This window comes from Quercus lobata, chromosome 3 (genome assembly GCF_001633185.2).
Source record: "Quercus lobata isolate SW786 chromosome 3, ValleyOak3.0 Primary Assembly, whole genome shotgun sequence".
Lineage (NCBI taxonomy): Eukaryota > Viridiplantae > Streptophyta > Magnoliopsida > Fagales > Fagaceae > Quercus > Quercus lobata.
The window spans coordinates 17,015,873-17,087,961 of NC_044906.1; the positions used below are offsets into that span (position 1 = coordinate 17,015,873).

Below are 72,089 nucleotides of genomic sequence, written 5' to 3' on the forward strand. Positions count from 1 at the left end.
GCTACGATTGTTACATCATTCCAATCCACTGGCGCTTCCTTTGGCTTAATCCAGCCAACTTCAACAGCTTGCCATACCTGTTCACCTAGAGCCTGCAAAAAAACTTTCATACGAACTTTCCAATACGCATAATTAGTTCCATCAAATAAAGGAGGATTCAAAAAAGATTTTCCACAATCCATGACAACAGGGGTCAAGGATCACACTCAGGAAATTAATCCAATCAGAGTGTACCCGCTCTGATACCACTTGTTAGGAAATTTAGACCCCGGTTGATAGAATTAACAAGTTTGAAACTTAAGTTGTTAATTAGATTAATTATTACTAAACCTTGTTAAAACAAACAAACATCAATATCATGTCAAAATCATGTAGTGGAAAAATAAATAAGACAAGATATGATGACCTAGGAAAACCAATGAAACAAACTAGTTTCATAGTAAAAAAACCTAGGGGAAAACCTTCCCGAGAAGCAATCCACTATAGTAAAGAGAAGTTTCAGATCTATTACAAAACCTTTGTCCTTAGACTCTATAATCCCCATAGATGAACTCACAGTAGAAACCTTCTACTGCTTCAGAACTTCTGAACTCTTTAATATACGAACGCAACCCTTTTTGTTGCACGGATCCCAGTACGTGACTAACCAAATATGCACGACTCCTAGTACGTGACTAACACACCAACTTGAAGAGGATTGTTGGCTACAAAGTTCTTCACTTCATCAACAATGAAGATTAAGAAGCACTTGGTTACAAAACCCTAAGGCACAAAGACGCAGTAGTTTCCTTCAGAGAGAATAAGGCATCAGTCACCTTTTGCATATGTTCTCCTTGTATTCTCTTATATGACGGCCTCTGAAATAAGCCTTATATATGTCTAGGATTAGGAGAAAAGAAACCTTACACATACATGTTAGCATGGGCCAAAAATCAAATCTGGAAATCTGAATTTCGTAATTCTCAGTATTCTCGATCGATCGAGGAGGTGTTGAGCAGGTGTCAAGGGGACAGAAATTTGCTCGATCGATCAATCTAGCTATCGAGAGGTGTCGAGATTGTGATAAGAAGCAACTAAAGAGCTCGATAGATAAGCCAGGTGTCGAGCAGCTATTGAGCTTTAAAATTCAGCACTTTCTCACTTGATTTTTGGACAGACTTGCTTGGCTTTAATACTTGAACTTGAAACAAGGTTTCTTGAAGTATTAAACACATCCTAGATCTACCCAAATACAAGTAAAGTGCGTTTTATCAAAGGATTAGCCAATTACATAAAATAGTGACATATGTTCCTAACAAGTGAATCACATATGTCTTAACAGCTAGGGTTTTTCCTTCTATACTTAAGGCAAAACATAAAACTCTACACGTCATATGAGCTTGGGTTGAGTTGGAAATTCGGCAGAAAAAACATTCTGCACGAGGTTTGATCGATTGAGTTTAATTTTCGATCGATCGAGTCTTGCAAAAATTGAATAGTAATTTTTTGCAATTACTCGATTCCAACTTTACACATAAACACACTTTGAGCAACCTAAATCTAGACTCTAAGTTTTTATCATGGTTTGCCAACATTACACATTGAAGTTTTAATACATTTAGATCCTAAAGTGTTAGAACCTAGCATTTAGCTTAGGATTTTTGTAGATTTGATGTTAAGGCTTTGCTAGTTGCTTGGAAATTTTGGAAGATTTGATTCGATGGTGGTGCTTTGCTAGTTGCTGGGCTTCTATTCTTTTGCTTGGATTTGATGTTCATGTTCTTTGATTTGGTGGTGGTGATTTGGGGGGTTTTTGTTTGTTTTTCCTATGGGTGTTTCTGTGTTTGTTTGCCAAGAAAATTTATGGGTTTAAAGGCTAAGGTTTGCTTTACTGGAGATTTGGGTTTGGGGTTTGGTTGAGATCTAGGTTTGGGGTTTGGTTCTCTGTTGGAGATTGATTATGAGAAAGAACACTAGGGAAGAACACAAAGAACATGAACATGTTCTTCTGAAAAAATAATGAAAGCAATAAAAATAAAAATAAAAGACAAGAAATACGTTTAATTAATTTATTTTGTTTGATGTGTTTGGTTATAAAGAAAGTACAAGAAAAACAAAGAAAGTTATAAGAAAATAAGGATTAATTTTGCTAAGAATATGAATCATAGAGATTGGAATAAAAAAAAAAATTAATTAAAAGAAAGTAAAATTTTGTTTGAAAAAAGTAAGCTTTTTTATTTTTTTAATTAAAATTAAGGAATTAAAATTTTTTATTTAAATGCTGACTTGGAATTTAAAAAATGCCAACAATTTTTTTTAATAATATTTTAATAGCCACGTTAGTGCCATGTTAGCAAGCAGGACACTTTGTTTGCCACGTAGGAGGTTTCCGTTAGTGGGTTGATGACAGGGACCAAAATAGAATCGATTTTCTTTTTTTAGGGACTACATTAGTAGCAAAATCAATTTAGGGACCAAAATGAGAATTGGCCCAAAATGTAGGGACCAAAAGTGTATTTTCACCTTTTTTATTTTATAAAATTGGGTTTTTACTTTTAAGGATTTTTTTTTTTTTTTTTTTTTTTTTTTTGAGAATGAACTTTTAAGGAGTGATAGTGCATTGTAGGTTTATTTGATTGTTTTGTGAAATGTTGATGTGGCATGATACCATTGGAGGGTGTAAAATGGTGGTTTTATGGCAAGTCTAGATTGAATGTTTCCTCTTTTTTAAAATGCTATTGTGAAATCAATGAGTTTGTTTTACCGTCAATCACCCTATGGTAGGTTTGAGGGAAGGAAATGGAAGAGAAGAGAAAATGAATTAGGGGGAAAGGAAAGATGTGGGCCTAAGTGATAAGTTTCTTAACAAATTAAGCTCATTTTCTTTTTCCTAATGCTATCCAAATAGCAGAAAAAATTTAATTTCTCTTCCTTTTCCAACTCTTCCTCTCAAACCAAACATAGTTAAGTCTCTTTCTTCTTAAATATATATATTTTTTCTTTTTAATTTAAAAAACTTACTTAATTGGCGGACAAGTCTTTAGCCTTCTCTTCATTTTTTTTTTTTCTTCTTCTAATTCAGGGGAAATTGTTTTCTTGTTGGGTAAATAGGCTTGAGCTTAAGATATTTTGGACATGTTTGCATAAAAAATATTAAGTCATTAGATTTTAATTAAATATATTAATTTATTTAAGTTAAATATGTGTTTATGTAGTACTAGGTCTCATTAGACGTACTTCGTGCATGCAAAGAGGTTTTTTTTTTAATGATTTAGTATCATAATTCTTTTTTCATTCATCTCTTTTAGTGTCATAAATTTCGAAGGTTTTATTTATTTATTTTTTTTTCCTTTCTGAATTTTAGTTAAATTTGGAAAAGCAGTTTCTTCTACCTAGTCTATCTTGAAAACCTAAAAAGATTACAAAAGTGAAAGAACTATTTCACTAAAAAAAAAAAATCCAATCATAAATCAAATATGCAAGAGGATGAAGAAAACTTGATAGAATATACATTTTGACTGATGACATGGTGTTTTACTATGCTGAAACTTCTAGTAGTGATTTCTCTGTTCAATCTGAAGAAACATAAGAATCAAGAGGTGTGAGATGTTAAAGTTTCACATAATGGAATCAATTTCTGTATTAAGGAATATACTTTTGGATTGACTACTATGCACTGAAAATCTGTTGTGAATTTGAGTTTGTTGAATGTCTATAGAGATTTTTTTTGTTCAAAATAAAAGAGAATGTAGAAGAAGCAAAAAGATAAAATAGAGTGCGTTTGTTTAAATTTAAAAAATGATAAGAGATGAGGAAGAAAATAGAGTGCCTTCATTTAAATTTCAAAAAGAATAAGACATAATGAGATTGTAAACTTCTGAGAATGTGGATTTAGTGGGAGGATTTAAATTGTGAGGTTTTATTTTACGAATTTGTCCCCCTTAATTGAAAACTTGTAAGTGAGTAGGGAGTGGATATTTTAGGATATCTAAGACTTAAGAGTCCACGGCTTAGACGACTTGGAAGCCAGTTAGAAGTCCTTTAAATAGCAATATAGATGTACACCCAAATATAAAATAGAGGTAATATCGAAACGGTACATTGGTATCAAAATATTTCATTTCCTTGACTAAAGCAAAACGGTTTTCAGTACTATATTGTCCCCTTTGATAGATGGACAACACCTTTGCACAAAGGAATAGTCTCTAAGCATTCTAGAGCTAAGTAATATTCATTTATCAAAAGTCTCTTTACAATTGAGATTTACAACTATTTATACTACTAACTACGCAAGCATCCAAGCCTTGCTTGGTAGTTCTGCCTTAACTAACTCTTAGGGTTTAAACAAGTACGTTTTTTCCGTCATGAACCTTTTTTTTTTTTTTTTTTTGAGGAAGTTTCCATCATGAACTTACATCATCAAAAACTACAAGTTCATTGCTTTAGTACTAAGTCTTTATAGTGATGAGCGGCCCCACTTTTAAAATGCTAATATAGAAAATGAACTATTTATGGGGAGTGTTTAATATAATCTATATCTATATATATTTAAAAGCTAAAGCGTACTGAGCTATATCAGTGACCACATCATGATCTACCTATTTTCACCAATTTTCTCTTATTTTTTACTCCTCTTCTTCTTTTAATTTTGTATCTTACCATTACACTTTCTCCAATCTTTCTCCTTTCCTTTTACCTTTTTATTTCTCCATTACTCTCAGTTTTAATGTTACTCTTCCTTTATTCATTCATCTTTCTTTTATTTTAGCTCTTCTTATCCCCATCCTATTACTATAAACTTGTTATTCTTTCTTTCATTCTATACATATTTTCCCACACAAAAAAAGGTTTCTCTCTCTCTCTCTCTCTCTCAATTCTTTTGTGAATTTTTTATTTTTTATTTTTTTGTGTCTCTACTTTAGGTTGATGCATTTATGTATTCTTTAGAACTCTACTTTGGTTGATGCAATTAGATTTTGTGTTTTTTTTAAGTTATTATCTTTTCTATTATCTTTTATTGTTAAATGTTACCCAATTGTATATAACAATAGTGTATAATAATATAATGTTATTTTATTATATAGTTTGGCTTTGATAATTTGGTGTTTGAGTCATGACTATATATATATCTTTTATTTTGATTCTTCTTCTTCTCACCATAACATAATTTAGAAAAATTTATCACACCATAACATAATTTAGAAATATATGAATCACCTAAAAATGAATAATATCAATCAAACAAATCCAAATAATAAAATGATGATATATTTTTTGAAATAGATAAATAAAAAATAATTTTAGAAATTGTTTAATTTTTTGAGAGAATAAATATTTTTCACAAAATTTAGAGAACATAATATATATTATACCACAACTACAAAACAATTATTTATTCTTACGCATTGCGTGAGTTTACAACCAGTAATAGTAATAATCACCATCGAATTACTATTGGTACGTAAGAAATTTACTATTCTCTTAAGATTCTAATAATACACGTGTACCTGTACAAGCAACTAGCATTAGTTGTAACTGTAAATATAATCTGATAGTATGGTTAGCAATAAGAATGTGGCTGTTGAGAGGTGGTTCAGTTGGTTAGCAGGAAGTTGCAACTAACTGAATATAACTACCAACAGCCACGGGAAATGACTATTAAGGGAATTGAATTGTAATCTGTATAGAGACTCATAATTGAAATGATAATATATCTCTATCTCTCTATCTCTATCTTCTCTAGGAGGACTGGTTCCCTTGAAGTAACCATAAACAATTCACCATTCCATCATTCAAGAGCAACTTGATACATTAGGGCCTTGAGGCGAAAAATAAATTGAGATCTTTTATATATATAAATATGATTTTTTAAAAACATTTAAATATTATTTAAACTCTATTCTCTTGTTTTAGACGCAAAATTACTTAATAACATTAACCATGTATAATTTTTTTTAGAAAGTCTATACACAATATTTGTCAAAACTTTTCACACCTATTGATATGGAAGATTGATAGTGGTAAGTAAAAATGTGATGTTAGTTGGGATGTAGATAAGAACTAGTAAAAGTTAGACAACTACTTGTTAGAAAAATGTTGTGAAATTTTATGTGTATTGTTTTCTTTTTTTAAGAAGTGTTATATTCACAATATTTTCACAACAAATCGTTGACATTAAGTTGTTACTTGTTCTAATTTGAACCCACCACTGAAATTATTTTTTTGCCTATCAATAATAGCTAGTAACAACTTATTACTTAGAATTTGTAGTGAAAGTGTTGTGAAAAATGTTGTGAACGTGCATTTCTCTTTCTTTTTTTCTTGTTTTTCATTTGATAAAAGAAATATTATTTTATTTATTGACTAATATTTGGGTTTAAATAATACTATTACAATGAAAGAAATTACTCTATTGGTTAAATTTTGAGGTCTTTTTTTTTGCTTAGGGGCCTTAAGCGACCGCCTCGTTTGTCTATATTATAGAGCCGGCCCTACCACCATTCCCACTCATCCAAAAGTTTACATAGTTTGTGACCATAATGATCGATATCGTGTTTAGAAACTTCCATGATATTGCAATGAATTAGTTGGGTAATTATAAACTCTTTTGGAAGCACAATAAATACATACTCTTTTCTTTCACATAAGTATGGGTCCCCAATAATGAAATTCATGGTGGGACTTACTAATCATTTGAGAGGAAAGAGTAGTCATTTATTGTATTCCTAGAGTATTCTATAATCTTTCAAATTAGTATGATACTTGGAATGTTTAAAAAGTTACTGGTCACACCATAAGTAATGTAAAAGGAATCTATACCAAAGGCTTGCTTGCTTTCACCATCTTCCTCATATTTGTCATTCATTTTCCTTGTTTATATTATATCGAACCCCTTCACAGTTTTCCCTCTTCTTTCAGATCTTCTCAATTGTATCCTCATAGTCTCCAATGGCACTTATGACTAGCAAAGGAGCCTCATCATGCTCATTCAGCCACCAATACAATAACTTTGATGTTTTCTTGAGTTTTAGAGGTGAAGATACCTATCATGGTTTCACGGGCCAATTATATGACGCTTTGTGTCAGTGGGGTATTCACACCTTCATCGATAATAATCTCCCAAGAGAAGAACAAATTTCTGCACAAATTTTCAAAACCATTGAAAGCTCAATGATTTCAATAATTGTATTTTCTGAAAACTATGCTTCCTCCACTTGGTGCTTGGATGAGCTTGTCAAGATTGTTGAGTGTAAGAAGAATGGTCAATTGATGCGGCCAATTTTTTACAACGTGGATCCATCAGAGGTTCGTAACCAAAAAGGAAAGTTTGGGGAAGCACTAGCTAAACATGAAGAAAATTTTAAGAATAACAAAAAGGTACAAAGTTGGCGAAAAGCTCTATATGAAGTGGCCAATATATCTGGTTGGCATTATAAGCACAAGTATGTATTAAGTAATTACTCTTGTACTTTTTTAAGTTTTAATGGTATTGTAATGACTACTAGATTCCTTTTTTTGCTCTTTTCTTTTTTGGTACTACAAGACAACACCCACCCCAAACTAGAGGCAGGAACAAACCGCTAGATTCTATTGTTAAACAACTACCCTTAATAGTTCGCTTCCCCCATACATTTTGACAAAGGACACAGTTTGTGTCTAATGCATTAGTGCACTAGTCATGTTAGGATACGGAAACTTATCCAAAATTAGAAATGTGTTCGCATCCTAACATGTCCAGTGTACTAATGCACTAGGCACAATCCCAACCCTTTGACAAATTATAAAATTATTGTTTTCTAATCATATTTTTGCTAAGGTAACTAGCTATAGGTTAATGAATAGAAATAATAGAACTTAATATTAGGTTATTTTCCTAATTGATTAGGAATGTCTCCAACATATTATTTAGAAATGTTTAAAAGACATTCTTAATCATTTTGGATTTTCCATGCAATTTCGAAAACTAATTTCCAAGCAAAAAAAAAAAATGCTAATTTAATAATAATAATTATATCTATAAATTACATGTCAATTGCTTTAATTTAAAATGCTTTAGTTCTAATACACAAATTAAACTTCTTGAATTTATTTTATGTTCATATTTATATTCTATAGTCTAATTCATCACATGTTGAATGCTCTGTGAATGACAGCTGCAGTGAGTTCGAATTTATCCAAGAAATTGTCAAAGAGATCTCAAATTCTAAATTAAACCACACACCATTATTTGTTGCTAGATACCCAGTTGGAATAAATTATCGTGTGGAAAGCATAAAGCTACTTTTAGATATTGGGTCAAATGATGTTCGCATGGTAGGGATGTATGGCCCTGGTGGAGTGGGTAAGACTACCCTTGCTAAAGCTATTTATAACATGGTATATGCACTTTTTGAGGGAAGTAGCTTTTTAGAAAATGTTACAGACAGGTTTGGGATATTTAATGGTGGAATCCAATTACAAGAGACATTTCTTTATGAGATTTTAGGGGATATAAATGTGAAGGTTAGCAACGTAAGTAGAGGAATCAATTTGATAAGGGAGAAGCTTTGCAGTAAAAGGATTCTTTTAATTCTTGATGATGTGGATAAATTAGACCAGATAGAAATATTAATTGGACAATGTGATTTCCTTGCTCCTGGAAGTAGAATCATTATAACCACCAGAGATAAACACTTGCTAGCTTCTTTTGGAAAAGGTCTTTCAACCTACGAGGTTAAGGAATTGGATGATCATGAAGCTCTTGAATTATTTAGTTTGCATGCATTCCAAAGAAACAAACCCAATGAAGAATATTCAAAATTTACAGACCAAGTTATATGTTACGCTAAAGGCATTCCATTAGCTCTAGCAATAATAGGTGCTAATTTGTATGGAAGAAATGAAATGGAGTGGAAAAGTACATTAGATAAGTATGAAAGAATTCCAAACAGAGAAATTCAACAAATACTCCAAATAAGTTATGAAGGATTAGATGAAACTGAACAAGATATTTTCCTAGATATTGCATGTTTCTTCAAGGGATTTTTCAAGAATTATGTTGTAGACATACTAAATTCTTGCAATTTATACCCAATTATTGGTATTCAAAGACTTACTGAGAAGTGTCTCATAACTATTGATCGACATGACAAATTATGGATGCATGACTTGGTACAACAAATGGGTAGAGAAATTGTTCGACAAGAATCACCAAAAGTACCTGGAATTCGTAGTAGGCTATGGTGTTATGAGGATGCTTTTGAAGTACTAACGGAAAATATGGTATAACTTGGTTTCTTTTACCTTTTTCCTTTTCTATATAGGGAAAATTTTAAGACTTTTTTCCCCTTGATATATATGTTTTACTTTTGTTATGGAAGTAAATTCAAATCCATATATATGGTTACAAATTAATAGTTATTATAATTTTGTTGAATTCTTTTGCATGATGTAATTCTCTAAATTTTTTGCCTAATTAGGGATCGGAAAAAATTCGAGGCATGATGATATGCACCCTTGAACGAGCAAAGTTGCAATTAGAAGCTAAAAGTTTTGAAAAGATGAAGAAACTCAAGTTCCTTATTGTTGCTAATGTAGATATTTGTGGAGATATTGAATATCTTCCCAATGAATTAAGGTTACTTGACTGGCCTGAATTTCCCCTATCTACCTTACCACCCAATTTTCATCCTCAAAAACTCATTGCACTCAATATGCCACAAAGTCAAGTTGTATTGGACAAAATTCTCAAGGTATAATCATTTTTATTTATTTATAAATTATTTCTTCATTAAACTATATTTTAAACTTTGTTGAAGCTAAATTTTGATCTTTTCCCCCTTACAGATGGGACAATTCAAAAACTTGACATATATGAATTTTCATTCTTGTCAATACATAACGAAATTATCCGACTTATCCATCACAACCCCAAACATAAAGCAATTGAATCTCAATGAATGTAGAAATTTAGTCGAAGTTCATGACTCTGTTGGATGTCTTGATAAGCTTGAAAAGTTGGAGCTTTATAACTGCACTGAACTTCGAATTCTTCCAAGCTTCCTCATGATGAAATCTCTTAACCATTTAGATATTTATATGTGCACAAGGCTTGAGAAATTCCCTGATATTCCGTATGAAATGGATGGTTTAAAGTATCTAACTTTTGTTGGGACTGCAATTAGAGAGCTACCTCCATCATTTGGGAATCTCACTGGGCTTGAGACATTACACCTAGGTTCAGGTATTCTTCCAAGTAGCGTATATGGTTTACATCTTCGCACTCTCTTTATTTCCGGCGATGTCAAATTTCTAAAGGACGTGGAGATTGATAGACCAGTGTTGTGCAATTATGATGATGGCTTTTCCAAATATAGGTTTCGGAGCAGCTTGAAATTTCTAGCTCTTTATTTTTCTAAAAATAGTTCAGAAATAGATTTTATTTTGACTTCTTGTTGCCCACTCTCATTGATACGTTTATCCTTGGGGAGTGACGATTTTACCCTTCCAGAAAGCATTATCAAATTCAATAGACTTTGTTGGCTTGAAATTTCGGATTGCTATTACCTTCAGGAAATTCCAAAGCTTCCCGAAACTTTAAGAGGGGTAGATGCATCAAACTGCTTCTCATTGAATTCAAAATCATTAAGCAAATTATTGATTAAGGTATCTCTCTCTTAAATTTATGAACAACAATTTTGGTTACCTTCTCAAATGCTTTACTAGATTTGCTAAACTTTAATTTCTTGAATTTCCTAATTGCATGCAGTTTGGAAGAATTTTGGAGCTTCCACAAAATGTGGCATGTTTAGATGTAAGAGGCGACATAATAATGGATTCACAGTCATCAAGTAGACTATCGCATCAGACTGATCTTTCTTCCTGGGTCTCCCCCTCCAAGTTCTCTGAATTTGAAGCTGAATTTCGTAAAAGTAAGTATTGGTTACGGGGTTATTATGATGATGAACCTCCTTGTGAATATCACGTTGTAGTACCAGGAAATCAAATTCCAGAGTGGTTCAACCATCAAAGCGTTGAAAGTTCCATATCATTGTGGGTTGGTCCAGAATTTCCAACATTTGCTCTTTGTCTTGCTTTTAGTCGGGCGGGTGAAGATGAATACGGTTATGTTTGTGTTGTTGACATTTTCACCAATGGTCATAAACAAACGCTCTTAAAGAAATTCTTTTGTAGAATGCGTTGTGATCATCTGTGGTTTTACGGTGTATCTCATAACCAGTTGCAGCAAGATTTTAGAAACTTGATTCAAGGAGATCAGAATCATGTTAAAATTTCATGTAAAATCTCTTGTTGGACTGATGAAACTGGCGGAGAAATATCTCCTACCATTGCTAGGATGGGAGTCCATGTGAAATGTATTTGTGGTCTTCATAATTCCTTTATCAGCCATGAAAACCATGATGAACTAGTCCAACCACGAGGGAATCGAATTTCAAAGAGAATTGTCCACCAACGGCTCAAACCATTTCTTCCTCGAGGTTGCCGTTTTATCCTGCGCAAACTATACCATACCCTGTGCCCGACCCAGAGTGCTTCTGGTCAACCATTACTAAAAGCGCGAAAAATCAGTAACAAGAGGAAGAGGCCCTTGGTGGCAGGGAGTATCAGTTTTTTGTAGGGAGCTCAAGACCATTGCCATGGTGAACCAAAAATAAAAAACTAAAGTGACTTCGCCTAAAAAAGGAGCAAGGTCGAAGAATATGCGACCCTCTTGATAAAAAATTTGAGTGAAGAAATATGCCAAGGTACTGCTAATGCATTTTGCTCCATCCCTTACAAAGCATATTCAAAATTTCATCTAAAATTTTCTCAAGCTGCTGAAACTATTGGCAATTCAAAATACTGGAGCTCCAACAATGAGCCTATCACTGGAGCTGGATGAGTGTAATTTCAATGGACTATTTTAAAATTTTAGTTGGGTCAAAGTTTGGCTTCAAACAGGTTTGAAACAATTTTTCTCTAACCTTTAGTTCCTTACATGCTAATTAGACTATTTTTGTGTATTATTTAAACAAATCACATGAATTATTAAAAAACCCATATGACTAAAATTATACGTGAGTGGTCTTATGAACTGTCACATAGTGGGTTGAAGGAAAATAGTTCAAAACTAGTTTGGAGCCAAATTTTGTCTTTTTAATTGCCTTCAATTGTTGTGAAATTTGATGAGTGTAATATTAAAAAGCAGGAAGGGGGCTTGGGTTTCAGTTTCCATGTACAATTGAATCCTTTAATGCCTATGAGCCTATTGTTTGTGTGAAGTGGACTAGTAGTTGTTTTACTTTTATGTTGGGTTGTTTATTCAGGGGTACAACTTGCCAAAACATAATAATTCTATTTCACAATCTGCTTGTAGAATTATGCTTTTGCATTTACTTGATAAATATAATGCCTTTATTAACTCTTAATAATTCTATTTTAGTTGTTTTCTGGTCAAACATGTTTTAAATACACTTTCTGCACAAGTTGTTTGCAACTTTGCATTAGAGCTCATTCCTAGGCCCTTTCTTCCTATTCTAACTTTTCAGATATTGAACTAACAATTTTCCCCCTTTGTTTTGATGTCTATTCTCTCTTCTTGTGCTAATTTGCAGCCCAATACTTTCTTTATAGGCTATTCAAGGCCACTTCTGTGAAAAATTTTACAAGTCTAGTGTGAGCAAAACCCAATTATTTTTGGGCCCATTACTAATATTTTGTAATATTTTTATTCTTTTATGCATGGCCCAAACTCATGTAACTTTGATGGGGATTTAAAAGAGTGTGGTTTGGAAGGTAGGATTGAGCGAAGCACGGATTTTGCTAAGTGGAAGGAAGTCATGTGCGGGCCACTTTCATACAAATGGAACTCTGTCACTCTGTTCTATGTTGTTGAAATGGAACTCTGTCACTCTGTTCTATGTTGTTGAAGTCACCACTAGACCCTTTTCAGCCCACAAAAGCAACTTGTTGCATTTATTGACTTCTAGCAAGATTTGTTACATTAATTTAGTAGCTTTTCTAGGTGCCAATTTAGCCCAGAAAGCTCAACAAATCAGGTTTAGTCAACAAATTTCCTTAACCGTGACTAAACGAGCTCGTTTCTTTACTTAAGCTAAAACAAATATGAAGCTTACCTCTCCTTTTACAACATAGCAGTCAATAGCTTCAATCCTTATTCAAATGTGGACTCTAGGAATGTCCCAAAGCTGATATAAAGTCTCTTCATCAAGTCTTGAATTAAGAACTTTCATTATTCAACTACCATACTTACTACCTTATTCAGTCAAAAAAAACTACCATACTTATTTCACTCAAACTTCCTTACTTAAGAGCAACATATACTAAGAGTTTGGTGTGAACGTGGCAGAACAATAGAGTCCTCTCTCTTTCTCTTACCACCTTTCTTAAATTCCTCATCATGTTGTATTTACAAAAATATTTAGATATAAAGCATTATTCATGTTTTTCCATCCATTTGTTGTCTAGCACTTTTAGGTTTTCTTTGTGATGCACCATTAGCCTTTACTCCAAGAGTATTGTGAATTTTGGGCTTGCCTATCCTAAAAGATTTTATATTTACTGAAACCGATGGGCATTTGGGATCACTTTCCTTTTGTTTGCTCCTACACAAACCGACCCTGACATAAGCATTTATATGATCTTCTCCCTTTTGAGTTTTAATGTAAAAGTTTCTGTCTTTGCAGGATTAGGACTTGGAATATTTTTCTTATGGGCTCACTGGAGTGGAGTTTTATTGGCTTGATTCAATCAATGAAGATAACCAAAAGAGCGAAAAAGACAAACATTTGTGCAGATTGTGATTCTTCTTCTATCCTTTCAATATTTATGTTGGTACTACTTAATAATGTTGAGAATTTAAAGTTGCTATTTACCATGTGTATTGAGACTCTAAATTACATACCAGAAGATAGTTATTATTGTTTGTTTAAGTTCTGTATTTATGATTGTTTATGATGAAATTCGTTTGAGGGCCATCAAATTATATTTGGTTCTTTCATCTTCTCCCATTCAACCCCTCTTCAATTTTATCTCCTAAAAAACCCCTCTTCACACCATCACACCAGATCACCACTACATGACTATCAGACTCCCACAAGATCCACATCAAACTGTTTACTCCATAATTCTCATTGAAAGAGAATTTCAAGGTGAGCTTTCATCTCTCTTGATTTCATATATTCTTGCCTAGCACTTGTTTAAAACTTGATTCCATGACTGACTGAAAATGAGAACCTCTTGATAAAAAATTGAAGAAGGTCCTATTATGATATCGAAACAATTTTCTTTTGAGTCATTGGAGAAGGATTGGCAAGTCTTCTAGGCTGTAAGATAGAATCCCTTTCTGCCATATTAAATTTGTGGATGCTGCTAGGATCTTTATATGGGCAATTTGGAATCTGGTGATTGAACAAATGTGGACATTGAGGTACGAAAAAACTGTATTTGTCAAAATGGGGTCAGGATTTCTCTTTTAAAGAGTGCTCTTTGGTGTTTGCCAACCTACTTTACTCCTCTTTTTGATATGCTGATCCATGTGGCTTATGTTAGTGCAATTTCTTTGTGTTTGATTTGATTTGATAATTATGTTTTGTTTCTTTCTATGTATCATGTCAGACAGTTAAAAGTTTGGACAAAAAACTGAAAAAGCCTAATGTTCTCCACTTCTCCAATAGATTTTGTGTCCTGCCCTGATATAAGCTTGGAGGAGGAAATGCACTAAGTTCTATGCATTTAATCAAGAAGTAGTTGCTTTGCTTCTGCTGGAAGTTGAAAATAAATCTAGATCTTTTGCACTCTCAATGTGAGTTGCTGTTCTTTATTAGTCCTTGTAGTTTGATATTAGGGTACACAATATACAAATTTAAGGTGGGGATTTGGGGATGCTAATGAATTTTGATTATCTGCATCCAGATTGGCTGGATTTTACATTTTGATTATGTTAGTTGTGGGTTTTGTGCATTTCTCATTATAATGGTGTCTGTGAAACATCAAGAATGTGTCAGATTTTGCTTCAGGGCATGCAAGGCTTATTTGCGGACCACTTACCATCAAACGAAAAGAAAAAAATGGCTTGTTAGCACATGATGAGATCATCAGAGGTACCTATTAAATTATTTTGGCTCTCCTTGCATCAAGACAGCAATAAAAAGGTCTAGAAAAGTAATTACACCAATTTGTGGACTAAAAAATCTTCTTGGTCAAAATGGATTTTCTTGGGATGATACCAAACAAATGATTGTGGCAAGTGATAAATACACTAGTTTTTTGTTCACTTTTTGATTTGATCTCTAACTTGGGGTGATAGTGAACTGACATAATATACATGCAGGATCACCTGGAGGTGCAGTTGGACAGAAATAAAGCCTCAATGAACTTTGACGAATTGTACTTGATATATGCACGTGCAACATCAGATGGAAGATACTGCTGAACAAGTCATGATATAGACTTTGATGATGACATTCAAAGAGTGAAAATGGGTGAGTTTTATATCCCATCATGGATTTGCAGAAATGTTGCATTTGTCATTTGCATTTTAATGTATGCTACTAGTATTGTGCATATATTGAGCCTGTTTTCACTTTTTTTTTTTTTTTTTTTTTTTTTTTTTTTTTTTTTTTTTTTTTAATTTTATGCAAAGATCTAATTAACCAAACTCCCCTCCCCTTTCCTTCTTATTAGTCTATGCAGAGATATCTAGAACTCTATCCCCACTAGAATTTCAAAAATTTTGATGAAGAATGGTCTTTTACCATCTCCAACATTTATATATCCCAATCTTGCTTTTGGCCACTCTTTGGGTTGTCAACCATGGTCTGCTTTCTACATGAAACAGAAATATGCTAAACCACCCCCCCCCCCCCCCCCACACACACACACACAATAGACACAAACATAAAAAATAATAAAATGATATAATTACAGTAAATCTACTTGTGATTTGACCCATTTTTACTTTGTCTACTCGTAATTTAAAATTTTACATTTTATCCACTTGTAATTCGCTCTGTTAGAACTCCGTTACCCACCTCAAGGGTAAGTATATATTTTTGCTTTTCTTTTATATATCTCTCCTCCCAAAACAAAATAATACATAAAAAAAAATAATAATAAAATAAAAAATAAAAAATAAAAAAGAGAGAAAAATAAGATGTAAAAGCAAATTTGCAAAAATGGTAAAGTTCTAGTTGAAGAACACACTATCTTTTGGTATAAACATTCTTCAGCCAATCAATCCAAATAAAATTTCATATTCACATAAATCCAAAAAACATTCTACTCTTATATACATACGGTAACCTTAAATTTATAAAATCCTACTCTTATATAAATACAATAACCTTAAATTAAAAAATCCTACACTTTCAGAAACTCACACACACAAACAACCATCACCACCACTGACCAAAGATCCATGGCTGATCCACCCGATCTCAGTTTCCACCTTTCACTCTCTTCAATCTCATCCAAGGAACCCATGGCCAAAGTTTCACCAGGTTTGTTGTCTTCTCTCTCTCTTCGTCTCACACACACACCCAAACGGTAGCCACCGCGATGACATTGCTCTGCTTCATGGGTCTCGTATTTTTTTTTTTTTTGGGTGGTTTTTTGGGTTGTGGGTTGATCTGATTTTGTTGTGGTAGAGGTGGTTGATTTGATTTTGGCAGTGGTTATGTGTTGTGGTTTGCGATTGGTTATGGGTTTCAAAGGTGGAGTAGCCACCACGATGACATTGCTCTGCTTCATGGGTCTCTTTTTTTTTTTTTGGGTGGTTTTTTGGCAGTGGTAATGTGTGGGTTGATCTGATTTTGTTATGGGTTTCAAAAGTGGTTGTGGTGACTGTTGGTGGACGGGAGAGAGAGAGAGAAATTTGGACATGGCAAACCCAGTTTTGGGTCTTTAGAAGCAAACCCAGTTTTGAGATTGTTCATGCTATTGAGGCTTCCAACTGTTCATTCGTTTGGGTTGTTGGAAAAACCTTCATATGTTGGAGGGAGTTTGTTATGGTGTGCCTATGATTACATTGCCTCTTGCTGGACAGTTCTTAAAGTTTCTGCATTTTTGAAGTTCTTAAGCAACTTTTTACCATTTGTACATAATGACATTTTTTGATCTTGTTTTCTTTTGATTTTGTATGAATTTTTTGTTTTGGGAGGAGAGAGACAACCCAAAGTCAGAACCTCACCCTGACATGAAAGCCGGATCAGAAAAATCAAAACTCCAGCTCAATACAAGGGATTTTCGTGTTTCTAGGGCTCGTGAGGAAAAGATTCAATTATTTGTGATTTTGATCTGTGTTATGTTCTGATTTTTAATGAAAGGGTGTTTTTCTATCGTGTGAGGGTGAGGTGGGTAACGGATTGGTAACGGATTGAGGTTCAAGTGAGCAAAGTGTAAAGTTTTAAATTACGAGTAGACAAAGTGAAAACAGGCTAAACCATACATGAATTTCTGTAATTATCCCTAATAAAATAGTGTTGCAGAAAAATGAGCACAAGCTACATGGCTTTGTGAATACTTGATTGGACTGATCCTGATGGTTTATTTTTCTGGAAGTGACTGTAATTCATATAACTTCTTCATTAATTAGCCAGGAACTAAATGCAGTAAGACTAATTTAAATTTTATATGTTCTATTTTAGCATATAGCAATGTCTATTTCAAGAAGTATCATCTGTTTTTAATTAAGCATCATGTGTATTTCAGATTATTTTATTCTTACATGAATATATTTTAAGTATCTTTGTTTAATTGACATGGCCCTAATGTTCTCTTTAAATTGAATTTGCAGATCTCAAGCTTCCTCTCTTGTTTCTTTGAAGCTCACAATTCTGGAAACCACACTTTCAGAATGGAGAAAATTGTGTGCATCAAAAAATATTGCTCTTTGCACCCCTAGCCTTTTATATGTTTGCAACTAATTCATGCCATTTGATCATCCCTTTGATTTCCTTCCGCCCACCCATGCTGCTTAACAATTTTTGTTGGGGGGCAATGTTTAACATGCTTGTTGGGCTTGGTTGGAACAGTTTTTGTGATACAATTCCGGATGCCAAGGTTCTGGTGCTTGTCTTGTTGGTCTGTATGTTCTTTTATGACCATAAGCTTAGTAATTGCCAAGTTTTCAGGGTTATTCCAAGTATTCGAGGTATATGTTGATTGAGGCTCTACAACAACGTAACACTTTTGCTCCCCCGGGTCCATTAAATGGATCAGTCCAAATATTAAGCTAGTTTTGGAGTCTCTCTCTTGATGGGATTTTGGGTTTGTTCATAAAGAAACAAATTTTTGACTCGCAATTTGACCCGTTGGATGGCAGTTTGTAATTCTGATGGGCCTTTTTCTCATCTCCTACTTACCTCCATGGATTTTTCTCTGGAGGTTAGAGATTGCTGGGGCCCTCTGTCTCCCTTTCTCTCAATACTGTATATTTACTCCAAAAAAAAAAAATATATATATATATATATATATATATCAAAGATAAATGGTCTTCCACTATTGTTTCATGTTGCATGTTGCAAGCTGTGCCTTGCTTGTGTACTTGGTACTAGGGCCTAGGCCATCTAGTTCTCACGAAGTTTAAACTTGGATTTTTGAAAGTGTTTCTAGATTCTAGTTAATCTATCACAGGTACAGGTTTTATGTATTTATCCCTATGATATGGATAGAGCCATTGAACGAAATGAGTGTTTCCTTCTAATATTTAACTATTTATATGCTTTGGAAAATTAAAAGAGTGGTCAAGCTCTTTTAGAAGCAGTAATTTCATGTGTGAAACCTTCTAGAAGAGAAGATAAAAGTGAAGATACAATAAAGTTAACGTTTTCTCTTTCTTCATGGAATACGAGCAATGTTACAGAAAAATAAATTTTTATAATATTTTATTTTACACACTTTTGCTAAGGTGATGAGGATGTGGTTGGTACATCACTTTTACATAGATTTACACCACCTTTTTTTAGAACAATCACTATTGGTGAAAAAGTGTGTAGGCGTAAATGCACTTTTAGTCCCTACATTTTGACTTTTTTCCATTTTAGTCCCTATATTTTATTTTTTTTCCACTTTTAGTCCTTAAATCAATTTACACGTTCCATTTAAGTCCTTGAAGCTACCTTCCGTCACTAATCTAACGGGTAAACTAACAGATGAATAAAATAATAATAAAAAATTTACTGTAGCATGCCACATCAGATTATAATTTAAAATATTTATTTTTCAATTTTAACAAAAGAAAAAATATGGGTTAAAAATGAAAAAGAAAAAGAAAAAAAAAAAGAAAAAAAGAACACACCAGAAACATAAGAACAAGAACAGAAGGTGGAGAAGGGGATCTGGTCAAGCATGTTCCATTTGGGTTGGATGTCGATGGAGGATTTCAATGGCTCTTGACGCATCATGTTGTTGTGCGCCCAAACCCTAAACTCTTCACAACCCGATTCCGACATGTACAGGAAGTCTCTTTCCACGTTCAAGGTCTCGTGGTTGCTGTTCATGGTGATGACTTTGCCGTTGGCTTTCACCACTTGCCATTGAAATCTCTCGAGAAAATAGAGTATTTTAATCTCATTGCCGCCGTGATCAAGTACATCGTCGACTTCAACCATGGTCATTGACTCGGCGGTCCAATCGCCAGAGTCGTTTATGTCGTAATGCTTGCTTCGACTTCTCCAAACCGCCGTGGAGATCGCCAATCGCGACAAGTCGACCCATTGACACGTTGAGCTTGTTGTGGGTTTTTCCATTGTGAGATTTTTTTTTTGTAGTTTAGGTGTTTGTGTTTTTGTCTAGAGAGACTATGGAGACGAAAGAGTAGGGAGACTGAATGGACTTTGATGGTGCTATCCAAATTTTTATTCTTTCATTTTCTTGGCAACCAAACAATGAATGAAAAAGAACTGACAAATGATTTTGCTTGGGTTTGAGGATGGGGGCTTTGGAATTTATGATTTTTTTTTTAATGGTGTTTTTATGCTGAATTTTCTGGGTTTATGAATTTGGTTTCTGGGTTTATGAATTTTATTTGCTGGAGGTTTCGTTGTTGATTGAAAGATGAGAAAATCTGGGTTTGAGTTGAGATTTTGTATATCTGGGTTTTGCGGTTTGAGAAAATCTGAGAAGATCTGCTGCTAGGTTTGTGTTCGTGTTCTTGCTGGAGATTGATTTGTGTTTGTGTTTGGTTGACAAGAAAGGGCAAGAAAATGCAAGAAAATTTGGGCATGTGTTGTTATGTTTAAAATCTGGGTTTGTGTTCTTTGGTGTTCTTGTTGAAGATGAACCTAGATTTGGGCAACTCATATTTTTTCTTTTGTTAAAATTGAAAAATAAATATTTTAAATTATAATTTGATGTGGCATGCTACAGTAAATTTTTTATTATTATTTTATTCATCTGTTAATTTGCCCGTTAGATTAGTGACGGAAGGTAGCTTCAAGGACTTAAATGGAACGCGTAAATTGATTTAAGGACTAAAAGTGGAAAAAATAAAATGTAGGGACTAAAATAGAAAAAAGTCAAAATGTAGGGACTAAAAGTGCATTTACGCCAAAGTGTGTATATATCCATATTTCCTACATCCTTTTTTCACGTGTAAATTTTCTCGTTTATAGTAACTAACTACTCTTTCATCCAGCAATCAAATAACAGTGTGTTGATTTTGAAGCATGTAGGATCAGGCACTATATAAAGTAGTAGCATACAACAATATTCACATGGACATAATTTCTATCCAAATTGATCAACACTACTCTCTCTCACATACACATAAAGAAACCGCATGCACGAACTCCCAAGCTTTTGAAAACAGTCTTGCCATTCTACTCCTTAATTTCCATTTTCATATCGCTTTCTCATAATATATCTCCATGACAAGGTACGTTGTTTAGTATAACAAAATCAACTCAAGTTTAAATCACTCTCCTATGTCCTAATAACCACCAACCAACCAAATGCTATCTAACACAAGAAGTTACAAATGAAGATATTGCTTGAAATTCCAATGATCTTGTTCTGTCAAATTGAAATCAGGATCCAACTTCAAATTCCCCTGCACGTGTGAGAGCTTGAAAACCTTTGTAAGGACGATTAGGTAGATTCTTCAGATCCAGCTTATCTATTTGTAGGCCAGAGAGGGCAACATCCATAATTCTAAAAGACGCTTAAATGTGGGAAATACATGAAGGCGCTCTAGCTAATTAACCCCGTCTCAAGCACACAAGTTAACTTTGAAGGGGCTTTGTTTTTTGGAATCCGTCCAATTGACCATGAGCTGGTCTGCGGAAGCACACCAACTATATATAATTAATTTCCAACAAAAGAAAATTCATAAAAAATGCATCTTAAGTTTCTATGGAAAAATATGAGTAGTACATATTAAATTGTATCATATCTGATTTTTTCTTCCACTCAATAGCATAACGTCATGTGTGCAAATTAATTGAGTCAAATGTTTGTCACAATCAAGATTTGTCATCATCCTTATTAGTTTGGACACTTTTCTTGTAAGATTGGACATCTTCATCAATCTTTTATTATTATTATGATTTTTTTAAGGAAAATACGTTCTAAAATTGTTGGTATTAATAAGTTTGGTATCATATATATATATATATATATATATGAATCCTATCAATTTTTTTAGACTCACGTTTGAAACCCAAGCACATTTATATAGTTTTTAGGTAGTTATTTTAGGCGGGAAGATTCACTCTTCTCTTTTTTAAGTATAATAAAATTAGAAAATTGCCACAAACCCAAATAAATTACCCTTAAACAAATTAATCAAAAAGTTATTTCACAAAAAAATAAATAAATAAATAAAAATAAAACATTTCTAGTACTGGTGTCAACTGCCAAGCAATTTTCAAAGTTATTGTAGATTTCAAATTCAATTAGTGTGCTACTCTTACAATTTGCAAACTTATATTCAAATCCAAATTCTATAGCCACTGAGCCTAATCCAAATTTAATCTTTATCTTTAAATCAAATTTTAATATGGTAGATTAGAAACTCTACTGTTTTTATTTTTTTTTAGTTAAAAAAATGCCCCCACAAATAAATTAAAGGCATAAAGGGAATATTAATAAATTAATGATGCTTGACTTTTTAAACAAGACATAATTTTGGAACATCTTAAAGTGGAATACAAGCCAAAAAATTTGAAAGGGAGGGAGGGAGTATTTATTATCATATGTAGAGAATTTTATTATTATTATTTTGTGTTGGCCCTTTCAATTCATGAATAAATTTGATTTTATATATATATAAATATATATATATATATATATATTTATTTATTTATTTATTTATTTAATATATGAGTTGTTCATATTAAATTATATCATGTCAGCAAATATTTGATTGTTTCTTCCCCTCATTAGTATAACATCATGTGTGCAAATTAATTGAGTCAGATGTTTGTCACAATCAAGATTTGTCATCATCCTTATCAGTTTCGACACTTTTCTAGTAAGATTGGACAACATCTTCATCATTTTATTATTATTATTATTATTATTATTATTATTATTATTATGATCTTTTTTAGGAAAATACATTCTAAAAGTTTTTTTTTGTATTAATAAGTTTGGTATCATATATATATATATATATATATATATATGAATCCTATCATTTTTTTAAGACTCAAAAAAAAAAAAAAAACCTCATTGGTCTCACGTTTAAAACCCAAACTCATTTATATAATTTTTAGGTAATTATTTTAGGTAAGGAGATTCACTCTTCTCTTTTTTTAGTATAATAAAATTATAAAATTGCCACAAACCCAAACAAATTCTTTTACTTTTGTAAAAAATTTAATATTTACTTAAATTTTGGGAATTTTAATATAAAATTATTTATTATGTGAACAAATAAAACCAATCCAATGAAATTACTTGGGAATTTGGTCAAAAATCAAAACAATACAATCCAATTGAAGAGTAAAAACAAGACACTTACAAAATTATCCATAACTTGGAAATTGTATAATTAAAATTGAAAATATAAATGCACTAAAAACCAACAGCAACAACCTAGCCAAGAGTATTATAATTCAACTTTTTAGTAACTCCTAGTGTTTCCAAGATACTCAAGGTTCAAATCTCCCTCTTTTAATGCCATTTGGGTGTTGTAAACTCTTGGACTTGAGTGTTTTTAGACTCTGAGCTCTACTCAAGCATACGTTCTTATTTTCAAAACATTTACAAAATTATCCATAACTTGATAATTATTTAACTAAAATTGAAAATATAAATGTACTAAGAGCAAAAAGTACAAAGAGTGGGAAATCTCGAGGAATTCAAAAAAAAAAAATTTCAAATGATGCATTTTAGGAAAGCCAAATTTTCTACGGAAGGAAACCATTTTTAAGAGACGGAGAAATTCAATATAGCCTTAAATACTACATTAGCATACAAATATTAGTACAATGGTGGAATGAGATTTTTTTCGGGTGAGTATAAACTATAAATAAATAAATGGTGCCTCCACCCAAGGTGTTTGTATTACAAGTATTTTCAATTACAAGTTATATATAGGTTCAAAAATGTGTAAAGTTATGGTAATGAAAAGCGATGGTCATATTAACACTGATAAGGTATAATTAGGTTTGAGAACGAGTAAATGAATAATGCATTATTACATGTATTAATATTTATATGCATATTTTTTTGAAGAAAAAAATGAAAAAGATGATGACATAGTCGTCGATATGGCTCAACAGACGTGTAATAATAATAAATATTACGCTTTGATCTTTAGATATTATATAGATGTTTATTTAAGAATAAATATTTTCCTTTACCTTTTGAGTTCGTGAATTGTTTTTTTGTTTTTGTTTTTTTTATAATTTTGACAATAGAGAAAAAAAAGTTGATAAGATTAGTTAAAAATGAGCCCATTAAAGAAAGTAACAAAGACTATGCTTTTTAAATAATATAGAATGGAAAAAAAATAATAATAATCTTTTAAGAATTCATAACTAACCCAAAAATTTAGTACAGAGACTTTGATGGTGTTATTGTTGTTGCATTTTAACAATGGAAAAATTGTTTTATAAGTTATTTTTATGCATATATATATATATATATGAGTTTTACTAACGCATGCTCTAAGGGCGGATATGTTAGTAAACTATTTTATGAGAAAATGAAAAAATAATTAACTATTTTGACAATTTTTTCGATTTTCCATAAAGAGTTTCAAAAAATAGATAATTAATGTATGCCTTAAAGACATACATTAACTAGCCATATATATATATATATATATATATATATATATATATAACTCTCCCAAGCACATGCTGGCTACTAGCCTACTAGTAATTAATAAATATGCTTTCAAATAGTAGGCACCCCATATATATATAATTCTCCCAAGCACATGCTGGCTACTAGCCTACTAGTAATTGATAAATATGCTCTCAAATGGTAGGCACCCCACTCCCTTCTCCCGTACTTTACTAGGGGAGATATCAACTCATCCAAATCCAGAGCATTGGTAAACGAATAACTACTCAAGAAACAGATCTCAGCCCATTCACTCAAGCACACATTACAAAGAACAACAAGCAGAGCTGCAGAGAGACCACAACGTAAAGCAAATAACAAGAAGACTAGACAGCAGACACAAGCAGGCAATAAAGGAGACCATCTGCATCAACAATTGGAAAACATCCCAACACAGCAACAAGAGAAGCAAAAACAAAATCACACAGAAAACAGCAAAGGTAACATAATAACAGTACTACCCAAAACACATTTTTATTTTCTTGCTTCAATACATTACACAATATCTAACCTCTGTACGTACACACACGCGGATGCAACTCAACAAACTCTCATACACACAGAAAATTCACAATACCCAAATATTGTTTCACATTCACGTACACAATTAACACAGCAACTTCACTGTTAGAGGAAGAAATGGAAATGGGTCGGGTTAATGCAAACCCGACCTGGTTACAGTCAACATACCCGATTCATCACTGGATGAGAGTTGGGCCGGGTAAGGTCCAACCAGGCCCGTGTTAGATGGCCCGTGGTGTTTTCTTAAATCCAGCCCACTCTAATTTAAATTCATCTGGCCCATCAATTCAAGCCCAAATCAGAAAACATCTAGCCCAACCTTCATACCATTAAAACCCAGCGAGCCCACTCTCTTAAAACAAAGCCCAGTCCTAAAACTACCAGCCCATGCCAAACCAACTCAGATTCACATAAAACGTTTTAGCCCAATACAAATTCGGGCCCAAACTAGATTAATCCAAGCCCACATACTAAATACAACAATAGTCGACACCCATTCAGAAGGCCCAAATACATTCAGAAATTAAGACCAAATGAACCTACAACAAAGCCCACCAATCTGTACACTGCATATTTATAGTTTAACAACACTTCGCTAAAATCACTTTTTTTTTACCCCCAAAGGTTTCTCGAAATTTACATTTTGTTCCCAAAAAATTTTCTAAATTTTCCAAATGATAGGGTTAAAATGAAATATTTTTTAAAATTATACAAAAGTCCTCCAATTTTTGAAATTATAGAAAGACCTTCAACCCTTAGAAAATTATGAAAATACACAAGGCTCTTCCAAAATAACCAAATCTACATATGACTACATCGTCATCCATATCACATCCAAATCATAAAAATCATACAATTCTCTTTGGTTGAAATAAATGCATTGAAACTTATTAATTCAATTGCTTTGTGTTCTTCTCATGTATGCTATGACATGGAGTGAGATTTTGCATGGTAGCTCTGTAGCTACTCATGTGAAACATGTGGAGCTGTGACATGCATCATTCAAGTTGGCCTAGACCCAATTATTTCAGAGTGATATAGCATGTTCGATTGTAATGATTTTTTCTCTTGGTCCAGGTCAATTGTATTTAGCTCAAAGCCTATTTCCATCAGTCAACCCATGCCTTTTAAGCTTTCTGTGTGCGCGTGCGCACCAAGGCAAATTCTGCACTTTGAATGTTGGAGGTTCGTTATCAAGGGTGACCCCTTGTGATCATGGATGTAGGCATGTGTTCCGCAAATCTATGTTTCATGCGTGCATAATGTGTCTTTATGTGTGATTATCCCTACCCTAAGTGCCTGACTTAGTCTCAGCCAACACCCCACACACACTGCAGGAACACTTAGAATAGAGTTGTTTGGGACACACACTCATATAGCACACATTATGTTTACAGGGAACCTCCACCCTTCACCTCCCCCTTGCACACGTATCTAGCCTAATATCTGAGTCAATTCATATTAGCCTATTAATCACCACAATTAAAAAGAATAAAATAGTTTTTCTCCTTTTCAATGTGGGATTAAACAATTTCACTAACTCCTCATATTCCATATTCACTCACACATCTTTACATTTATGTTGCAATATTTATCCATTATAATTAATTAATATTAAAATGCTCCAACAATAAGTAAAAAGAAATATTAGTGGTGGATCCAGATGAGAATCAATAAGAATTAGTCATATTAATAGTTTGTAAAAATGTTATAAAATAATTTGTGGTTGTAGCATTATTCATTACTAGTCGCTAACCCGTGCGATACACGAGCTAGTTAAATAAAAAATATAAAAATTTATTTTTCTATTATAACTTGGCTATAAAAAAATGTTATGGTGATAACTTCACACAATGCTCAACTGCAATTAAATCTACCATTCACTACCAATATAATCTATGTTATCTTGCACATTTGTTTGCATAACAAACAAGTTGTTTTCTTCTTTTTAATAAAACAATCTATGATAGAGGAAAGAGATAAATTGTTCCATTGCAGGATGCATGATGAATGTCAACTTTCCCAACTTGTGTAGAATGATGTTCTCTTTCCTCTTCTTTTGCACTACACTACATTTGATGGTGATCTGTTTCACAAAACTTTTATTATTATTATTTATTTTTTTTTTTTTTACAGTGAACATCCTAAAGTTGTTAACCAATACAGAAACTTGTATCCAATCGTATATATCAAGTGGGGTAAATGCCTCTATATCACCTAGAGCCCAATTGTTTTAAAGCATTTTGAATCACAAAAGCATCTTATGGCTAAAGTGCTTTTGCCAAAAATGATCAAATAGTTCTAAGCAACAAACTTTTAATATGCAATCATAGTTCTTGTAAATCTGACAATCCTAGGTAACTGATACTGAATCAATGGATTATGGATCATCTTTGCATACAATCTATAATAACTAAACAACAACAACAACAACAAAAAGGATGAAAGAAAAGGGTTTAAATTAATCAATAAAATTAGGCTAACTAAGTTGGAGAAACATGTTTCATAGAAAGAGAATCTTGTATTAGCTAATTAACCTTTCATGGTGCTACCTCAATACACAACAAAGATATGAAATTTTCATTGATCTAAATTCTCAAAGAAATATAGAGTTGAGAACTATTATATCATTTAATTATATGTGTCTCAAATTACTTCGTTTCTATAAGGTTTTGATCTTCACTACTTACATCAACAAAAGAATTGCTAAGCAAGAACCACCATTAAATTTTGGCTTCAAAAAGATTTATATGCTTATATAACAATGGCCGTGAACATTAGAAAGTGCTAACCATTATAATGTGCATTCTTCTGCTTCCCTCTACTTCTCTAGTTCCATCAATAGACTCAATCTCTATTTCGTGCAATTCAGCCTCAACATTGCAAAACATTACTATGTCTGCCTATTTGTAAATGTTATTTGCAAGCATATAAATTTTCAACTTGTAGTATATTTATAAATGTTCTTCCTCTCTGACCATTTTTTATGTTCTCAATAATAATGTAATACATAAATGGTTACTTTAATTTAACTAAAAATTTTCTCAAATTTGAATCACATACACAAACCAAAATTCAATAATACATATAATTATTGAAGTATATGGGTTATGGTTAATAAATGCAGGGAAATGTTTGTTTTAGTAACCTTTTCAATTAGGTGTCACATTGTTTATCCCACAAACTGACACAATGACAAAAGCCAGACTCTTATCCAACCCATATGCACAAAAAATATAAGGTAAATATTCGATTTTCCTTGATATCTATTTTCTAGGGATTTCTATCAACTTACTTAGTAAATCTGCGGTACATGATGAGAGGTATAAGTTCAGTAAAAGATTGTTCCTGAGGGCGTATTTGCCTTCTCTTGTAAGTGGGATTGTAGATGTCTTCGATTTTGCCCTCCTATCAACCTTAATTAAAACCAATAACCCAAATAATCAAGGGGGTTACTGGATGAGCAGATAATAGACCAAACAAATCAGCTCATATATCAATTATCAGTAACACACCCAAAATGATAAAAATCTAGATAGATTAAAATGTTAGATTGCAAAAGAACTTAACTGTTTATTTTCAATTCAGTCAAAGAATTAGACAAACAAACAAAAAGAGAAGAAAGATATAATAACTGTTTCCAAAGCTTTGAGGGGCTTTAGCTAAGTCCATATAATTATACTCCATCTCCACCTTTGCAATATCTTTTAAATTAAATCATGGACACAATAAAAATGAGTGAAAAAGAACATAAATTTTTGTAAAAATTCAAAAATTTGGGAATTTAGATTTAGATTATGTAATAATAATAAAACAGTCAGGTATTTTATCTTAAAGGTGCTGTCTAACACAGAACAGATTGGATTGCTGGGTTGTTTTTTCTTCCTTTCCCACTAACAAAAGTAAAGTATTGTTTACGAGAAAATTTTGAGTTGAAGCCAAGAGAAGAATATTTATAGATACAAAATATTATGGGCAATTCATATTGGAGTGTAAAAGATTGTACCTGTCAAAGTCTCTGTTTCAACACCTCTATAAAAAACATCCATTGGGTTTGAAGTTGACCCTTGGGAGCCTAACCAAACTCTGCAGAATTGATTAAAATCTTATTACAATTCTAAATCTTCAGGCAATCATTATTACTTATACAATATCAATTAATCCAATACAACAACTATTTTGAAGTATCTGTGCTTCCTATTTTGAAGTATCTTTGAAACCTATTATTTGAATTATTTTTTCATGCAACAGCAAGAGTCTGAAAAAAGAATAAAAAATATTATAGTATGGAAGGGTAAAAGTTAAATGTAGAAAGCTTAAAGGAGAAAAAACTCATGATAGGGAACCATATAAAGCTCCTTTCTCAAAGATTGGATTATGGACACAATAGGACCGACAAATCTTTCCCATATAAATAAGACATGGGCAAATATACCATTCGGCAATGACACCACATCCTGCCTATTAACAAAAAAAGATGGAAAATCATAACCAAGAAATTGAGGACAAAGCCATGCTACTGCAATTACCAACCCCCTCAATTGATATGAAAGAGAGAGCAATAATTTGATTATTAAAGAGAGAGCAATGCAGCCAATAATTGAAATTAGCAAACTCTACTACTGGTTCCAAACCCATCAATCTATGCTAATCATTCAAAAGAAACACTCCCAAACGTAACCCTAAATCATACTTAACAGCAAAAAGCAATAGAACAAAATTAAAAACTTACTAGTAATATTTTCGGAGAAGTTTTGGTCTGATTATAAAGTCCCTTAGATTTTTCTCTCCCTCTCTGACTCTCTCTGCCCCTTATTAAGGCTCTCAATGAACAATAATAATGTAAGGCTCTTTTGGTTTTTTTTAAAAAAAACCACAAATTTACTTCAAATAAAGAGAATAGGTAAGGGGGAAAACCTAAAATTAAAATAAAAACGTCACTCACCATTCTTTAAAATGCCAAGAGACGAAGCCCATGTAGAATTAACAATGAAACCTATTTATATGATTTGTTAGCCACGCAAGAATTAGTATATAACGCAAGACACAAGTATTTTTATATATCTAAAAATTTGCAACTCAATATCCAAAGTTATATTGAGTGCGCTGTAGGCTGATAATCAATGTAAAAATAATGAATAAACTAATATAGTTTTCAATTTTCAGTTTTTAATTTATATTCTTTTTTCTATTATATTTCCACCAATTCCCTCTGTATTCAATCAAGCAATATAATAACCCAAAAAAGATAGCAAGAAAAAGTAATATATAGCTCAAACGATTCCAAACTATATATTTTATAATCTTCTACAATTCACATCTAGAATTCAAAGTAACTATCATGAAGAATAAACTTTATAATCTCACTTTCACAACTCCATTAATTTCACCCCTGCTTTCACACGCGCACATACATATATAGAAAATCCTATAATACTTCTACGTTTTTTGATGGTATAATTCTCACTATGATCATCGCCATCAATTTTCAAAGGTTTTAGTCTCTAACATGTCTTCCTGAATATAAATTAAAAAATTAAATTAAAAGAAACTTAATGCAGTTGAGTGATTAAAAGCAAAATCACAGAGACTAAAATATTGTTTTCCATTTTCTCAGCAAGCAAACAGATGATAATCAAATATAAGCAAATAGGGGAAAGAAAAACAGAGAATAAGCAAATGTGAAAAGTGCAACTCAGAAGAGATTTATTCTAAGCATGTGAAAAGTGCAACTCAGAAGAGATTTATTCTATCTTCATAGTAGCTTTCAAGAACTGTGAAAAAGTAAATTAAAAAAAAAAAAAATTAAGTTCCTTACTTGCTATTCACTTTCACCTTTTCTTTTTTCTTAGCAAACAAACGGATTCCCTAGGTTCAACGAAGCCAACATCGAATTTGATAGCAAACCTGATCTTAGACAATTTATAAACAAATTAGAATCTTTACTTTGATGAAATTTGGAACTCTAACTTCAAATTTTTACTCATCTGACATTGAAAGTTGCGAGAGACTTGGAGGGCGGCAATCCGTGGTGGCGGTAATCTGTGGTGGCGGCGGCGGTGACGGTGGGAGAATCTGAGTTTTGGGTTTTGATTTTGGAGGAAGGAAAGGGTGAGTTTTAGATTTAGGGGAAGGAGATGTTAGCGTGTGAGAAAGAGGAGAGAATTTTTAGTTTTTTGTTTTTAAAGAGGCATTGGGTTTTCTAACGTGTATTTGGTGGGCAAAAATTAGATTTCTTTTTAAATCAAATTTAAAAAATAGAAAAAAATTAAATTAAATGATGACGTGAAAAATTGTGGGAGCTTCAAAAGCTTCGATTATATATATATATATAGATGAATTACTTTGGACATATGAAAAATGCATACTCTCTCATTTCACATAAATGTGGGTCTCAATAATTAAATTCATAGAAAGACATTATTATTTGAGAAGGAGTAGACATTTATTGTTCTCCTAGAGTTTTCTATAATTTTCCGAAATCAGTTTGATACTTGGAATGTTCAAGGAGCTCCTCTTGCTTGTTTTCACCATCTTCCTCATATTTGTCATTCACTTTTCTTAGTTATATTATATCAACAACCCTTTCACATTTTTCTTTCTTCTCTCAGATCTTCTCAACAGTCGCCTCATAAATGTCTCTTATGACCAACAAAGGAGCCTCTCATCCTTTTTCACCTACCAAAACAAGAGCTTTGATGTCTTTTTGAGTTTTAGAGGTGAAGATACCCGTTTTGGTTTCACAGGCCACTTATATAATGCTTTGTGTCAGTTGAGTATTCACACCTTCATCGATGATAATCTCCCAAGAGGAGAACAAATTACTGCACAACTTCTCGAGACCATTGAGAGCTCAATGATTTCAATAATCATATTTTCAGAAAACTATGTATTCTCCACTTGGTGCTCAGATGAACTTGTCAAAATTGTTGAGTGTAAAAAGAATGGTCAGTTGGTGTGGCTAGTTTTTTACAACATGGATCCATTAGAAGTTCGTAACCAAAAAGGAAAGTTCGGGGAAGTATTCGCTAAACATGAAGAAAAATTTAAGGATAACAGGAAGGTACAAAATTGGAGGGAAGCTCTATATGAAATGGCCAATATATCCGGTTGGCATTATAAGCACAAGTGTGTATATAGTGATTACTCTTGTACTTTTATGAGTTTTAATGGTTTTGTGATGAAAATTAGATTAACTACTCCTATCCGTTTCCTCCCCCCCCCCCCCCCCACCCTCCCTCCCTCCCTCCCTCCCTCCCAAGTATTGACAAATTATAAAAGTATTATTTTGTCGTCAAATTTCTACTATGGTAACTACCCCCCCCCCCCACCCTCCCTCCCTCCTCCCTCTCTCCCTCTCAAGTATTGACAAATTATAAAAGTATTATTTTGTCGTCAAATTTCTACTATGGTAACTATTATAGGATAATGATAGAAATCTTTATTGAGAAGGAAGAGATATAAAGTTTGGACATCCAAAAGAACTTTATATTAGGTTATCTTACTAATTAATTAGGAATGTCTCCCACATACTATTATCTAGAAAAACTTGAAAGACATTCTTAATAAATTTGTATTTTCCATGCAATTAGTCAAAAACTAATTCCCTAGGAAAAACAATGCTAATATATATATATATATATATATATATATATCTAAAGGTTGAAGCGTAGTATTTATTGTTACTAGGGATGGCAATTTTTACCCGATCCACGGGTACTCGGTCCGATCCGACCCTAATGGGTCGGATTTTACCCGGTCCGATTAAGAATAGGGTCGGGTATGGGTTTTTAAAAAAAAACCCCGAAGCGGGTCCGGGTCGGGTCCGGGTTTTATTAAAAAATCCAAGACCCGACCCGAAACCCGACCCGGATAAAAACCCGGTACTGTATATTACAAAAATACCCCTCCTATATATATAACCCTTATAATCTAACCCTAAATCTAATCTCTCATTCTCTCATTTCTTCTGTTCTTCAGCACCAACTCAAAGTCAGAAGACTCAGAACCCACGCCTCCCTCCCTCCCTCAATCCTCACCCTCACTCCGACAGTGCAAGATCAGCCAATTCTCTCACCGCCGGTCCAACTCTAGCCGCCGTCCCAAGCCTTCGCCGCCATTCCAAGCTCTCTGTCAGTGTCACCGGTCCCAAGCTCTCTACTCTCTCAACTCCGTTTCATCCTCGCCGTCGCCGATCTCACACTGTCGCACAGTCCCCTGCCCCTCTCATCTCATCTTCCTCGCCCATGGCCACAAGCGTGACATGGCCTCTCGTTCTCCATTTTTTTTTTTTTCTGGGTTCAGTTTGCCTCAACCGTGTGAGCTTGTGTTTGTGTTTGAGTTTATGATTTCTGAAAGGGAAAACCGTGTGAGTTTGTGTTTGTCTTTGAGTTTATGATTTCTGAAAGGGAAAAATGAAAATCATAGATTTGAAAGTTGTGTTTGGTTTGTAATTTTGAAAGTGAAAATCATAGATCTGATTAGGCCAAAAAGGATTCCTCATTTAAAACTATATTCTATAAATTTTATTATTTACTCATCTCCATATTTATATTGAGATATTTATATTTTGTGTACTAAAAGGAAAAAAATGCGCAGAGAAATTGGCAATGGCCATTCAATTTTTTTTTTTTTTTTTTTTTTTTGGTTGGGCTGCGGATTGGGCCCAAATCTAGCAGGGCTTGACGGGGCCCACGGGGCCCGCGGGGCCCGACGGAGGCGGGTCCGGGCTCCGGGAAAAAAACCCGGTTAGTAAACGGGCCGGGTTCGGGCTTCGGGCTAAGACCCGCGGGTCGGGTCCGGGTATGAAAAAACCCGGCCCGAACCCGACCCGTTGCCATTTCTAATTGTTACTACGCTTTTATTGAGCCACATCAGTAGCCACGTCATCTACCTATTTCTCACTTCTCTCCACTACTTCCAACCATAACTTTTCTTTTACCTTTTCATCTCTCCACTACTCTCAATCTTAATGTCACATTTATCTATCTCTTCCTCTTCCTTTTATTTTGACTCTTCTTATCCCCATTCTAAACATATTTTCTCACATGAAAAAAAAAAAATTAGTACTCTCTCTCTCTCTCTCTCATGTTTTATTTTTGTGTGAATTTTTTATTTTGTGTATCTCTACTTTATATTGATGTATTTATGTGTTCTTTAGAATTTTATTTTGGGTTGCAATTTGGTTTTGTATTTTTAAGTTATTTTTTTTCTTTCCTATAATTGTTAAATGTTATTTTATTGCATATAAATATAGTTTACAATAAAATAATGTTATTCTATTATATATCATAGCTTGAATAATTTGGTGTTTGACTTATGACTATATTTTTTATTTGATGCTTCTTTTTCTCATTTTATTTTCTATTTCTCTCCTAAAAAAGGTGATTACTCTCTCTCTCTCTCTCTCTCTCTCTCTCTCTCTCTCTCTCTCTCTCTCTCTCTATATATATATATATATATTCTTTTTTGCAACTTTATTTTAGGTTGATGAATCATTGTAGTTTTTATATAATATTATTTTGGGTTAATATGATTTGGTAGTGTGTTTAAATTTTTAAGTTTTTCGTCACAACTCACAAGTCTTCTCTCTCCCTCTTTTAGCTTTTTGATTTTTTTTTTTTTTTTTTTTTTTTGGACATAATACTTAATTAGTTATTTTGGAAGTGATATTTTGAATCAAAATACAATGTTGACTATGTATTTGGACAAGTCTATCAACTATTAAATTAAACCCCCTAAAAAAAACTATTAAAATTAAACCGTCCAAGATGAATATGTATAGTTAATATTTTTATTTTTATTTTTCATTGATTTATTATTTAGTTATAACATCAAAATTAAAGTAAATGAATATTTAAAGTTAAAACTACCGAAGATGAATTTGTAAAGCCAATATATTTATATATTTAATATTTTCAAAAAATTAAAAGTAAAAAATAAAAATAATGATGTGGTCAATGATGTAACGGATGAGAAGACTCATCAGGAGCATAGTAAAAAAAAATGCGATATGAAGATCCACTTAAAGGAAATTAAATCTTAATAAATAAAAGTGTATGTAGTAAAAAAAAAAAAAAATTAGATTATGTTCTCTTTATGTTATACAAATTATTTTCTTTCATTTCGATAGGTGAAACGTTCAATTTTAGACATAAAGTTTACTTTTTTCCTGCATATTATTTTAAATATTAAATTTATAATATGGTACAGTCTCTTAGGAATATCTAAGAAATATGTAGTTTCAATTTCATGTATCTATATTAGTAAATGAAACTCAATCAATAGTTCGAAACTACTCCTATGATAAGAAAAATTATAAATATAATAATCTCTTTTTAAGAGAATGAAAATTTTGAATAATATATTTGAAACTCAAACAGTTTAGTTGTACAGGAAAAACAAATTAGGAAAATATAACACATGATAACATAATTTATCAAAATATTGACCGCCTAAAAAATGAATGATATCAATCAAATAAATCCAAATAATAAATTAATGATATATTTTTTGAGATAATAAATGAAAAATAATTTTAGAAATTGTTTAAGTTTTTGGGAGAACAAATTATTTTCCACAAAATTTAGAGAACAAATTATATATTATATCATAACTAAAATATAATTATCTATCCCACGCATCACGTGGGTCTACGACTAGTGCAATAATAATTACCAGATTTAAAAATTACATGTTAGTTACTTTAATTAAGCATCTTGAATTTAGTTCTGTTCATATTTCTAGTCTATAGCCTAACTCATCACATGTTCATATGTTATGTGAATGACAATTGCAGTGAGTTCGAATTTATCCAAGAAATTGTCAAAGAGATCCCAAATTCTAAATCATACTACATGCTATTATTCGTTGCTAGGTACCGATTGGAATAAATTATCGTGTGGAGGCCATAAAATTACTTTTAGATATTGGATCAAATGATGTTTGTGTGGTAGGGATGTATGGCCTTGGTGGAGTGGGTAAGATGACCATTGCTAAAGCTGTTTATAACATGATATATGAACATTTTGAAGGAAGTAGTTTTTTAGAAAATGTTAGAGACAAGTTTGGGACATTTAATGGTATAGTCCATTTACAAGAGATACTTCTTTATGAGATTTAGGGGATATAAATTTGAAGGTTGGCGATGTATGGAGAGGAATCAATATGATAAAGGAGAGACTTTGCAGTAAAAGGATTCTTTTAATTCTTGATGATGTGGATAAATCAGATTAGATTGAAAAATTAATTGGAAAATGTGATTTCTTTTCTTCTGGAAGTAGAATCATTATAACCACCAGAGACAAACACTTGCTAGCTTATCTTGGAAAAGGTCTTTCAACTTACAAGGTTATTGAATTAGATGATCACGAAGCTCTGGAATTATTTAGTTTGCATGCATTCCAAACAAACAAACCCAAGGAAGATTATACAAATTTTACAAACCAAGTTATATGTTATGCTAAAGGCATTCCATTAGCTCTAGCAATAATAGGTGCTGATTTGTATGGAAGAAATGAAATGGAATGGAAAAGCACATTAGATAAGTATGAAAGAATTCCTAACAAAGAAATTCAACAGATACTCCAAATAAGTTATGAAGGATTGGATGAAACTGAACAAGATATTTTCCAAGATATTGCATGTTTCTTCAAAGGATTTTGCAGGAATTATATTGTAGATATACTAAATTCTTGCAATTTATACCCAATTATTGGTATTCAAAGACTTATTGAGAAGTGTCTCATAACTATTGATCGATATGACAAATTATGGATGCATGACTTGATACAACAAATGGGTAGGGAAATTGTTCGATAAGAATCGCCAAAGATACCTGGAAAATGTAGTAGGTTATGTTATTATGAGGATGTTGTTGAAGCACTAAGGAACAGTATGGTATAACTTCATTTCATTTACCTTTTTCATTTTCTTGAAAGGGAAAATTTAATCTTTTTTTTTTCCTTGAAGCATATATTTTTTCCTTTTGTTATGGAAGGAAATTCAAATCATATATATGGTTACAAATTAATAGTTATTATAATTTTGGTGAATTCTTTTGCATGATGTAATTCTCTAAATTTTTTGCCTAATTAGGGATCAGAAAAAATTCGAGGCATGATGATATGCACCCTTGAACGAGCAAAGTTGCAATTAGAAGCTAAAAGTTTTGAAAAGATGAAAAAACTCAAGTTCCTTATTGTTGCTAATGTAGATATTTGTGGAGATATTGAATATCTTCCCAATGAATTAAGGTTACTTGACTGGCCTGAATTTCCCCTATCTACCTTACCATCCAATTTTCATCCTCAAAAACTCATTGCACTCAATATGCCACAAACTCAGGTTGTATTGGAAAAACTTCTCAAGGTATAATTATTTTTATTTATTTATAAATGATTTCTTCATTAAACTATATTTTAAACTTTGTTGAAGCTAAATTTTGATTTTTTTCCCCCTACAAATGGGACAGTTCAGAAATTTGACATATATGAATTTTCGTTCCTGTCAATACATAATGAAATTATCCAACTTATCCACCACAACCCCAAACATAAAGCAATTGAATCTCAATGGATGTAGAAATTTAGTCGAAGTTCATGACTCTGTTGGATGTTGTCTTGATAAGCTTGAAAAGTTGGAGCTTTATAATTGCACTGAACTTCGAATTCTTCCAAGCTTCCTCGTGATGAAATCTCCTAAACATTTAGATTTTTATATGTGCACAAGGCTTGAGAAGTTCCCTGATATTCCACATGAAATGGATGGTTTAAAGTATCTAACTTTTATTGGGCCTGCTATAAGAGACTTGCCTCCATCATTTGGGAATCTCACTAGGCTTGAGGAATTGCACCTAGGTTCAGGTCTTCTTCCAAGTAGCGTATATAATTTACAGTAGTCTCCATATTTGGGGCGATGTCAAATTTTTGAAGGACGTGGAGATTGATAGACAAGCGTTGTGCAATTATGATGACGACTTTTCCAAATATAGGTTTTGGAGCAGCTTGAAATTTCTAGCTCTTTATTTTTCTAAAAATAGTTTAGAAATAGATTTTGTTTTGACTTGTTGCCCACTCTCATTGATACGTTTAGGCACACACAGTGAAGATTTTACCCTCCCAGAAAGCATTATCAAATTCAATAGACTTCGTTGGCTTGAAATTTCGGATTGCTATTCCCTTCGGGAAATTCCAAAGCTTCCCAAAACTTTAAGAGGGGTAGATGTATCAAACTGCTTCTCATTGAATTCAAAATCATTAAGCAAATTATTGATTAAGGTATCTCTCTCTTAAATTTATGAACAGCAATTTTGGTTACCTTCTCAAATGCTTTACTAGATTTGCTAAACTTTTATTTCTTGAATTTCCTAATTGCATGCAGTTTGGAAGAATTTTGGGGCTTCTACAAAATGTGGCATGTTTAGATGTAAGAGGCAACATAATAATGGATTCACGGTCATCAAGTAGACTATCGCATCAAACTGATCTTTCTTCCTGGGTCTCCCCCTCCAAGTTCTTTGAATTTGAAGTTGAATTCCGTAAAAGTAAGTATTGGTTACAGGGTTATTATGATGATTAACCTCCTTGTGAATGTCACGTTGTAGTACCAGGAAATCAAATTCCAGAGTGGTTCAACCATCAAAGCGTTGAAAGTTCCATATCATTGTGGGTTGGTCCAGAATTTCCAACATTTGCTCTTTGTCTTGCTTTTAGTCGGGCGGGTGAAGATGAATACGGTTATGTTTGCGTTGTTGACATTTTCACCGATGGTCATAAACAAATGTTCTTAAAGAAATTCCTTTGTAGAAAGCGCTGTGATCATCTGTGATTTTACGGTGTATCTCATAACCTGTTGCAGCAGGATTTTAGAAACTTGATTCACGGAGATTGGAATCATGTTAAAATTTCATGTAAAATCTCTTGTTGGACTTATGAAACTGGCGGGAAAATAGCTCCTACCATTGCAAGGATGGGAATCCATGTGAAATGTATTTGTGGTCTTCATAATTCCGTTATCAGCCATGAAAAACCATGATGAACAAGTCCAACCACGAGACAATCCAATTTCAAAGAGAATTGTGAACCAACGGCTCAGACCATTTCTTCGTCAAGGCTGCCGTTTTATCCTGTGCAAACTGTACCATACTCGGTGCCCAACCCGGAGTACTTCTGGTGGACCACTACTAAAAGCACGAAAAATCAGTAACAAGAGAAAAAGGCCCATAATGGCTAGGAGTAGCAATTGTTTGTAGGGAGCTCAAGATTCAAGACCATTGCTCGTGATCGGATAGTCTGATTAGAGAAATGTGGTGCCATGGTGAACCAAAAATAAAAAACCAAAGTGACCTTCTCAAAAAAAGGACAAGGTCGAAGAATATGCCAAGGTACTCTTATGACATTTTTTCTCCATCCCTTAAAAAGCAAATTGAAAATTTCACCTAAAATTTTTGCATGGGTCAGTTGTTTGCTGGGCAAACATGTCTTTAATAAGTATTCTGCTTTAGTTTGCATTTTAGAGCTCATTCCTAGCCCATTTCTTCCTATTATAACTTTTCACTCAATGAACTAACAATTCTTTCCCCCTTTGTTTTGATGTCCATTCTTTCTACTTGTGCAAACTTGAAGCCCAATATTTTCTTTATAGGTTGTTCATGGCCATATCTACTTCTACAGGTCCAGTGTGAGCAAAGCCAACTATTTTTGGGCCCATTTCTTATATTTTGTGATATTTTTATTTCTTTTATGTGTGACCCAAGCCCATGTAGCCTTATTGAGAATTTAAGGGAGTGTGTTTTGGAGCATAGGATTAGGCCTATTTTGGTTTTTTCATGGACCCAAAACGTGGATTTGCTAAGTGGGCAGGCCACTTGCAAAATATGAGAGTCCAAGAAGGAAGTTATATGCTGGCCACTTTCATACAAATAGAACTTTATCCGCTCTACTCTATGTGCTAATTCGCAACTAAACCCATTTCTAACCACAAAAGCAAGCTATTATATTTATTGACTTTTGGCAAGATTTGTCACATTTAGCAGCTTTCCTAAGTGTCGATTTAGCTTAGAAAGCTCAATCAATCAGGTTTAGTCAACAAATTTCCTTAACTGTGACTAAACTGGCTTCTTCTTTACCTAAGCTAAAATAAATCTGAAGCTTACCTCTTCTATAACAACATAGCAGTCAATAACTTCAATCCGTATTCAAATTCAGACTCTAGGGTAGTTAATAACCTTTAGTACGATGATCACTTCACAAGTATAAGTGCTTGTGGGGTGTGAGGGGCAGAGTTAGGGTTCAAGTCTCCAAAAAGGAGCTTCACACATATATACTTAGATTAGGTTAAAGTAGAATTTTTATCTTGTATAAAAATAAATAAATAACTCTTGCATCAAAACTTCCATTACTCCTTCAACTATCGTACTTATTTCGCTCAAACATCCTAAGTCACTTAAGAGCAACAAAATATGAAGGGTTTGGTGTGAACATGGCTGCACAATAGAGATTTAGATATCCTTACCACCTCCCTTAAATTCCTCATCCTGGTGTATATATAAAAAGATTTAGATATAGGGTCCGTTTGGATACAATTTATTTTGCTGAAAATTGAACTGAAAACAATATAAAAATAATTAAAAAGTTACTGTTCATTGGTCGGGTACTGTTCATTTGTCTAATTGCACTGTTCATTTCCCATGAACAGTGCAATAGGTGTCGATTTAAAAAAAAAAAAAAAAAAAAATAGAAGGCTGAAAACGCTAACGCATTTCAGCTATCCAAACCGCACCATCCATTTGGATACAACTTATTTTTGATGAAACTGAAAACTGAAAACACTGTAGCAAAATAATTTTTAAATGTGTGAATAGTGCCGTGGGACCCATGAACAATGCAACAGGTGCTAGTTAAAAAAAAAAAAGCTGAAAACGCAAAATGTTGAACGCATTTCAGTTATCCAAACCGCACCATCCGTTTGGATACAACTTATTTTTGCTGAAACTGAAAACAAAAAACACTGTAGCAAAATAATTTTTAAATGTATGAATAGTACCGTGGGACCCGTGAACAGTGCACTTTGTCTCTGCACAGTGAATCCATGTGATGTTACTGTTCATACGCGCCGAAAAAAAAAATATAAAAAAAATAATGCAGAAAACACAAACGTGTGAATTATAAGTTGTATTCAAACACCTTTTTTTTTTTTTTTTTTTTTTGGTAAACTGGAATTTATATTAAACTAGCAAGACAAAGAAAACTCAGGACAGAGCCTGTTACACCAAGTACCGCTACAGTCAGCCTCAACAGAGGAAATTAAACTTACAGGAGGAGCAGAATGTACAATGAAGTCTAAAGATTGAGAATGGCCAAAATTAGCTAACCAATCTGCGCATTTATTCGCCTCACGAAAGACATGATTTATACGAACTTGAGGAATCTGCAGAATCAGCTGTTTGCAGTCTTCAAAAATAGGAGAGATCATTGAGATTCTATATGAAGGGCTGTTCAGAGCATCCACCAACGCCTTTGCATCAATCTCAACAATAACTGTAGAAATATTCCGTTGAAGACATAGCATCAAGCCATCACGTAGAGCCCAAACTTCAGTCGTGAAGCTGTCAGCACTTCCCAATTTTCTAGCAAAACCAACCACCCAATTACCCCAACTATCTCTGATCACACCTCCTCCTGTTGTTGACCCCAATGATGCATTCCAAGACCCATCCGTATTGAGTTTCAGACATCCCTGATCTGGTTTCTCCCATCTGATACGTTTAATCACCATCCGCTTATGACGCCTTGGCTGGGCAGCACACAAGAAAAATTCCGAGGCTAGCAGAGCAATAGACTTACCTAGATTCGGATTTGGCCCCCTGTTTGTAAAAACAAATTGGTTTCGCTGCTTCCACACCAACCAGATAATAAAAGAAAAGAGAACATTCCAAGGGATGCCCACAGAATTATGGTTTGATTTGAGTCTGCAATTATAAGTTAACCAATCTCTGATGTCTTGGGACAAAAAATTGGAGTATAAACATTGAGATCCCAACTGGTACCATATGGGTCTCACCAAATTACAATCTCGGAGAGCATGCAAGATTGATTCAGTCTCTAGTTGACACAGCGGACTGCTGGTTTCAAGCAGAATTCCTCTGTTGGCTAAGCATTCCCTAACACCGATGCTTTGCTTCATGCACTTCCAGATAAAAATTTGGATTCTAGGCAGGGATGGTAGCTTCCAAATCCAAGAACTAGCTGGAGAATCATTACTCGAAGAGTTAATGGCAAGGCAGTAGGCACTTCTCATATCAAAATCACCTCTAGGAGAAAACTTCCAGGCCAACTTGTCACTACACCTAGCCACCAAAGGAAAGGGGACAACTTGAATATCCGCTTTAACTTCGGGGGGAAGCTCAAAAGGGATATTAGTCCAGTCCCAACCAGCTAAAGAGAGAACATCTTTGACTTGCAAATTAATATTGGTTTGCGGGAGCAGGCCTTGTATGTGTTACCTAATGGGGCCAGAGTTTAACCAACAATCGGACCAGAAATTAAGGCAGCTTTCATGGCCTAGCATCCATTTGACCCCTTTTTTAAAGACTTCCTCGCCTCTTTTCATCCCTTTCCAAATTAGAGACATAGGGAGTTTTGCTCCATTCCGTGAATTGATTATCTGTCTAGTGCAGTATTTGAATTTGAGTACCTTAGCCCAAGGGGCATTCTTCTCTGTGTGAAACCTCCAATTGAGCTGGGCCAGGAGAGACGTATTCCTACCCTTAGCAAATTGTAACCCCAAACCACCAAATTCCTTTGGTTTCGTCACTTCTGCCCAATTAACCCAGTGCATCCTCTTTGTATGATCAGTCGAACCCTAGAGAAAATTCCTATTGACCCTGTCAATACCCTCAAGAATTTTACTTGGAAGAGGAGTGTATTGCATCACATAGTTTGGGATGGTTGAAGAGGAGGCATGGATGAGAACCACCCGACCAGCCATAGAGAGTAAATTGGCTTTCCAACTTGCCAATTTTTTCTTGACTCTATCAAGAACAAGATCAAAATCATGCTTGCGGTCTCCTGCATGCTTCAGTGGAAACCCCAGGTACTTACCAAGATTGGGAGTTGAATTAAACCCGAGAATACCAGAGAGGATATCTCTTTGATCCGGCTCCACATTGGGGGAGAAGAAAACACGAGATTTAGCTTCGCTCACACTCTATCCGGACCTTAAGCAAAACTCCTGAAGCACAGTCTTTATGATGTGACAATTATCCGGGTCCGCACTTGCAAAGAGAACTAGGTCATCAGCAAAAAATAAATGCGAGAAGGAAGGCCCACTCCTAGAAGCTTTCACTGGAGTCCAAAGCTTGGCATCACATTTCTCTTGAATTAGATGACCCAAAAACTCCATACATAGGATAAAAAGGTAGGGAGATAGGGGGTCCCCTTGTCTAATACCTCGAGAAGGGCAGAAGGAGTCAAGACAACCACCATTAAAAAGAAGAGATGTCAACACCGAGGAGACGCAGCTCATAATAAGGTCAATAATGTTGGCAGGGAAGTTAAATTTGATAAGCATTTCCCTAATGAAACTCCATTCAATTTTGTCATAAGCTTTTTTCAGGTCAATCTTAATAGCCATAAACCCCTTATGGCCTTTGATTCTACCGATAGTGTGGATCAATTCTTGAACAATGATAACATTATTTGCACCTCTTCTACCCGGCACAAAAGCTATTTGATAAGGCGAGACAAGTTGTTCCAAGTGCGGCCTAATCCGAGCAACAATAATCTTGGAGATGATCTTGTAAGTAGTATTGCACAGACTAATTGGTCTATAATTTCCAATGGTTTCAGGGCCTTGGATTTTAGGGATAAGCACAATGAGGGTTCTATTAAGGTAATCAGGAACCTTCCTTTCCAAGAAAACTCTCCTAACTTCCTCCTTGACAGAATCCTCAACAACAAGCCAGAAGCGTTGGAAAAAACCAGCATGAAGACCATCCGGCTCCGGAGCCTTAAAAGGTTTCATGGACCATAAAGCTTCTTTAATTTCCTTCGGGGTGACCATGGCACTAATAGCATCCTTGGCTTGCTCGGACAGTAACACTTGCCAAGACCCATCATGACTTGGAGCCCGAGAGACCGCCTCAATAGAAGTGGTGTACAGGGAGACAAAACCACTTCGAAAATGATCCATGACTTCTCTCTCCTCAATTAACCACAACCCCCTCTCATCTTTGATTGAGGAAATATGGTTTCTTTTCCTTCTTGCTAGAGCAGATACATGATAAAAAGATGTATTACAGTCTCCCTGAACCAACCAGTTAATTCTGGATTTCAGCAACCAAAGGTCCCTCTCTTGATCAAGAACAACCTCCAAATCTTTCTGTAATTGATTCTCAAGACTAATGAGGGATGAGCTAGGGCAAATGGAAAGAGCTTTTTGAGCACCATAGATTCTAGCCATGATTCTTCTCTTTTTCTGGTGGATATTCCCAAAATGGTCCCTGTTCCAAATGGTTGCTTCCTTAGCGAAAGCCTCAATAGACTCAGCTAAATTCCTGTCTCTACTCCAAGCATGAGACACAATGTTGGGAAAAGATAAATCAGAGAGCCAGAACTCATAAAATCTGAAGGGCCTGTTTAGACGAACCGCTCTACCAGGAAAAGTCTCCATTAGAACAGGGCAATGGTCAGAGTGAAATCAGGGAAGATGGGAAACTTTCACTTCAGGATAGAGAACACACCAATCTGGGTTCATGAAAAATCTGTCAATCCTCTCCAGAATGAGATTGTTGATGTCCCATTTATTAGTCCAAGTATACCTTGGACCAGAAAAACCCATATCAACCATATTGCAAAAATCTAAGAAATCTTTGAAGGCCAAAGACCAATTAACACTAACCCCCCTGCCTCCAAATTTATCCTCTTGCACAAGAGGCTCATTAAAATCCCCCACCATAATCCATGGCTTATTATGCAATTCTGCAACCTTAGATAAATTGTTCCAAAGAATACATTTCTCTTCAACTCTGGGACTAGCATAAATGGCAGAGAAATCCAAGAGAGATTTGAGGCACGTACCATTACTTCTATGTGAATTTCCTGCTCTGTTTTTGCAAGCTCCTAAATCTCCACTTGATCCTCGTTCCACAGCAACCACAATCCACCAGTGAAACCAATCGTCTCCATATGAATGGCTCCATCAAATGGCAATCTATCTGAGACTTCCCTGGCTTTGTTACCACCCAACTTAGTCTCCATCACTACAAGAATAGCCGGATTATGCCTACGCGCTAACTCATGAATATTAGTCTGAAAAGAAGGTTTTAAAGCTCCTTTGTTGTTCCAAATTAGAATATTCATGGTAAAACAAAACAGGATTGGAGAAAACAGATCAATCAGAAGGAGGGACTCCAATCCCTTCCTCCGATTCCATACCATCCACACCCAAGACCTCATACACTGGTCCATCTCTGGACCGCGGACTAGCTTGCTCTCCAATATTCACTTCGCCAAAATCCACACTCGTGGGCTGACAAAATTCAACAGTTCCGGATTTTATAGTTACAAAATATCTTTCGCGTTTGTTACAAGATACTACAAAATTCAACAGTTTATAGTTACAAAAATTCTATAAAGGAAAAACGCGAAAGATACTTTAGACAAAAAAAAAAAAGGAAAAACGCGAAATATACTTTAGAATTTTTGCAACTACAAAATTCGACAGTTTAGGATTTTATAGTTACAAGATACTTTAGACAACTCAAACACTCACTAAAGTATCTTTCGTGTTTTTTTTTTTTTTTGGTTGTCTAGCACTTTTGGGCTTTTTTTATGGTGCACCATTAACCTTTAGTTCAAGAGTATTGTGAATTTTGGGCTCGACTGTCCTTAGTTTTTACATCTATTGAACCTGATGGGTATTTGGGCCCACTCTCCTTGTTGAGTCTTAACGTAAAAGTTTCTAGCTTTGCAGGCTTAGGACTTGGAAGTGGGAATCTTTTTTTTAAGGGCTCACTGGAAGGGAGTTTGATTGGCTTGATTCAGTTTGTGATTCTTCTTCTCTCCATTCAATATTTATGTTTATACTTCTTATTAATGTTGAGAAACTAAAAGTTGCTATTTACCTTGTGTATTGAGAGTTGAGACTCTAAATTACATGGCAGAAGATAGTTATTATTGTTTATTTAAGTTCTGTACGTATGGTTGTTTATGATGAAATTCATTTGTGGAGCATCAATTTATATTTTGATTCTTTCATCTTCTCCCATTCAACCCCTCTTCATTTGTATCTCCTAAAGAGCCCCTCTTCACACCAGACCACCACTTCATGACTATCAGACTCCCACAAGATCCACAGCATAAAACAAGTTGTTTTAATCCATAAATCTCGTTCAAAGAGAATTTCAAGGTGACCTTTCATCTTTCTTGATTTCGTATATTCTTGCTTAGCACTTGTTTAAAACTTGATTCCATGATTGACAGAAAATGAGAACCTCTTGATCAAAATTTGAAGAAGGTACTATTATGATATCGAAACAATCTTCTTTTGAGTAACTGGAGAAGGATTGGCAAATCTTCTAGACTGTAAGAGGGAATCTCTCTCTGCCATATTAAATTTGTGGATGCTGCTAGTATCTTTATCTTGGCAATTTTGGAATTTGGTGATTGAACAGATGTGGACATTGAGGTATGAAAAAAATGGTATTTTTCAAAAGGGGGGCAGGATTTCTCTTTTAAAGAGTGCCCTTTTAGTTTTTTTTTTTTTTGTGCACATGATTTTGTTAACATGTTAGCTACTCAGTGATAAGAGTATTTTTTTTTTTTTTTTTTGGTTTAGTTCCTAATTATGAAGAAAGATGCTTGTCTGAAATTTTGAGTTGGTTACTTAATGACAAGGGCAGTGGAAGGCTTGTATATGAAAAAATATGTGCTAAAGTTTCATGCATTAAATCAATATATAGTTGCATTGCTTCTGCTGGAAGTTGAAAATTAATCTAGATCTTTTGTGCTCTCAATGTGAGTTGCTCTCCTTTCTTAGTCCTTGTAGTTTATAGAAATTAAAGGTTGGGATTTTTGGATGCAAATGACCTTTGATTATTTGCATCCAGATTGACTGGAATTTACATTTTGATTAAGTTAATTGTGGGTTTTGTGCAGTTCTCATTATAATGGTGTTAGTGGAACATCAAGAATGTGTCAGATTTTGCTTAGGGGCAGGCAAGGCTTATTAGCAGACCACTTACCATAAAACGAAAAGAAAAAATGGCTTGTTAGCACATGATGAGATTATCAGAGGTACCTATGAAACAATTTTGTGCTCCTGGCATCAAGACAGCAATAAAATGGTCTAGAAAAGTAATTACACCAATTTGTGGACTTAATTCAAGGATGTAAAGAATCTTCTTGATCAAAATGGATTTTCTTGGGATGATACCAAACGTATGGTTTTGGCAAGTGATAAATATACTAGTTTTTGGTTCACCTTTTGATTTGATCTCATGTTCACCTTTTGATTTGATCTCTACCTTTGGGGAGATAGTGAGCTGACATAATAATATACATGCAGGATCACCTGGAGGTGCAGTTGTACAGAATTAAAGCCTCGATGAACTTCGACGAATTGTACTTGAAACATGCACGTACAACATCAGATGGAAGATAACTCTGAACAAGTCATGATATAGACTTTGATGATGACATTCAAGGAGTGAAAATGGGTGAGTTTTTATATCGCATCATGGATCTTCAGAGATGTTGCATTTGTCATTTGCATTTTAATGTATTCTGCTGGTACAGTGCTTATATTGAGCCTGTTTTCAGTAGTGAATATTTTGTTGACACCACAACATTGTATACATGGCAACTATCTTTACCCTAACACACATCACAATTTAAAAATGATCTTGATGTGTCAATTTGAAATCATGGCCTAACTTCAAATTCCCCTGCAGGTGTGAGAGCTCGAAATCCTTTGTAGGGACGATTAGGTAGATTCTTTAGATCCAGTTTATCTATTTACAGGCCAGAGAGGCAACACCCATAATTGAAATCTGGGAAATGCATGGAAGCGCTCTAACCCCATCACAAGCACAAAAGTTCCAAACATATATGGAGGGGGCTTTGTCTCTTGGAATCTGTCCAATTGACCATGAGCAGTTCTGCAGAAACACACTAACTATATATAATCAAATTCCAACAAAAGGAAGATCATAAAAAAAAAAAAAATGCATCTTAAATCCTTAACCTAGGATTTTTAATGCAAGAATTTTAAAAATTCTATCATGAACAGGGTGCTCTGCTCTATAGTTGTTTGTGAACCCCTTTTTCTGTTCTTCTGAGTGTAAGGGTTGCTGGTGTATCTTTCGGCCTGCAGCGCATTGCAGCTAGTGAGTTTTTGGGTTGTATGTTGTGTAAATGAGCTGTTTGTGTTTTGTTTCTGTCTAATAAAAATTCTCATTCATATAATAATAAGAAAAAAAACTGGGAATTTTATGGATGCAAACAGACGATACCATTTATTAGAAATGTAACTAGTCATCTAAGCAGCATCATTTACTCAAGAGTATTGAGTATTCAAAATCACACCCCCAGCTCCGGCTTGGAATGATTCTCAAAAAAGGGGGAAAAAAAAAAGCTCCCATTGGGAAAGCGCACTTTTCTTTTTATACCATTTTTTGAAAGCGCACTAAATTCAGCTAGCTAATAAGAACCGCGTTCTGAGAAACTTATCAAACGCACAGTGATTTTGGTATAAAAGCACTTAAAATAAGAGTGACCAATGGGCTCTTCATCCTCAATCAAACACCACAAAAGAAGACCAAGACCAAGACCAAGACCAAGACCAAGACTAAGACAGGAAACCAGCAATAACAAGTAACAAGAAGACTAGTTCCTCAAAAAAAAAAAAAAAAAAAGTAACAAGAAGACTGGACAATCCCAGTGAAGACTACCAGAACCAGCGAAAGGCGCAACCACGAAAACCACCAACAAGAAGCACGGCAACAAGGGAGACCAGCATCAACAATTAAAAAACCCCCCACAGCAACAAGAGAATCAAAACAAAAATCTCAGAGGAACAAAGGTAACAGAACACTACCCAAAACATTTTCCATTTTCTAGCTCCAATCCATTGAATACACAATATATTCGTATATAGGTAGAACCGAGAGAGGTTTGTTTGTTTGTTTGTTTGTTTTTTGTTTTTTGTTTTTTTTAATTATATGAAGAGAGAGAGTTTTGTTATTAGCCAAAATAATAATTTATTTTCATCATAATCTTGCCTAATCAACTACATCTAAGTCAATGTTATCATCATGTACGTCATTTTGCAAAATTATTTTTTCATTATCAAAATTATTTTTTGATCAAAGTTTTATTTTTGAAAAGTGTGCATGTGGGATGAAGCTAATAATAAAAATAACAACGACAACAACAACAACAACAAAAATAACTGACTTTTGATTGACTTTTGATAAGAAATTATTTACTATTTTATGTGCTCTAATGATCGGTTTTGTGCCAAGAAACTTCCATGATATTGCAATGAATCAATCAAGTAATTTTAGAATACTACGAGTGTAAAATTAATGCGTACTTATTCTCATATAAATGTAGGTCCCAATAATTAAATTTATGGTGGGATCAATTATTCATGTAAAAAGGAGTATGCATTTATTGTACTCATGGAGTATTTGATAATTTTACAAATCAGTATGACATTTGGAAAGTTCAAAGAGTTATTGGCCACACCCAAAGTAATAAAAAGCACCTATATGAAAGGCTCCTCTTGAATGCTTTCACTTTCATACTAATTTTTCATTCACTTTCCTTAGTTACATTACATCGACAATCCCTTCATGGTTTTCTTTCTCCTCCTTTCAGATCTTCTAACATCTCCTCATAAAACCCAATGGCTCTTATGACCAACAAAGGAGCATCATCTACCTCTTTCTCCCACCGATACAAGAACTTTAATGTCTTCTTGAGTTTCAAAGGTGAAGATATTCGCCTTGGTTTCGTGGGCCATTTGTGTAACATTTTGCGTCATCAGGGTATTCACACCTTCATCGATGATAATCTCCTAAGAGAAGAACAAATTTCTGCACAACATCTCAAAACCATTGAGAGCTCAATGGTTTCAATAATCATATTCTCTAAAAATTATGCATCCTCGACTTGGTGCTTAGATGAACTTGTCAAGATTATTGAGTGTAAGAAGAATGATCAATTGGTGCGACCGATTTTTTACAACATGGATCCATTGGAAGTTAAAAAAGGAAAGTTTGAGGAAGAACTAGCTAAACATGAAAAAAAATTCAAAGATAACGAGAAGGTACAAAGGTGGAGGGAAGCTCTATGTGAAGCATCCAATATACATGGTTGGCATTACAAGCACAAGTATGTATTTAATGATTATTGTTGTATTTTTATGAGTTTTAATGGTTTTGTGATGACCACTAGATGCCGTTGTTAGACAACAACAACCCCTAACCGTTTGATTCCCCTCCTCCTCCCCCCCCCCCCCCCCCCTCTCTTTTAGTTTTGAAAAATTATGAAAGCATTTTTTTTTCCTCATCATATTTATACTAAGGTAATGAGCTGTAGATTAATGATAGAAATAAAAGAACTTAATATTAGGTTATGTTGCCAATTTATTAGGAATTTCTCCCACATATTATTTAGAAATTTTAAAAAGGCATTCTTAATAATTTTGAATTTTCCAAGCAATTTGTGCCAAAAGCCTAAAACTAATTTCCTAGCAAAAAAAAAAAAAAAAATCCTAATCCAATAAAAATGATAAGATCTATAAATTACATTAGTTTTAATACAAAAATTAAACCTCTTGAATTTAGTTCATGTTGATATTTCTATTTTATACTCTAAACTCACCTCATGTTTATATGCTTTTTGAATGATAGCTGCAGTGAGTTCAAATTCATCCAAGAAATTGTCAAAGAGATCTTAAATTTTAAATTAAACCGCATGCCATTATTTGTTGCTAAGTATCCAGTTGGAATAAGTCATCGTGTAGAAGCCACAAAATTACTTTTAGATATTGGGTCAAATGATGTTCGTGTGATAAAGGTGTATGGCCTTGGTGGAGTGGGAAAGACTACCATGGCTAAAGCTGTTTATAACATGATTTATGTTCATTTTGAAGGAAGCAGCTTTCTAGAAAATGTTAAAGAAAAGTTTGGGACATTTGATGGTGTAATCAAATTACAAGAGACACTTCTTTATGATATTTTAGGGGGTATAAATTTGAAGGTTCACAATGCATGCAGAGGAATCAATTTGATAAAGGAAAGACTTTGCAATAAAAGGATTCTTTTAATTCTTGATGATGTGGATAGATCAGACCAGATAGAAACATTAATTGGAAAATGTGATTTGTTTGCTTCTGGAAGTAGAATCATTATAACCACAAGAGAAAAAAACTTGCTAGCTACTCTTGGAAAAGGTCTTTTAACCTATAAGGTTAAGGAATTAGATGATCATGAAGCTCATGAATTATTTTGTTTGCATGCGTTCCAAAGAAACAAACCCGAGGAAGATTATTCAGTACTTGCAAACCAATTTATATGCTATGCTAAAGGCATTCCACTAGCTCTAGCAATATTAGGTGCTGATTTGTATGGAAGAAATAAAATGGAATGGAAAAGCACATTAAATAAGTATGAAAAAATTCCAAACAAAGAAATTCAAAAAATACTCCAAAAGAGTTATGAAGGATTGGATGAAACTGAACGAGATATTTTTCTTGATATTGCATGTTTATTCAAGGGATTTTGCAAGAGTTATGTTGTAGATATACTAAATTCTTGTAATTTATACCCAGTTATTGGTATTCAAAGACTTACTGAGAAGTGTATCATAACTATTGATCGACATGATAAATTATGGATGCATGACTTGGTAGAACAAATGGGTAGAGAAATTGTTCGACAAGAATCGCCACATATACCTGGAATGCGTAGCAGGCTATGGTGTTATGAGGATTCTCTTGAAGTATTGACGAAAAATATGGTATAACTTGGTTTCATTCCCCTTTTTCATTTTCTTGATAGGGAAAATTTAATGAATTTCTTAATTTTTGGTTTTTGCTGGATATATATATTTCTTTTGTTATGGAAGGAAATTCAAGTCCCCCTATATGGTTAAAATTTAATAGTTATTATATTTTTGGTGAATTCTTTTGCATGATGTGATTCACTAAATGTTTTGCCTAATTAGGGATCGAAAAAAATTCGAGGCCTGATGATATGCCCACCTAAACGAGCAAAGTTGCAATTAGAAGCTAAATGTCTTGAAAAGATGAAAAATCTCAAGTTTCTTATAGTTAATAATGTAGATATTTGTGGGGGTATTGAATATCTTCCCAATGAATTAAGGTTACTTGATTGGCCCGAATTTCCTTTCTCTTCCTTACCATTCAATTTTCGTCCTCAAAAACTTATCGCACTCAACATGCCAGAAAGTCAGGTTATATTGGACAGACTTCTTGAGGTATGGTCATTTTTATTTATTGATTGATTGTTTCTTCATTAAACTATATATTAAACTTAATTTGTTGAAGCTAATTTTTTTTTTCTCCCTACAGATGGGACAGTTCAGAAACTTGATATATATGAATTTTCGTTCCTGTCAATACATAAAGAAATTATCTAACTTATCCATTGCAACCCCAAACTTAAAGCAATTGAATCTCAATGAATGTAGAAATTTAGTTGAAGTTCATGACTCTGTTGGATGTCTTGATAAGCTTGAAAAGTGGGACCTCTTCGACTGCACTGAACTTCGAATTCTTCCAAGCTGCCTCATGATGAAATCTCTTAAACATTTAAATCTTTATATGTGCAAAAGGCTTGAAAAGTTCCCTGATATTCCGCATGAAATGGATGGTTTAAAGTATCTAACATTTATTGGGACTGCTATTAAAGAGTTGCCCCTATCATTTGGAAATCTCACTGGGCTTGAGGAATTACACCTAGGTTCAGGTCTTCTTCCAAGTAGCATATATAATTTACATCTTCACAGTCTCCATATTTGGGGTGATGTCAAATTTCTAAAGGACATGGAGATTGATAGACAAGTGTTGTGCAATTATTACGATGACTTTTCCAAATATAGATTTCAGAGCAGCTTGACATGTCTAGGTCTTTATTTTTCTAAAAGTAGTTCAGAAATAGATTTTATTTTGAATTGTGGCCCAGTCTCATTGCGACATTTATGCATACAGAGTGATGAATTTACTCTCCCAAAAAGCATTATTAGATTCAATCGATTACGTTGGCTTGAATTTCCAAATTCCTATTTCCTTCAGGAAATTCCAAAGCTTCCAAAAACTATAAGAGGAGTAAATGCATCACAATGCTTCTCCTTGAATTCAGAATCATTAAGCAAAATAATGCTTCAGGTATCTCTCTCTTAAATTTATGAATAACAATTTTGGTTACGTTCTCAAATGTTTTTCTAAATTTACGAATTTAAATTCTCTTTTAATTTTTTTTTAATTTCCTAATTGTATGCAGTTTGGAAGAATTTTAGTGCTTCCACAAAATATGGCATGTTTTGGTGTGAGAGATGAGAAATTATTGGATTTTCAGTCACCTAGGAGACTATCGCAACAGACTGATCTTCCTACCTGGGTCCCTCCTTCCAAGTTCTCTGAATTTCAAAGTGAGTTCTGTAAAGGTGAGTATTGGTTACGAGATTATTATGACGATGACACTCCATGTGATTGTCACATTATATTACCAGGAAATAAGATACCAAAGTGGTTCAACCATCAAAGCATTGAAAGTTCCATATCATTGTGGGTTGGTCCAGAATTTCCAGCATTTGCTCTTTGTGTTGCTTTTTGTCTGGTGGATGAAGATGAATACGATTTTGCTTGTGTTGTTGACATTTTCATCAACGGTCATAAACGAACGCTAGTTAAGAAATTCTTTGATAAAATGCATTGTGATCATCGATGGTTTTATGGTGCATCTCATAGGTTGTTGCAGCAGGAAGTTGGAAACTTGATTCAAGGAGATTGGAATCATGTTGAAATTTCATGTAAAATCTCTCTTTGGACTAGTACAATTGGCAGAGAAATTGCTCCTACCATTGCAAGGATGGGGGTCCATGTGAAATGTATTTGTGGTCTTCATAATTCGGTCATCTGCCATGAAAACCATGATGAACTAGTCCAACCACAAGGCAATCGAATTTCAAAGAGAATTGCGCACCAACGGCTTAAACCATTTCTTCCTCGAGGTTGCCATTTTATCCTGCGCAAACTGTACCATACCTTGTGCCCAATCAGGAGCACTTCTGGTCAACCATTACTAAAAGCAAGAAAAATCAGCAACAGGAGAAAGAGGTCCTTATAGTAGGAAGGAGTAGCAATTGTTTGTAGGGAGCTCAAGATCATTGCCGGTGTCCGAATGATCGAAGAAAATGACAACCTCTTTATAAAAAATTTGAATGAATAATTATTTCAAGGTACTATTTTGACATTCTTGCTCCGTCCCTTACAAAGCATTTCAAAAATTCATCTAAAATTTTTGCAACCTGCTGACAATATTGGCAAGTCAAAATACTCGAGCTCCAACAATGAGCCTAACACTGGAGCTGGTTGAGTGTAATTTCAATTGACTATGTTATGATTTCAGTTGGGACAAATTAAGTTTGGCTTCAAACTGGCTCAGACTTATTTTTCTCCAACCCTTGTGTGCTGATTTATAGGACTATCCATGTGTTATAAGACTATTCAAAATTTCTTTCTATTATAACTTTTCAGACATTGAACAATTTTTTTTCCCTTTGTTTTGATGTCTATTCTTTCTTCTTGTGCAAACTTGCAGCCCAATATTTTCTTTATAGGAATTTATATGATCTTCTCCCTGTTGAGTTTTAATGTAAAAATTTCTATCTTTGCAGGCTTAGGACTTGGAACAATTTTTTTTAAGGGCTCACTGGGAGGGAGTTGTATTGGCTTGATTCAGTCAATGAAGATAAACAAAAAGAGGGGAAAAGGACAAAAAATTGTGCGGTTTATGATTCTTCTTCTATCCATTCAATATTTATGTTTTTATTTCTTACTAATTTTGAGAAATTAAAGTTCATATTTACCACATGCATTGAGATTCTTAATTGCATACCAGAAGATGGTTATTATTGTTTATTTAACTTCTCTAAGTTTGATTGTTTAAAATAAATTTCATTTGAGGGGCATCAATTTATATTTGGTTCTTTCATCTTCTCCCATTCAACCCCTCTTCATACCATAACACCAGACCACCATTTCATGACCATCGGTCTCCCACAAGATCCACAGCATCAAACAAGTTGTCTCCTCCATTAGTCCGGTCATTCGAAGAGAATTTCAAGGTGAGCTTTCATCTCTCTTGATTTCATATATTCTTGCCTAGCACTTGTTTAACACTTGATTCCATGAGTGAAAGAAATATGAAAACCTTTTAATCAAAAATTGAAGAAGGTACTATTATGATTGTGAAATTATTTTCTTTTAAGTCATTTTTGGAAATTGGTTTGGGCGGGAGTAGGATTGCAAGTCTTCTAGGCTGTAAGAGAGAATCTCTTTCTGCCATATTAAGTTTGTGGATGCAGCTAGGATCTTTATCTTAGCAATTTGGAATTTGATGATTGAACAGATATTGACATTGAGGTTTGAAAATTTTGTGTTTGTCAAAAGTGGGGGAGGGGAGATTTCTCTTTTAAGAGTGCTCTTTGGTGTTTGCTAACCTAATTTACTCCTCTATTTGATATGCTGATCCATGTGGCTTATGTGAGATATATTGAAGTGCAATTTCTTTTTGTTTGGTGTGATTTGATAATTAGGTTTTGTTTCTTTCTATGTCAGACAAAGCTTTGGACAAAAAAGCCTAATGCTCTCCAATGGATTTTCTTGTCCTGCCCTGACATAAGCTTGGAGGATGAAATGCACTATCTCGGGTGCACTTTTTTGTCATCCCTAACAACACCCTTCTACATGTTATTGTTAGGAAGCCTTAGTTATTGTTTTGTGCTCATGAATTTGTAATCATGTTAGCTACTCAGTGATAAGGAAGAGTTTTTATTTGGTTTAGTTACTAATTATCTATAAAGAACCTTGTCAGAAATTTTGAGTTGGTAACTTAATGACAAAGGCAGGGGAAGGCCTATATATGAAAAAAAATGAGCTTAAAGTTCCATGCATTAAATCAAGATGTAGTTGCTTTGCTTATGCTGGAAGTTGAAAATAAATCTTGTTATTTTGCACTCTCAATGTGAGTTGCTCTTCTTTCTTAGTTCTTGTGGTTTGATATTAGGCTGTACAATCCTCAAATTAAAGGAGGGATTTTTGGATGGTAATGAACTTTGATTATCTGCATCCAGATGCCATTTACATTTCAATTAAGTTAATTGTGGGTTTTTTGCAGTTCTCATTATATTGGTGTTTGTGCAACATCAAGAATGTGGCAGATTTTGCTTCAGTGCAGCCAAGGCTTATATGCAGACTAGTTACCATAAAACGAAAAGAAAAAAGGGCTTGTTAGCACATGACAAGATCGTTAGAGGTACCCATAATATTCTTTTTTTGGAAGAAGTTTAGAGCTTATTATTGAGGGAGGTTTTTTAAATCAACTTGAAGTACAGATTCAATTTCTGGGGGCATAATCTTCCATCCAGACTAACAAATAAGGGGAGAAAACAACTCATCTCGCAAGTGAATGAGAGTTACAATGCCTATGTACATGAGAAACTCTTAAAGCTCGGAAAAAAGATGCAAGGTACTGCACGTCATTCACAATATGACCAAATTGTGCAAGGAAACTGCAGCCACTCTCAAGAGCATTGATGAGGAACTCAGAGTCTCCTTCCAAGATAACCCAGTCGACACCTATTTCCATTGCAAATTCCAGTGCTTGCCTTGCTGCCAATGCCTCAACTTCAATGACTGTGAAAGGCAGGGGCGGAACTGTGTGTATAGCAGGGGGAGCCAAGGCCCCTACATTGACTTTAATTTCCGTTTCCCAGTACTTTACTTTTTCAGCCATGTACAACTCAATTCTAAAAAAAATGTCTCATCTTTGTGCAATTTTTCTAGTCTCACTCTTCATTGACTTTACATTCTTATTCAATTACTTTTTATTTTTTAATAAAGAGTTTTCTTAATTGAAGTTAAGGGAAAATAGTTTTAAATCTTAAGAGGTGCAAAAATTTTCTTATCTTTTTTATTTATATTTCAGTTCAATTTCTATTTAATCTTGTAGCTTATGAATTTTTTTTTTTTTTTTTTTTTAATTTATAAAGCCAATTGATCATCCGTTGATGATTTACATTTTCTTGTTATATTGGTATGTTTAGTCATTAGATTATTTAAAGAGGAGCAAAATTTGATGCCAAATGTTTTACTATTGTAGTATAATGCTACATTGCCACTTTAAGGTCAAGATGCTAAGCCCTTTTTTTTTAATATTTTTTATACATGTGTATTGCAAACGAAAAAAAAAATTGTATATTCAAAAGGATTTAGAAAGATATAATGCTCTTGTAGTGTTTTGAGTTTTTACTTGAATGTTGATTCAAAATAATAGTATAGTCTTGGCCCTCAAGCAAAAGTTCCTAGTTCTGCCCCTGGTGAAAGGTAGAGGAATCTGTTGAGATAGAGAGGCCATAACCAAGCCAGCTTCATTCCGCATTACCACTCCCACTCCCGCACAGTTCTCTTTGTCAAAGATAGCAACATCGAAATTAATCTTATACCAAGATGTATCTGGAGGGCGACATGATGTTACCGAACTCACAGAAGGTGAAGGTGCAAAGTGTGGGGCATTGTAAATTCAAGCAGCTGCTCTTTTGCTTGTTGTAGGATTTTCTCGAGTGTACTTGTTTGTTTACCCAGCCGAAAGTTGTTTCGTAGATTCTATAGAGCCCAGATCACCATCGAGAACAAAGTAGAATCTCTATAATCAGCAAGTAAGTTGACAAAGCATGGACTGTGCCTCAAGTTGCTATGGTTCAAGAGTGGGACTTGGTTCCACTGTTCTTCAAGTTTTGGACAAATTAAAGGTAGAGAGCATGTGTCACATCTTCTTGGTGAGTTTGACAAATTTCCCATATTCCGCTTGTGATTACCTGTCGCTTTAGGAGATTTGTCTTTGAAGGCAAAGAATTCCTACGCGCTCGCCAAACCACATTTTTAACCTTGCCAGCAACATTCAGGCTCCAAATTGACTGCCAAAGCAGCCTCAAATTATCTGAACCTGAAATCCAGGCTGTTGCCTATTGGTTCTGGAATTTGGATTGCAGAAATTTGTATCCGGACTTGACAGTTTCATAACAATTTGGATTATAGGGCCAGGTTAAGGTGTCAAATTGATGAGTTCGGCATAAGGGTATTTTTTTTTTTTTTTATTATTATTGATGCGGCTTCAAAATCAAAAAGAAAATTGTCACCCCAAATCCGGACATCTTCCTTCCAAACCCGGTTTTCTTGATCAATGAGTAGAGGCTTCAGAATTTACGTCCAGACTTAGCTTGATAATCCATGGCTTGTGTTATACGGGAAGCTAATTATCACCCCAAATCCGAATCGAATTACGATCCCCAATCCTCCAAACCGCTCCTCTCCTTACTACCTCCCTTCCTTTGATAAGGTTTTTCCAAGCATATAAAGATGAACTTGGATTCTTGGCCTCTATCACCCAACAACTGGGGGAAATATTTGCCTTAAAAACCTGATAAAACAGTGAATTTGCAAGATGGAGGAGAAGCCATGTTTGTTTTGCCAAGAGTGGATCATTATACCTATAATATTCTTGTTGTTTTCACTATTCATGTGTCACCAAGAATGAAAGACTATTGCTTTGACATATGTGTACATATATGGGCAATTATTTGATTAGCTTGTTATATAGAATATAGATGGCATTTATACAAACATATATTTTATTGAAGTCTTTGCAAAATGATTTTAAACTGTCATGTCACGAATAAAAAAAAAAGTGAAGTTTTAGATGTGTAACATTAAATGGTGTCATTGGAGAGAGAGAGAGGGAGGATGAGGCACGCAGGAAAGAGGTAGAAAAATAGAGATCAAGGGAAAAAAAGAGAAAACAAGATAAATCCTAAGCTTCACTACCTAGAATTTGCCTAAAAACCTTAACCTTAGGCATCATCACCTAATGGTGTTTTTTTTTTTTTTTTTTGAATAATCACATAATGGTGCTTAAAATCACCACCAAGCAAAGAACAATATTCTCTGATCATAAATTTCTTACTATTAAATTCCTTCACGGTTGCAAGAGCCACTATTTTTAATAGGGCTTCCAAGATTACATCAATATTGAAAGTTTTAATCATGTCATAACTATATCCCGAAAATCCTCAACAACATTAAAGACCAAATTCAAAATTCAAAAATCAAAAAGAAAAGAAAACTAGTTCCAAATTCAAAAATGAAATAATTTTGGTGCTCCTTGCATCAAGACCGCAATAAATAAAAAGGTCTAGAAAAGTATTTACACCAATTTGAGGATCCAATTCAAGGATGTAATCAATCTTCTTGGTCGTAATGGATTTTCTTGGGATGATACCAAACAAATGGTCATCACACTAGTTTTTTGTTCACTTCTGATTTGATCTCTTATTCACGTTTTGATTTGACCTACCTTTGGGGTGATAGTTAACTGACATAATATACATGCAGGATCACCTGGAGGTGCAGTTGTACAAAAATAAAGCCTAGATGAACTTTGACGATTTGTACTTGATACATGCACGTACAATATCAGATGGAAGATATAGCCAAACAAGTCACCTATTAAAGTCAACATTATTCACGCATGGTAACTTGAAGGAGAAACAAATACGGCAATAATAAGAATATGCGTAAAAGAAAAAATAATAGTGCAAAGGAAGAGAACTTACCACGATAGTGTGCCATTGGAGTCTTCTTCCCATGGACTCATCGGTCCCATCAGCAAAAGCTCTCACGTCCTCAGGTAAAAGGAGATCGTGGACCAAGCTTTGGGCAACACGGCCCCCTTCACCTTTCTCCCATGCCCGAACGCTTGCACTTGCCGGGAAGGGCATGCCATCTAGCTCAAATGTAGGTTGCCATAGCTGCGCTGGTCTGGAGGATGAGGCCACATTCATCCCAACCTGGGCCGGGGGCTCCCGAATAGTGACACCCCGAGATGGTTGGTGGGAAGTTTGGACCTAAGCCTCTCCTAGGCTGGTGGAGGATAGGTCGGCAACCCGTTGTCTCTTACATTGCCGCCCAGAAGGAGGAGGAGGTGAAGGATGAGCGGGAGGAGCCGGGACACGCCCTTGAGGTGGCTGCTGCTGCTGCTGAATGGCCTGGCTTGCCCCAGGAATAAAACGGCTGACAGTCAAGGTCTTTCTGGTTACCATGTCTTTGGGAACAGAGTGTGTTCTGAAAGAGTCACTAGATTCTGCGGCTTCTTGTGCGGCTACTTGAACTGGAGCCTCAGGTACTGCTGGTACAACTTCACGCTAAATGGCCTCGTGAGCACGTTCCCGAAGATATCTGGGTTCTGCTTCAGCTGATTCGTCCCTTATAGGCGCAAGTTCATCCAAACAGGTATACCGTGGGCCGAGGTCTCGAGCTTCGCCTACGGTAAAATTGGAGTTTGTATGCCGAACATCAATGTAAGAAAGGAGCGGACTATCAACAATGAGGGCTTGGCTAAAGGGTTGCCAAGTGGAGTACACCGGATCCACGCCGAGGATGAGGTGAGACGCACGGAGTTGCCCGTCTCGATGCACAAAAATTTCAGACCTTAGCACAAAGTTCAAGTCCCGAAGAAGAACCGTTCTGATGTCCTGGGTAAACAATGAATGTGGGTGTGATTTTATATACGATCATGGATCTGCAGAAATGTTACATTTGTCATTTGCATTTTATTGTATGCTACTGGTATTGTGTTTATATTGATTCTGTTTTCAGTAGAGGTTATTTTGTTTATGCAAAGATCTAATTACATATTTATTATTCTAGGGAGTGCATAAAACAAGAGAGTCATCATAGACAACCAAACTCCCCTCCCCTTTCCTTCTTATTAGTCTATGCAGCGATATTTGGAACTCTATCCCCACTAGAATTTCAAAAGTTTTGAAGAAAAAGGGCCTTTTGCCATTTCCAACATTTATATATCCCAATCTTGCTTTTGGCCACTCTTTGGGTTATCATTCATGGTCTGCTTTCAACTGATTGTATGCGAAGCCAGTCATGACCTAAGTAGCACCTAATGATAAGAATTGTTTGCAAACTTGTCTATATTAGAGGAGAAATAAGAACCTTTTAACACATACACACATAAAAAAAATAATTTAAAAAAAAGTGTTGCAGAGAAATGAGAACAAGGTGCATTGCCTTGTGAATACTTGATTGGACTGGTCCTGTTGGTTTATTCTTGCTGGAAGTGCTTGTAGTTCATTTCACTTCTTACTTCATTAATTAACTAGGAACTAAATGAAGTAAGACTAATTTAAATTATATTTATATTTTTGCATATAGCAATGTCTTTTTCAAGAAGTATATCTGTTTTTAATTATGTTGTGTATTTCAGATTTTTTAATTTTTACTGGAATAAATTTTGAAGTATCTTTATTTAATTGTTATGGCACTATTTTTCTCTTTGAATTGCATGTGCAGATCTCAACTATAGGTACTACCTCTCTCGTTTCTTTTAAAGCTCACAATTCTGCAAACCTCACTTTCAGCATGGAGAAAATTGTAAGCATCAACAAATATTGCTCTTTGCCCCCCTAGCCTTTTTAGATGTTTGCAACTAATTCATGCCATTTGAACATCCCATTGATTTCCTTTCGCCTCCATTTCCCTCCCTAGTTTATAGTACCCTTGGCCAGGTCCTCTCTTCACTTCATAATAGAAAAAGAAGAGGCCCCCAAAAACTGAGCAGATGCCTGTATTGCTCATGGCATTTGTTATGAGTGTGTTCTAAATGTCCACTAGGGAATTGCTTAACTGCCTCGCATTGCTTGGGGCACTTCTGGGGTTGCTGCTAGCACTTCTTGGGCCCAACCCAAAGTACTTGTATGAGGAAATTTAGTGGGGGATCTTGTTCCTGATGTGGCGTTTGCCAAAGCAATTCAGCAGCAATGGCCATGGTTGGCTACTTTGTTGGGCCAATGTTTAACATGCTTGTTTGGCTTGGAACAGCTTTTGTCGTATGAACATCCAATTTTTATCCAAATGCTTATGTGACTCCTTTTCCCTGTGGGACTTTTGACAGCATTTATCTTCCTTTTATTGAATTTGATAGGGTCTCTACCAGTGATTACTTGATACAGATTCCGGGGCCTAGGTTCTGGTGCTTGTCTTGTTCTTCTGTATATTCTTTTATGACCATAAACTCAGTAATTGCCAAGTTTTGGGTTATTTTTCTGGACTATTGATCAAAATAGTTCACTGATAGATGGCAACCAATGTGAGAGATGAGCTGCTACTTTTTGGGAATCTCTGCCTGGTGAGATGCCAGGGTATAGAGAGAGAGAGAGAGAGAGAGAGAGAGAGAGAGAGTAAAAGTGTGGCATAGAAGCCGTGGTTGTGCCTAGTGTCTATTTTCTCTCTACAACATCATTAAATTTTCATTAATTGGTCAGTTTTAAGCAGAAAGACACAATAATGAGAAGTTGGTGCATGTATGTCAAGTCCACAAAAAGGCAGCATGGTACAACACAACTTGCATAGTGAAAAGTTGCTAATAAGGTCGTTCGAGGAAAACCTTTAGGAACACTAGCTCAGATGAAGTACTGAATGGGAATTTTAGTGCAAGTCAACACATGGTTTGATGTGTACGGGTGAAGGACATTGGTACTATTTTGGGTGTGGACTACGGTACTAGCTACGTGGAGAAATCCTGGGAAACCAATATCGATTCATTTGAAATAATAGTGAATCGTGAGACATTTGGAGTGTAGGGTTCATATTTTTAGGTTGGCAAACTGTAACCAAATGTAATCCATTTATGGTGTTCTTGGTGAGTCCTAAGTGTGTTAAAGGTGTATTTTATAGTCCAAGACAAACACCCAAGTTCAAATCAAGAAAGAATCAAGTTCAGTGCAAGAAAAATGAAAATTCTATAATTTCAACACCTAGCTTGATTCCTTTGATCGAATGAGAGTTGTGGGTCAGCAAAAAAATGAAACACAAAAAAACCCATAACTAGCTCGTTTCAAGCCCAATTCATGATCTGTTTTTTGTGCTATTTAAAGGACATCATAGGCTATCCCTGGATAGGGTTTTCAGAGAGATAAATCACTATTTGTGTGACTAGGGTTTGTATAACCAAGTTTCTCTCAATCTCACTATATTGGAGATATGCAAAGTAGATCTGAGCCTCCATCTATTCAACCCATGAGATTTCCAAGAGCACATAGAGAAATATCAATATAGTGTTATTGCTGTCATAGTGTAGATCTTTTATGAAGCCATAGAGCAATCCAGTAAGTTATTGGTGATCTAAAACCTTTGAGTGAAGATTTCAAAGTCACAAATAGGAGAGTTTGTGTGCAACAGTTTTACAGTTGAAGAGTCTGTGGATTTGAAGCTACCTATGGTCACGTGAGTAAGTATTATATGAGATAGTAGTAGATTTAGGGTTAAGCCTATTGTATAAAAAATTTGTTTCTATTAGTGAAATGTTGCCTTGAGGATTTTTTAAGTTAAATCCTCCCCTGATTTTTTTACTTTGAAACCACAATTTCAAAAGTTTTCCTAAGTCATCATTCTTGGTGTTCATATGATATGTGTTTGTTTAATGTTAATTTGATTTAGATCTAATGCTTAATTAATTTAATTAATTATTAGGCTAAGATTTTATAAAATCTAAGACAACTGGGGTCTAAAACCTTAACACGGAGTATACTACAGAAAAAGTAGTATATAAGGAAGGGTGCGGTCAGTGTGAGGTGACAAAAGATGTGTACACAATTAGCTAGGGTCACACATTGTTGCCGATCTATGATGAGCATAAATGAGAGTTGGCATGGGGCAAAACCGCAAAACAATAATGTGTGCTATCTAGAGCTAATACCATTTATTGGTGCGATCAAGTGGGAGATGTTAGAGTATAAAAGTGATGGGTGATCACACCATAATATGGTGCACCCTCACTCATACAATAACCCCTACTTGGTGGATTGTGTTGCTTCACCAATTTGCAGTAAGGAATTAATTGAACATTAAAACTAGTTAGTTACCAAAGAGTTATGTTTTTTAGATAAAACTAGGGGCAGCCCGATTTGAAGCCTAGGAGGTTCAAATGAACCCTTGAACTGGCAAAAAAAAAAAATTATATAATTTTAAAAAACAAATTTGAACCCCTAAAATAAAATTTGAACAACCCTAAATTTTTTTAAGCCCAAATGAAATAAATATGAATATAATCTTTTTAACAATATCTTGGCCTTTTTAAACACCTAAAAAAAAAAAAAAAACCCTTTTGATCTAAAATATGGAAATAATTTAATTTTTTTTTTAATTAATAAAACCCAACAACAAAAGTAGGAATTTGATAATCTTAAACCTTAGGAAAGGCCCACTTAGATCTTAACAAATTTGAAATTAATCAATCAAATGGGAGATAAATTGATGAATGTTTGCTTGGCTATGTATATTGAAAAAGATGTAGCTCGTACGATTGATAATGAAGATATCATACAACAATTTCAAAATACAAAATCTCGTATTAGGTAATTGTAAAACTTCATATATTTGGGTTATTGTTTTTATTTTATATCAAGTTCCCTTTTGATTTAGATTTTGTATAATTTATGCTCTTATTGAGCCCCTAGAAAATAATCTGGAGCCATTAATGGATAAAATGCATCTTTTAGGATAAACTTGGTATGTTGTAATTTTGATATAATGTTAGCAATGTCAAATTGCTCCAATGTATCCTTTTCATAAGCAAAGCAATGAGATATTTTTTTTCCCCTTTTTTTGAGAAAAATAATGATAGTGTAATTTTATTAAGAATTATAAGTGTTGTACTACAGTGAGTAAAATATTCGAATTACATGGGGCCATGGAGGCATATCTTCCATCCAGTATACTACTTTATCATGATTCTAAGACTTTTTAGCTTATTATCCTTGCACCCAATAAATATTGGAATTTAACATGTCTAAGACCACTCAGTAGAATCTTGATATCATGCAAAAGGTGACCGAGATTTATCACAGCATGGTGTTTGCTTGTGTAGAGAGCTCCTTCAATACACTTTGAAAATGATAATCTATCTCCAATTCTCTAATTCCCAAATCTATTGCAAATTCAATCACATGACGCAAGCCCGGAATTTCCTATCTCCAAAGACCTTAATGCAGACGAGAATAATGAGATTTTAGTACCCAAAGATGGACCTACGTTGGGGCTGAGGGGGGCCATGCCCCCCCTCCCCCAAAAAAAAAAAAAAGATTTTGAAAAGAATATAGAATAGCATACATATCTAACAAGAAAAATAAAAATTTACCCCAAAATATATTTTTTGACCCCCCTCCTCCAAAGTATTTTTATATTAACCCGTGAAAACCAAAAAAAAATAATAATAATTTGCTCCAACCTTTTGCCCGTTGGATATTGATCCAAGAATAACCAGAAAATCCTATGGTTTAAACAAAAGAAATTGCCCCAGGAACAACATTAATAACCTTTAGACAAACAAAAATTAACTACAAAAAAATCACAAATCCAATCTAAACAAAAACAGACAATCCCAAATTCCAGTTTTACCCATTTAATTTCTCTATCTCAGTCTTATTACTTTCATTCTTCCTTCATTCATTACTGCCTTTGACATCAAATCCACAAACCAGTCACCAATCACATTTCATAGGTTCACTATTGCAGGTTCTCAGCTTGGTATCCTTCGGTCTACTTTTCACACTCGCACATGAGTTGAATCTACTAAGGTATAGTCTTCTCTTCTCAATTAATTTCTTTTCACTGATCTAAGTTTATTTCTCAATCTTTGATGTCCTCTCTCACTGGTGTGTTTGTTCTTCTGTTTTGATGGAATTATTTGGATTTTCTCTTAGCTTTACTTATTTATATAAATACATATATATATATATATATATAGAGAGAGAGAGAGAGAGAGAGAGAGAGAGATATATATATATATATATATGGGGGAATGGAAAATAATAACTTGCAATGAGAGGAGCTAGTATCTCATGCGCCTGGCACATGAAAGGTTTTTCCCAATGAGAGATCCAAAAAGAATGGACCCTGAAACAAGATGGTAGAGAAAGAAAAAGTGCTTAAAACACACATGCAAGCTAAGCTATAGGGCATCTGAGTTCCTCTGGCTTATGCATCCAACAATAAAGACAACTCAGCTCTATTGTTCTCTCTCCCTCATTTTTCCGAAACCCTATATTATGTGTCATCTTTCCCTATTTATATCAGTGTAAGTAGTGGGCTTGTAATGATGGGCCCCTACTCTATCAAGTGTCCCATTACCTTTTTAGAATTATAGTGAAGATATGTGTCTAATTCATTGCTTTGGCCCGTGATTTGTGTCATTTCTTTGAGGGATGTGCTTGGCTAGGGATGTATTCCCAAGTACTGTGATTTTTCAGTCACATGCCTTGGAGAAGTTATCCTCAGCAACGATGGCAAGCCAATTCTAGTGAAATTATCCTCAGCGAGTGTTGTTGGTATGAACTAAGCTCCTTGGTATATGACTCTTGGCTCGATAGGACTAGCCTAAGCGGGCCTCTTTTCTCTATTAGGCCTTCTCCATTTTTCATTAGGCCATCAGCTAACGGCCCAATATTAGTAGGACAATTTATTACCCCGTCTGTATCATGGGAATATACAACACCCCACTCACATTGGAGTGGACCCTACAAGTGTGGGATTGAGTGATTGATCCCTATGCAAATGGGATGTTATATATCTTGTTGATAGAAAATATTGCCTCTCAACTTAATAGGTTCCAGATAGAGGTGATGGCTTTTAATTTATTGTTCAGGGGTTCAAATGAATCCTGTGACTTCACAAAAAAATTATTAGTTGATTTTATGCTTAAAATATTTTTGCATACATTGGCTGAAATCTTGCACACCCTGATCACAAATCAGTACAACCTAAAACTAAACAACAACTAGACATTTAGGCTCAATTTGGATCCACGTTGCGTTTTGCTGCGTTTAAGTTTCCTGCGTTTTCCCCTTCTTCTTTTTTTTTTTGCACGCCTTTTCCCCCAACAAGCAGCTACTGTACATGAACAGTAGCCGCAACTTTTGACCAGTCTTCTGTGAACAGTGCACGGATGCACTGTTCACAGACCCACAAATTTCATTTTTTATCAATTTTTTCATTAAAAATGGGTCCCACGGCACTATTCACACATTTAAAAATTATTTTGCTACAGTATTTTCAGTTTTCAATTTCAGCAAAATAAGTTCTATCCAAACAGACCCTTAGTGTATTATGTATGTTAGTATGTAATGGAAGAAAAAAAATAGTAAAGTTAGCAATTGTTCAAATATTTGATTGGTTAAGTAGATACTTAGTGTAATATTTATGTATGGATGAATATGGATGTGTGGGTTTATAAATAATATAGTGTTAGTGGATTGCATGTTGTCATTTTAGTTTAAAATATTTTATAAAAATAATGACAATTGCATAAAAATAAATAAATAAATGTTATACAAACTTAACAAAATCAAATGGTCACACCTAACGACATTGACAATAGAGAATAAAAACTGATAATAAATTATCATGTAACGATTTTAAAATATGAAAACTTGTAGAAGTTATAAAATTTCATATATTTGCATTTTTTTATGACTTGATATATTCAAGTTTTTTTTTTTTTTGAATTAAATTTTGTTTAATTTAAATTTTTTAATGACTCTGAAAAAAATTTATAGAACCGCCACTAATTCCAGAGTCTCAGAAAATTAATATTTGGTGCAACAGTAGCAGCCAATATCCTTTTCTATGAACTATTTCATAATAGAGAAATTTATAACCATGATGGTAGCATAGCCTAATAATGTTAGGCAATGGCCACTTAAAAATGTACCTTTCTGCAAGCACTGCAGAATCCTCTTCAAACAACTCCTCCACAACCCCAACAGCAGAAAGCTTATTTGTTAATTTATTTATAAAAGTCTGCCCTTTCTTCCCAAAGAGTAGAGTGCTAGGCATATTATATTATGCAGACCACTTTAAGAAATGGGGGAGGCAACTAAAAACTCTATACAAGGAAAGTGGGATTGGGATCTCATATTCTCATGTTATTTTAAATCCCACTTTTTTTACATGTGCATCTGATAGCCATTAACTGTGGTGGGTATTGATTGGCAAACTTTCGTAGAGCACGTTTGTGCTAGCTTATATGTTCATATTCTTTCATAAATTTTGATCAGGACTTTTATAAGGTAGGTTTTCATTTGATATCCTGTCCCAATCATAAGTTTCATAAGGGGTTGAAGTAGAAATCATGGTCCATTTTGTGGTGACCTTAAAGATGTTGGACACCATTTTTTTGACCTTGTTGATTATGTGACTCTTTGTGTTGGCCCAAATGATTAGACTTTTTTAACATGTAAAGGATTGTTCTTATTTTAAACATCTTTCTTTTTCCATAGTCATGTCTGTCTACTTATCATTGGCTCTAGTTAAATGACAGTTACAGCATATCTAGTTTTGTATTCACCGACTCTACTCAACATGGTTGTAGGGCTAGTATAAAATTGTTGGCCAAAATTTTCTTTACATGTTAGTATCTTAGGTTCTTCAATCAAATTCAATTATATGGTTGTATTGACCAATACAGTGCAAGCAATGTATTATTTTTTCCAAGGATGAATAAATTCAACTATATATGCGATTTATTGACCAATGTAAACACATGATTAAATTTAATTAAGAACTTAAAAATACAATACCTAAGGAACTGTACGTAAGTGAGTAGAACAAGTAACTTGTTTGCTTCAAACGTCACGTTGAACTTGGTAATTATTTTATCATCTCTATGAGTGGGGGAGTTGTATATTCAATACAACTCTTTAGCCTCTCCAATAAAAGCTGAAGGAGGGGCACGCTTCTTACCACTCATAGGATAGGTGGTAATGCACTTCCTTTGGATTTCTATATTTATGGGTTTCAATAATGTACTGTTTGATATTTTTATATTTTAATGGTCCCCCAAAGGTTTGCTTAGGACTGAACTTTGTGAATTTCTATATATACACACTTTCCTCTTTGAACTTCTTGCTTCTCTAAGTGTTTTCCCTATAGTCTTAACAATGAACACTTTAGTGAGGATGGTTATGATGTTTCTTTTTCTCATTTTAGTAACCCATGTGTCAGAAGCATACAATAATTGCCCTAAATGTGGCAGCATTGATGTTCCATACCCTCTTAGCACTGATGACAACTGTGGAGACCCTAGGTATAAAGTCTATTGCAACAATGGCATTCTTGAGTTCTTGTCAGCTAGAGGGTTTTACTACAAGATCCTCAGTATTAATCCAAGTGCTTATAAGCTCATTATAAGCCCACCCCCAATACAGAAAGACACGTGTTATTCTTCTGATCTCAATTCAGGAGGGTTAAAGCTTGATGAGAACTTGCCCTTCAACATATCAACTCATAACACTGTCATGTTGTTTAATTGCTCTGAACGCATTATTCGGTCGCCTCTGAATTGTTCTTCAATCAGCTTTTGTAGGCAGTTTGAGAACAATGTGGAGGAGGGACTTGGGTGTAAGAATACCCTTTGCTGCCATTACTTGAAAGATTCTGCCATGACTTCGCATATGATTAGGCTCAGGGTTGGAGGGTGCACTGCTTATACTTCAATGGTGGATATGAAGCTTGGATCTTTTTTTGATTCATGGACCTACGGTATTGAGCTGCAATGGGTGCCCCCCAATTGACTTTGGCTATAAGGCCTCAGAAGGTATATTATGCATCTGAAATATATATCATCTCTCTTTTAAATATGTGAGGTATTCACAACATAGAACTCACATATTATAAGAAAGATTATATATATATATTGAATGCATAAGATAATTATTTGATAAGCAACATATATAGTTAGAAGTATCAAATAAAGTTGTTGGTATTTTAATTCTATGCTTTTATTGTCATAGTATTTAGTGGACCAGTGTTTTCTAGTTGGATTTTGTGCTTCATGATTGGTCACAAGCCACATCAAAGTGGGAAATAGGGGAGCCAAAAACTTAGTATTACGTTGGCTTTCGCAATTATGTAGTGTTTGATGTGTTAGCTATTGTGTCTCAATCACGTGGATTTGTTGCTTCTTCCCACTTGCTCTCTATAGTCTATAGTATGGGTCGTGTTTGGCTTTTCTTAATGTTGGTAGTCAAATAAATTACTATTTCCTTCATAACTTCTTGTGTACTTTTTAATTATATTGTCACAGCGTGCATTAGATGATCTATGTGCTGAATCACTTCCAATGCTTGAGATTATTTCTCTAGTCTTTATCACTGTTATCATTTGACAGACGGCTAAAGGAATTGGGTTTTTAACATCTTTGCACTGTTACATATTTATATAAGAGAAAATATTGTTTCACACTCGCTATTTCATATTCTATACACACTTCTTTTGAAATCATGTTTTAAAATACGATTTCAGTTAAAATTATAAAATGGTGAAATCGTATTTTGAAAAATAAAATTCTCAACTTTAGCTGAAATTGTGTTTTCAAAACACAATTTCAGTTCACGTGATAGCATATGTACAATTATGTGTATGATGAGTGTATAATAATAAAAGTGTGATAACTATTACCCTTTGTGGAACTATTGTTTTGATCCGCTATTTTTGTCATGGTTTCAATTTTTTTTTTTTTTTTGTTGGTCATGGTTTCAATTATTGTTTCAATTTTATCTATCAACCATCAAAATATATTCAATTTAATAGGGAAAATTTCCACTGAGTTGGCAAGAAATTTGGTTTAATGTGAAAACATTTTACTAAGGTCATGCACCAAAGATAAATATGTAAATAATGAAAAATAAAATTATGGCTTTTAAAGTGAAATATTTCCCTTCATTTTCCCTCTAATGCTATGTGGCGTTACAATTTTTTTTTTTTTAGTAAATAGAAATATTTATTAGAATACATACGAAAATAGTAATACTAGTATTTTAAAACAGATTTATAATACATTACATAATCAGAGTAAGTTATATTGATCCTAAAGTTTACAAATTGATTGCAAAAAAAAAAATTCCATGTCAAGTGTCAACAAAGAGAAACTTATATTGCATTTATCAAACTAAAAAAAATTTTCAACCGCGACTGCGTTATGATTAACTTTTCATAAGATATTGAATAGTTACAGACTTACAGCTAAATGATTTGCGAGTGTGTGTGTGTGAGATAGAGAGAGAGAGAGAGACATGATGCTTAAGATAGTTTCTTCTTGGTAGGGCCCATTTTTTCACAAAAATACGAGGCCCAATATTGCGAATTTCATGTCCAAATGTTCCTGGGCCCATTATTCTTATTTTTATCTACCTCTCCATATGGGGAATGCTCACTTGAGAAGCCTATTGGAATATTTGGGGAGATGTGGTTTGGAAGGCAAAATAGAGATTTTATTCATGCACCCTTGGGCTCAAGGAAATAAGTTGTAAATGGGCTTGGAACATTTGCAAGACTCATGAGCTCATTGGTGATGCAAGCGCAAGCCTAGTACATGGGGAAGTTGGCTTAATTCTATTGTAACACCCATGAATTTCAGCAAAAATACGAAACACCCTAATGCTTGCCCATCACTATTTATGCTTACTTAACACAATCCCTTGAATTTAGTAGCTTCATAGGGTGTCAATCATTTTAGGGAAACAAACTAAGAAGAATTTAGCCAACTAATTTACCCAAATTAGCATCAATCCATATTGTTTCAATCTCTCATCAAACCCGCTACTCATGATTGTAATACCCTTAAAAAAAATCCAGGAATTTTAAACAATCCTTACTTCTTGTGATTTTTGACATTTTTTTTTTAACTTCTATAAAGGCATAGCAAATGGAAGCATTAACTCAAGATTTCACTTACCAAATATATTGCATTTACTCTCTCTTACTAAGATTATCCTCTTTATGGTCTATTAAAGCAAATCGTAGTTGTTAGTGGGTTATAGGATTAACTCTATTGTTTGTAAGCTAATTGTGGCTTCCAAGATATGTCATTAGCCTTAATCCCTATGAGTGTTGATGTGAGTAGCAGGTTTGGCTCTCCA

At 34.2% G+C, this 72,089-nt stretch overlaps 6 protein-coding genes and 1 pseudogene across 7 annotated transcripts; 5 read left to right on the forward strand and 2 right to left on the reverse strand.

The window, feature by feature from the left end:
- Positions 1-6,927: 6,927 nt before the first annotated feature.
- Positions 6,928-10,351, forward strand: LOC115980445 (TMV resistance protein N-like). The gene is made up of 5 exons (XM_031102695.1): positions 6,928-7,421; positions 8,133-9,240; positions 9,438-9,710; positions 9,805-10,201; positions 10,335-10,351. Exons 1-5 carry the CDS (start codon positions 6,928-6,930, stop codon positions 10,349-10,351), a joined length of 2,289 nt encoding a protein of 762 aa, XP_030958555.1.
- Positions 10,352-10,749: 398 nt separating this feature from the next.
- On the forward strand, positions 10,750-13,769 carry LOC115979383. Of its 2 annotated transcripts, none has more exons than XM_031101409.1 (2): positions 10,750-11,919; positions 13,665-13,769. In XM_031101409.1, the coding sequence occupies exon 1, from the start codon at positions 10,790-10,792 to the stop codon at positions 11,594-11,596; it is 807 nt and encodes a 268-aa protein (XP_030957269.1). In that variant the 5' UTR covers positions 10,750-10,789; the 3' UTR covers positions 11,597-11,919; positions 13,665-13,769. The 2 variants fall into 2 exon arrangements, with proteins under 2 accessions (XP_030957269.1, XP_030957270.1); XM_031101410.1 differs by having other exon boundaries at positions 10,750-11,723.
- A 4,953-nt stretch (positions 13,770-18,722) lies between these two features.
- LOC115980446 (shewanella-like protein phosphatase 1) lies at positions 18,723-19,727 on the reverse strand. Its single transcript, XM_031102696.1, has 2 exons — positions 19,277-19,727; positions 18,723-18,814 (listed from the first exon to the last, which is right to left on the reverse strand). Exons 1-2 carry the CDS (start codon positions 19,725-19,727, stop codon positions 18,723-18,725), a joined length of 543 nt encoding a protein of 180 aa, XP_030958556.1.
- Positions 19,728-31,771: 12,044 nt separating this feature from the next.
- Positions 31,772-38,622, forward strand: LOC115980448 (annotated as a pseudogene).
- A 5,871-nt stretch (positions 38,623-44,493) lies between these two features.
- Positions 44,494-45,155, reverse strand: LOC115980449. Its single transcript, XM_031102698.1, has 2 exons — positions 44,950-45,155; positions 44,494-44,827 (listed from the first exon to the last, which is right to left on the reverse strand). Exons 1-2 carry the CDS (start codon positions 45,153-45,155, stop codon positions 44,494-44,496), a joined length of 540 nt encoding a protein of 179 aa, XP_030958558.1.
- A 4,549-nt stretch (positions 45,156-49,704) lies between these two features.
- Positions 49,705-54,172, forward strand: LOC115980450 (TMV resistance protein N-like). Its single transcript, XM_031102699.1, has 6 exons — positions 49,705-50,192; positions 50,714-51,821; positions 52,029-52,301; positions 52,396-52,887; positions 53,119-53,211; positions 53,327-54,172. The coding sequence occupies exons 1-6, from the start codon at positions 49,705-49,707 to the stop codon at positions 54,170-54,172; spliced, it is 3,300 nt and encodes a 1,099-aa protein (XP_030958559.1).
- Positions 54,173-69,128: 14,956 nt separating this feature from the next.
- Positions 69,129-69,743, forward strand: LOC115981456 (wall-associated receptor kinase-like 20). Its single transcript, XM_031103603.1, has one exon. The coding sequence runs from the start codon at positions 69,129-69,131 to the stop codon at positions 69,741-69,743; it is 615 nt and encodes a 204-aa protein (XP_030959463.1).
- Positions 69,744-72,089: the final 2,346 nt, after the last annotated feature.

Excerpts from the sequence above, each read along its gene's own strand:
- LOC115980449 (XM_031102698.1), bottom strand. The coding sequence starts at position 45,155 with ATGAATATTCTAATTTGGAACAACAAAGGAGCTTTAAAACCTTCTTTT. Across the intron at positions 44,828-44,949 it reads GGTTTCACTGGTGGATTGTG|TCCCAGAGTTGAAGAGAAAT; the intron begins GTTGCTGTGGAA and ends CATTTATGCTAG.
- LOC115981456 (XM_031103603.1), top strand. The coding sequence starts at position 69,129 with ATGGTTATGATGTTTCTTTTTCTCATTTTAGTAACCCATGTGTCAGAA.
- LOC115979383 (XM_031101409.1), top strand. The coding sequence starts at position 10,790 with ATGGATTCACAGTCATCAAGTAGACTATCGCATCAGACTGATCTTTCT.
- LOC115980450 (XM_031102699.1), top strand. The coding sequence starts at position 49,705 with ATGGCTCTTATGACCAACAAAGGAGCATCATCTACCTCTTTCTCCCAC. Across the intron at positions 52,302-52,395 it reads TATTGGACAGACTTCTTGAG|ATGGGACAGTTCAGAAACTT; the intron begins GTATGGTCATTT and ends TTCTCCCTACAG. Across the intron at positions 52,888-53,118 it reads ACATGGAGATTGATAGACAA|GAAATTCCAAAGCTTCCAAA; the intron begins GTGTTGTGCAAT and ends TATTTCCTTCAG.
- LOC115980445 (XM_031102695.1), top strand. The coding sequence starts at position 6,928 with ATGGCACTTATGACTAGCAAAGGAGCCTCATCATGCTCATTCAGCCAC. Across the intron at positions 9,241-9,437 it reads AAGTACTAACGGAAAATATG|GGATCGGAAAAAATTCGAGG; the intron begins GTATAACTTGGT and ends TTGCCTAATTAG. Across the intron at positions 9,711-9,804 it reads TATTGGACAAAATTCTCAAG|ATGGGACAATTCAAAAACTT; the intron begins GTATAATCATTT and ends TCCCCCTTACAG.
- LOC115980446 (XM_031102696.1), bottom strand. The coding sequence starts at position 19,727 with ATGGAAAAACCCACAACAAGCTCAACGTGTCAATGGGTCGACTTGTCG. Across the intron at positions 18,815-19,276 it reads TTCTTGTTCTTATGTTTCTG|AAAGAGAAAACGTTAACTTT; the intron begins GTGTGTTCTTTT and ends TATTCCATGAAG.